General features: G+C 41.0%; 1 long non-coding RNA gene across 1 annotated transcript; it reads right to left on the bottom strand.

Annotated features, from left to right (window-relative positions):
* Window positions 1-30939: 30939 nt before the first annotated feature.
* LOC143130805 (uncharacterized) lies at window positions 30940-33809 on the bottom strand. Its single transcript, XR_012988000.1, has 5 exons — window positions 33319-33809; window positions 32547-32663; window positions 32297-32435; window positions 32007-32061; window positions 30940-31898 (listed from the first exon to the last, which is right to left on the bottom strand). It is a non-coding gene; the product is annotated as an uncharacterized LOC143130805 (long non-coding RNA).
* Window positions 33810-72089: the final 38280 nt, after the last annotated feature.

Genomic DNA, 72089 nt, shown 5'->3' with positions numbered 1-72089 from the left:
CGTGGTGCAGCCTGGAAACTGCTGATTGGTAATATATACCAACAGCAGGCTAATATCTGTATACAAGGTACCAACAAGCACGAAAGATATGGAAACCACGTCCAATGCATTCCTCTCATCAATACCTATCCAACGATACCCAATATGTCTATATTGCTACACCGGAAATGGGTGCTGCCATTGACTCCCATTATAAATCGTTTTTTTCAAGTCCAAAGTGGGTTCTGAAAAAAGTTGTATGGGTTTTTTTTCCCATACAAATTTTTCTTAGGGCTAGACTTAGAAAGAAAAAATCTTAGACGAATGGTTAGGGTTAGTATAAGGGTATGGTAAGGGAGTAGATTGATCAAATTGACTTAAGACAATGCCATGCCACTATGTGGCTATGGCGGTAGAAAAATTCCCCACATAGGGTTAAGTTTAGGCAAGTAGCCTTAGAAAAAATTCCCCAAAATAGGTTATGTGTTTAGCAAAATAGCTGTATTACCATGCCAAAAATATGGCTATGGTGTTTCAAAAAATTAGGGAACTTCCCTTTGTTGCAACGTTTCGAGGCAGAATAGCTCTTCATCAGGCAGGGAGATGTTGTTCCCAGGACGGTCAGGGACAAAATGAGGGCGTTGAATGACGCTCCTCCCTTTTATAGGCTCCCTACCAGTGTCGTGTTTTTGCTCCTGTTGGCTTAATATTTTGGCTTTAGCCCTTAGTGACTTTAGTTATTTTTCTTTCTAGCTCGTGTTAGCTTAGAGTAGTTAGAATGGCATTTTTAGCCCTTAGTTAGCTTCGCTTTGGTAAGTCCCATTGTGTTTTTTGTTTTTTTTTATGTTTTTCTGTTTTTTTTTATTTTTCTGTGGTCCCATTTAACCTCCCCCCCCCCCCCCCCCCCCCAGGTGTGGAGAAGACACCCGAATCCAAGAGGGAGGCACAGGCAGGTTAGGTTAAGGTAAGTAAATACGCGGCCCTGGACCGAAGTCCAGGAGTCACGTTGGGCACGGTCCTTCCCCCTCTTCATCGGGGCTTCCCCACACCAGTCAAGTAGACTTAGAAAATTAGGCGAATTGCCATAGGGTTAGGGATTGGGTAAGGTATAGGCTAGTCAAGTAGACATAACCATCAAAAAATTCCCAAAATAGGGTTAGATTTAGGCAAATAGCCTTTAGAAAAATTCCCAAGTAGGGTTAGGTGTTAAGCAAATAGCTGTGGTAAGTATAAACCATGCCAAAAATAAGGCTATGGTATTTAAAAAAATGAAGGATAGCAAATCATGCACCCTTGTTGCAACGTTTCGATCCAAATAGGTCTTCATCAGGCAGGGGCATGTTGCTCCTTGGATGGTCAGGGACAGAATGAAGGCGTTATGTGACGCACCTCCTTTTTATACTCGCTACCAGTGTGATTATTATGACCGCTTCGCTAGCGGCGGTCATATAGGGATTGTCAAAGTTTTTTTTTTTTTTTTTCCCCCGTCATCTACTTCCTGAAATTTTGGTCAACGATACCCGGGGCACCGAAACACCGGGGCACATGAAATTTGGTGGGTATGTAGCCCCACTAGACTTTTACGGAAAAATTTTGTTTGGTCCCCGGGGGCCACTCCCCCTCCGCGCTGGGCCCCCCGAAACCCAAAAAATGCAGTTTTTCCTAAATAACTACCTGAACCGTGGCACCGAGGATGAAGAAATGTTTATGGTATGTTGATCTCAAGGGCCCACATCAACCTAGCCCATAATCACTCATTTGTGATTTGCACCCCTCCGGTAAAAAATGAAAATGCAATATCATTCTGCTTTAATCGCCCCTCTCTTCAGTAAAGACGTTCAGAACTGCACCAAATTTTATGTGTATGATTAACCTGACATTCTCTGGGGGTATGCCAAGTTTCGTAGAATTTCATCCATGGGGGTCTAAAAAATTAAGTTAGGTGTACATTTAGTGACTGCACTCATTGGCCTGTAGATGGTTGTTCGTTGCAGCGAGACGTAATTTTGTTGGAAGTTACAGTTTTTCTCAGTCGCTTCGGTGCTTTTCTCACATCACTATTAACATTTGCACAGCAGATCTGAAAAAAGCACCAAAGCGACTGAGAAAAACTGTAATCTAAAGTGGGTTGGAAAGACACTACGCTTCCTACAAGGACAAGACTGTAGGCTACAGTAGTTTACAGCAGAGAATGTCTAAGGGTAGGATGATTTCTGCATGACATGTAATTCCCATTTCCTCTTGAAGCCGAAATAAATCTGAGAATGTTTATCGGACATGCTTGTTTTTTACTGCAGGTAGGCTACGTTAATCCTATCAATAGTAGAATGTAGGTAAAATAATGTTACCGTTAGCATGGTTGAGTGATGGAGGCCAATTTGATAATTGATGTATTTGTAGAAAACCATAAATGCGTTTATAGGCTACCAAGCAAATCGATAACAGCACTAATTGTATCTTTCGACTGTCATCTCATTTGCTTATGACCATAACCTAGGCTACTAACAGGAGCTAAGTGAGCTAGCCACAACACGTTCGCTACGTGATGTTTTTTTAATGGAAAATATATAGGCTACCTGAAAGATAACCTGTCTATGATGCACCCTAAACACCGGGCTGGGACATTTCTGCTCAAGGTCTCAAAAAGCATCTGAGTCAACGTTCATTCCCAAACACCCATATAGGCTACATCAATCCTCTATTTTCAAAGGTGATTCAAGTAAGGAAGAGCATGGCTCAAAGTAAAGTAACTGAAACTACATAAATTCGTCAAAGTGAATAATTTGTGTCAACTCGCCGCAATGTAGATTTATTAACGCACCCGTGATGATCTACATCTCCATTTAAACCAGATGTTTTAGAGCGCACGTTGAGATGTATTCAGGGCAGGGCTGTACCTACACATATTTGTTGCACGTGCTACAAAAATCATTCTTTGCGATGGATGATTTAGTACCAACGTTACACCGGTCAGATACAGTTTTGCCTATGGCTATTCCGTGAGACTGAGGCGCTTTTTGTTTGTTCGAAGTGCGTGTTTAGGGTGTGAGAGGGGAGTCGATGTGCTTTGATTCCAGCTTGGTAGTTGTAGTCTATGCGATTAAAAAACACGTGTGTGTGAAGTATCCAAACAATGATAACACTTTCATTATGGCTGCTTTAGCCACAGACCTTGAGCTACTGTACAGTGGGTTGGGTTCCATTTAGAAGTGTCCACTTCATTCGCCCTTTCCGTGATTCACACAGCTACGTAAAATGTATTACTACTGATATGCAAAACTATTAACTTTTCGCCAAGAGGTGGCAGCTTGATACTGTAAGGTGTAAGCAATTGGTTCCAAAGGAGATTTTATTTGGGTCGCCAGCATAGCCTAGTGACAATTTGTGTTGTGTAATAGGCCTAGCATAGGGCCTACCTTATATAGCTTATAGTTTGTTAACAGTCACGGTTTTGTCATAACTCCCTCTATGCATTTTTGCATTTACAATAGCTCTAAAACAGGGGGGCGAACACGTCGCGCGGGGGGGGGGGGGGGGGGGGCGCCAGTGCGTGGATATCTCAATCGCAAAATTAAACAATATTTCTATCGGGCGCCTACCATGGACTAGGCTGGGTGAAAATCAAAAGATTGCGTCAAAAGATTGAGCTTAACCATGGACCTCATAGTTGCAAAATGCAAGGGAACATGAATCAGCATATTATTTGCACAAACAATAACGGACAGTAGCTCTTCAACTTTGCCCGTTAAAATGTGTATGAACAGTCTCGCAACGCATTTCATGAAGGCCCTTTTGGACATGTCAGTTATTTGCACCACTGGGTAAAACGGCATTTTGTTTTAGACTACTGGTATTTAATTTGTGCATTGACAATAAAGCTGAATATCATTTGAACTAGATGACTAAACTTATGCATATGTAGAAGAAGAAACATTCACAAAAATCCATGACATGACCTCTCTTCTTGATAGCTGTTGAAAACTGCATGGAACTGACAGGGATTGTTTAGTTTAATAATAAATAAATACATACATTATGCTGCTACCTTCTGCTTTTCCCAAATACAATGTAGCCTACAGGTGTACCTTTCATCAGTCCAGTTGCAATGGATGGACTGTGATGAACTGCCCTACTTGTGATTGTTTAGAGATTTTAAAGGTTTTATAACAATGCTACAAATTTTTTGGCCCAGAAACAAATCTATTCACCTTTGCAGCGCCAGTAGGCTACTTTGTGTGCGGAATGTGTGCAAACACACATTCCAAACAAGCATACACAAAAGTTTCAAGAGTGGGGGATGGAGTAGAAGATGGAGACAAATTCATTAATATGATTTATTTTCGCAGAATGGATGTACAGGACTGAGCAGCGGTCATATTGTGTACCGCTATGCGGTACATCTAGTTTTACTCCTGTTGGCTTAATATTTTGGCTTTAGCCCTTAGTTTAGCTCGGTGACTTTAGTTATTTTTCTTTCTAGCTTAGTTAGCTTAGAGTAGTTAGATTGGCATTTTTAGCCCTTAGTTAGCTTAGAGTAGTTAGAATGGCATTTTTAGCCCTTAGTTAGCTTCGCTTTGGTTTTTTCACTGGCAGGTAAGTCCCATTGTGTTTTTTTTTTTTTTTTATGTTTTTCTGTATTTTTCTGTGGTCCCATTTAACCTCTTCCCCCCCCCCCCAGGTGTGGAGAAGACACCCGAATCCAAGAGGGAGGCACAGGCAGGTTAGGTTAAGGTAAAATAAATCCGCGGCCCTGGAGCGAAGTCCAGGACTCACGTTGGGCACGGTCCTTCCCCCTCTTCATTGGGGCTTCCCCACACCAGTCAAGTAGACTTAGAAAATTAGGCGAATTGCCATAGGGTTAGGGATTGGGTAAGGTATAGGCTAGTCAAGTAGACATAACCATCAAAAAATTCCCAAAATAGGGTTAGATTTAGGCAAATAGCCTTTAGAAAAATTCCCCAAGTAGGGTTAGGTGTTAAGCAAATAGCTGTGGTAAGTATAAACCATGCCAAAAATAAGGCTATGGTATTTCAAAAAATTAAGGATAGCAAATCATGCACCCTTGTTGCAACGTTTCGATCCAAATAGGTCTTCATCAGGCAGGGGCATGTTGCTCCTTGGATGGTCAGGGACAGAATGAAGGCGTTATGTGACGCACCTCCTTTTTATACTCGCTACCACCCAGCGGGCACCGTGATGTCAATTTGATGTCAAGAATTAGTCAAGGTTTTGACCACCATGTTGAACATCTATAATTTCATACTATTTTAGCATTACAAGCTATGGCCTGCCTTTGGACTGTAAAGAGGTCCAACAAGGGATCAATCTAACATGTAGTCACTGGTCTATAAAACTTGGGTCAATATGATTGATGTTAAATCAACGTTGATTTGATATCAAGAAAAAAGGCGTCAAAATGATATGGAATTGACTTCATTGAATTGACCACCATGTGAGAACCAATAATGTTAATAATCATAATAGTAGTAATAACTAGTAGTCAAATAACTTTGACTTTGACTTTGACTTTTTTGACTTTGATAATAGCCCACTAGGCTAGTGTTACTATTGTTTTGACACTTCTACCAATCAGTTTGGTAATATAACAGACTAAAATGCCAACAGTAATCATTTTCACGATTGTTTTTAACGGATGCTTATCGCCATTTGATAAGCGCATGCGCACACACAGCAATTCCCATCCCCCACCCTTGATCAAATTCAAATTCGCGTAGCACTCTAGAATCTTTGCTCCTTTTCAACTCCAGTCACCAGTGACTTCAACCATCACTTTTCTGTCATGCATCTGACTGAATGTGCAAGCTGTACAAACTCTGCTGTCATCATATCCCAGGTAAGAAATACAGTACTTTTGTATGCCAATTGAAAACGTGAATTTATTCGAAATATATTGTTTTTATAATGGAATGTTAATCAAAGCCGTTAGTCATGTTTAGAATTAGCTAGTGAGCTAACGCTAGCGATGTTAGCTGTTAATGTTAACTTTTCCAGTACTGTTCTAACTTCACTATTATGTGGAATATCTGTTTGTTTGAAGTGTGTCTGTTTAGTTTTAGAATGAAATATCAGGCGCAAATATAAGTTAGCTTTTACGTTAAAGTAACCTAGCTACATTTAAAGTGGCTGTTACCATGCAGGCTAGCAGACACAGATGAAAGTTGTTAACGTTAGAATTAATAGCTTCTAACGGTTAACGTTACCTTGCGAACTTCCATGGGACATAGGTAGGTCACATTATTTAAACTTAATACATGTAGTGCTATACATGTAGTGTTGCTATGACTGCAAATAGGTCCAGTATGAATTAAGTAATATATCAGTTATCTACCCACTGATTTAAGGAACTGCAGTTTAATATAGCCATGGTCATTCACAGACCTGTCATTTAATGGATGTGAATAGGGCAAGTGTGATGGGTGGGTGGCACCTCAATATCATGCCTACCAGTAAAGGGATCTTTAGTTTGTGAAGGGTAGTGTTTCTAGCCCTTATTTGCCCCTTGTTTGATGTACCTGACTTGCTCTGAGGCATGTGTTAAGATGCATGTGAGTGTAGTAGTGCTATCAGTGATGGTCTTTTCATGTTCTGTGTGTTTTGTGTAAGGGGCACTTATTGTAATAAAAGTGAAGTGCTGCCTTTCTAAGGAACTTTTCAAAAGAGGAGAGAAATATGAAAAACAAGGTGGTTTACTCAGAACATATAGCCGGCATTTATTTACATCAGTTATCAAACAGTAATAGAAAATAAAATGACCACAGAGCTCTGTTTAACCCCAAAATAATAAAATTCAAAGTCCATCTACCCGGGTAGTATGTTTTTTTTTAAAGTAGGTCGAAATCTCGCGCTTATCTGATTGATGAAATGAAATGGTGAATAGGAGCAGTTCGTGGTGCAGGCAAGATGATCCTTCCCCGCCCTCCGCTCTGCTGCCTCGTGTCCAATGGCGAATTTTCCAAAGGAAATCTTTCTCAAAAATCATGCATCCAAGAAAAACCAACCTGCATAGCAGGGCAACATTCAATTACTCTCTTTATACTCTCTACCAGATCTGGAAATAAAACTCATTCATGAACTGTAGTAGCTATTCTTATTTTCTTTTGAACATTTGCATTCACTACATACAGGAAACTAGCATACCACGCAGTTACACGTTACACTTTCACATAGCATGGTACTTCAAATCATTCAAACTAATGTTCGATCTCCGATTGGTTTTTTTGCTTACACACATCTCATCAATACATTTTCACTCAATATATCAAACAACTGAGTTATCAGCAAAAATACAAAGGGATAACTTTACATGCTTAAACTCATTAAACACGCTGTCTGCTAATAACACATGAGAAACACATGTAAAACTCACCGGAGAAAAGGAATGAAAGAAAGTAAATTCCTTTCAGTAACTTAGAATATTTTCCTCTGTGGTCTCTTACTTAGACGTAAGCTTGATGGGAAAACTCGTAACTATCTCTTTTTTAACCAGTGTGGAATCTCTTAATTCAGCTTCAGCTTACTAGCGTTCTGCTGTTCACGTTGTCTGGGTCTTCTTCTCTAACAAAGTATAGTAGTTTCCCCTCTATGCAGCGCCACCACTGCCACCTACTGGACAAATATGATGTGCAGGGAGAACTTAACTAAAAGAAATCAAGAAGTTGGATGTAGTACTAAAAATAACCTAATCCTGTATGAATACTATTTTTGAGTGGGTTACATTTGCAACGTATTAATCTTAGTCTCCCTCTGTTTGCAGTTGGTGTGTTGTGAGGACTGCTGCCCTGAGAACACTGAGTGCATTCTGGAATATTCCAAATGTGTGCCATGTCCAAGCTCACAAGAGAGTTCACTCACCAGGTAAAGACACACACACACAATGTCATTTTGAAGTATTAAAAAACATTGTTGTTTTAGAATTTTTGAACGAAATGGTTGGTAATTAGCATGTTTACGAGTATAGTTTACATTCCGATATGATGGCAGAAGTGTCTGTGTACTGTGTGCCAAAACTATACTATTTAGCACGGTTGTGCAGCTACTTCAAATACTCAAGTATTGTAATTTATCTACATATAGCACTACCGTTAAGCGTGGGGAAAAGGTGGGGGTGGGGCGGGGATTGCATGGAAGGAGATGTATGCCATTTCAAGAGTTGGACACCCATTCACTAAATGCATCAGTTTTTCGTTTTTTTTTTTTTTTTTTACATGGGTTCCTCTGAATTCCCCATCAAAAACTTTACAATAAACTCATATTTTTGTTCAGTCTCTATCAAATTTGAAGGGTTTGTTACATAAACCATATATTTTTTGCATAAAACGTAAAAACTACTGCTAACGTAACGTTAATTTACCCACTGCATTACAGATATTGATTTGTACCGTCACTGTATTCAAGAGTTCTGTGATAAAGAAAGTGAACTTTCTTTTGATATTACACTTATCAAAGATTGTAGCCTTTACCGAAATAAGTCATGCTGCCCCTTCATTTCAATTGTTGATGCGCCGAAAGTAGACCTATCATGCTTATCAAGTGTAACTCTCTTAAGACATCCTTAAAGCAACACCAAAGAGTTTTTGTGAACCTTAAAATAATGTTTCCAAAATCGTTTCAGCGGTTCATCAACTCGTAACAGGGTGAACAGCACTTTCTGCATTCGCTTCACGGCCCTCTATCGGCTATAACCGCACTATGTAAGTTTGCCGGATCGGGTTGCGGATCTGTAGTTCGATGGAATGAGACCTGAGAAACTACAAATTTGACTCGCATCTGATGTCGCAATACATCGTACTTTCATAAAATCATGCAACATATTCTTTTTTTTTAAAGTATATTTTTTTGGGCTTTCCATGCCTCTAACTATAGGACAGCGGAGAGCGACAGGAAGCGAGCGGGAGAGAGAGCAGGGGTGGGATCCGGAAAGGACCACGGGGCGGGAATCGAACCCGGGTCGCCGGCGCACGATGCAGGTGCCCCAGCCAGTTGCGCCACAGCTGGGGCCATCATGCAACATATTCTACCTTGTCTGTGGACATTTTTATTTGCAAAGCCGGTGCTGGATAAACAAATAGTGCGTGCGACAGAGGAAAAGTTATTTGGTGTTGCTTAACTTGTGGGTGTTGGAATTGTTGTAGTTTATTTAAGTTTACCAAAAATGTCAGGCCGATTGTATGGCGTGTGCGTCCCGTCACTGCTATGGCATGTTTACATGTTATCTGTCGCTGCCAGCACGTTCTATATTCAGCGTCGTCCATCCTTGCAAATGGGTTCAAGCAAAGTCCTTTTAGGAAAGTCCCTCCACTCAGCGGCCATAATGCAACGCTTTTTGGGTACTCATCGGGCATCCTATTCAGCAGAAATGCGCGTGCGCAAGGCTTCACGACACCAACCGTGCTCCAGCGGCGAGTTCGCAACACATGATTGGCACGATGTCTGCACAACACAGCACACAATTGGCTCAATGTAGTCACATCACACCACACGATTGGCTCAATGTATACACATGTCGACGTTTTGGCGAGGAAGGGGTGGGATATGCGTTACAAACTAACCCCATGCATTTCTATGGAGGATTTTTTGAGTGCTGTGTCTCCTCATTAGAAAGTCTCTGGTTCAAGTGAGGACATAGAGTTAAGTTGTAAACAATTATAAAAATGATTGCCATAATCTGATTACACTCAAAAGACGTCTGGTTTTGGTACTCTACAAATTAATGTTTTACTTTGTTATTTGTTATGCAATGCTAATGGTATACATGAAAACATGTTTTCAGTGTCTCTTTAGCTGAAAACTACTTCCAACACGCATGCCTCTTCCATGAATAGGTCTAGTCCTTGAGCCACCCCCTAGTCCACCCACCCACCTACCCATCCAACCTCCGAAAAAAAAAAACTTGGGGGTGTCACGTTTTTTTTTTTATTCTAGTTGCTCAACTCTGCTATGAAACAGAGACATTAATGTTTCTGGTAGCCAGGTGAGATGTTTGCAACTACATTACTTTTTATCAATCCAGTTGCAGTAGGCCTAGTTCCAAACCACAATTGTTGAACTGTGATGAACTGCCCTATTTGTGATTGTTTTTAGAGATTTTAGAGGTTTTATACTAGTGCTGCCACTAACAACTAACTAATTTTGTTGTATAACTTGCACTCCTCCTTGTCCACAGGTGGCATCAGTGCGGTGGAGGCAGAGTGGCAGCAGTGCTGGCCAGCAAACTCCCTTGGCAGCTTTCCATTCAATGATTTCAGATCAGAAATCCTACACCTTTGTTGAAATGACAATTTTCATCTTTAGCTATTTGTCTTCAAACAAACTATTGTTTGCTTGTAACAAACTATTGTATTGTTAACAGCATAGGAAATCGAATATACCCTGAGTTGGTTGCCTCACGACGGGGTGACATGCAGACAACTTTACGGTGTAACTTGTGCCTCGTGATCAGTTGGCGCTTTGCTCTGCTGAGGTCTCTAACACGAACGATGTTGGGTCTGGAATCACAGGGGTCATCAAAGAAACTCTCTGTATCATTATGTTGTATCACATCACAAACCAAAGAGCCGTCTGAACGTTTTTCCTTCACAAAGGCAAAATCCTCGTTGTCCAGCCATCCCTTAAAGGAGAATTCCGGTGTGATATTGACCTAAAGTGTGTTGAAACATGATACCGAGTGTGAACGTATGTCTCATAGCTCACCTCGGCTAGTCCCCTGCACTCAGAAATCTTTATTGTGACTAAATTCAAGATGGCGTCAAACGGTAAAATTCCTTAAGGTACTGTCTTTATAAATCGTCTTGTAACTAAATTACCAGTGCTTTTTCAAAGTTCTCAATGTCTCGTTTTAAATGTCAAGGCCCTCGGAAGTCTACCAATGAAGTATGGAGCTAGTATTGAGCCTCTTAAATGGTGTAAAACAGTGATTTATGCCCGAGGCACCGCAACGAAAAACTGTTGGTAGCATTGGCTAACTAGCGCCAGATTTCTGAGTGCAGGGGACTAGCCGAGGTGAGCTATGAGACATACGTTCACACTCGGTATCATGTTTCAACACACTTTAGGTCAAAATCACACCGGAATTCTCCTTTAATGTGGTAGATACACGAGTGAACATCTCTTTGGCTACAGCTACACCTCTGTGTGTCGTTGAGCTCTCTAGCTCCAGCTCTGTTAAGCGTTTGGCCGCATGAGCGATAGGATTTCGACTTTGCCTGACCATTTTCTTCAGTGTCAGGAGGTAATTTTCAAATGGAAAGCTTGAAACATTGTTCAGGGAACACTGGAAATGCTCAACATCGTCTGGCAGGTGGGTCAGCGAGACCGACATCACGATGGGAAGCAACCATCATGATGTCATGCCCCAACATGCCAGTCACTAATAGGCACTATATGTCTTGTCCTGTCTATGCACCACCTGTCTATACTTTGTATCACTTTTCTGCTTTTTTGCACTTCTAGTTAGACACAAACTGCATTTTGTTGTCTTTGTACAGTACTTGTATTCTGCACAAATGACAAAGTTTAATCTAATCTAAAACATCTAACATTGTAATCGTTCTACTTTACTTTTTTTGGTGGTTCCTATGGGTGAAAAACAAACAACTTTCATACCCTATAGGAATTGGAATTTTTTGCGTTGATACATTTTGAAACCACTGCACTACTTCAATACATGATGTCTGTAAGTTTTACATAAATTAAATAATTTGCACATATATGTTTGTATGTTGTCAGTCATTGTACATTTAGATTGAAATTGAATGATTCTTGACATTGAAATTATATCAAAATATATGTCAATAAATGCTGATGTAATTTTGACATCAATGTTTGTCACATTTATTTTTATTTGACATTGAAGCTTAATATTGAATGATATCAAAACGACATCAACATCTTAACATCAAATAGATGTAGAATTGACATCAAATGCCAACAAAGCTTGACATGGAAATGACATCTTGATGTCAAATAAATGTCGAATTGAATGATATCAGAATAGCATCAAAACGACATCAACATCTTGACATCTTTACGTCAAATAAATGTTGAATTGACATCAAATGCCAACAAAGTATGACATCAAAATAACATCAAAACGACATCGTGGAGGTCAAAATCTTGACATCAAATTGACATCAGTACATTGACGTCGATACAACTTCCCAGCTAACACAGTTACGTCGCCGTTACGTGGCGGTTACGTAACTTTATTACCAAACATACTTTGCCGCCACGTAAGTTCTAATGTTGCCGATACGTGCGGGTGAAAGACGCGATTACGTTGCCGCAACATATCTTGGCAACGTTTCTCGCAAGTAACCGCCACGTCGCGGCAACCAAAAGACATACTGGCGACATTGTAGCAACCTTCCTGAGAAAGGTTGCCATAATGTCGCCAGCACTTTAGGGGCGGATCTGCATGTGCAGTCCTCATTTGCCCATAGAATCCACAAAATCTAGTCACATTCATATACCTGCATTCTGGCTGGTGGCTGTTGCTAATGTTGACCCCAAGCCTATTCAAGACAGCTGCACTAACAAGTATCAATTTATGACTGCCACGCACAAAATCTAGTTGAGATAGCCTAGACAAGCCACATTCATATTTTACCTGCATTTTGACTGGCTGTTGCTAATGTTGAGCCTATTCAAAAGAAAAGACAACTGTACACTAACAAATTATATTTTATTTAAAATAATGTGGAAATTCAATTTTGCGATGGTCTTCCACCTGCTGTTCCATCCGACCCTGTGAAGAACAAATAAAAGAGAACAGGTGAGTGCATTTATATTAATTTTACATTCAGTCAACAGTCATTTTACATTTAGCCAAAACTTAAATAGGATATGCTAATAGCTGGTTACGCTAGACTTTTTTGCTGCTGCTGGGTCATTCCTTCGCCCTTGCACTTGTAGCCTAGATCAAGTGTGAGGATGCCGGCGCCGACGGTAGGCTACCAAGTCGCGGGAATAACGGAGCAGTGGACTGGAGATGCGGATGGTGTTTCTGTATTAATATTATTATTAAAACTGTGCGTTCAGATAGCCTACCCGGCCGTAAGTATTGATACTGCTCCTTTGTTAAGTTTAGTTCATACTGTTATCAGTCTGTGCTCGTTAGAAGCATTATTGAGGATTGTAAATGCGTTGATATAACGCGAGTGTTAGAGTGAAATGGTCGCGGTATGATCCGGTATATGGTATGCACATTTAATGTACGACGTCTGACAGTTACTTTATAAACATGGAGATAATCTTGTGTTGATTCACCAGCAAATTGCAGCTAAACTGTAGGCCTACAGTTTACATTGCTGCTATAGCTGTAATGTTAGTGAACCATGATTTCATGCGTTTTTGACTATAAGCTTCATTGTTTTGGAGTTTTGTAGCTTGTTGCACTAAGATGTCTCGCCTAGAATTGGGCTATGTCTACACAAAACCATCAGGTGTATTTCCTCTTACCGCTTTCACACCTTTAACGATAGGCCTTTCTAACCCTAGGAAAAAACGGCTAAAAGTACTGTAGTGCATATGCCAGACCAGTCGATGGCGCCGCGGGCCATGCAGAGGCTTCACATTTAGGCCTAATTCGCGTAGAAGACAAAACATTGTTGAAACAGTTTGTTAAGCTGTCGCATGAAATAAGGAGACTACATGCAATTCGGTTTTCAATTCAGCTGTTAAAGTACTAAAGTTCATTTTCAAGGTATGTGACTTATGTGGAATTTCAAATGCTTAGGCCTACGTATTGCATTAGGTCTGAGCACTATTGGAGAAAACATTAGCATGCGTCAGTCATAGCTTGTAGTAAGCTTAGCTAATGTTTAACTAAGTTAAGCTAATGGTGTGCTTCAGTAACTTGGCCACAAAAGGCTGATACATTGTGCACATAAATCATGACAGGGGAAAATAATAACCGGTTTAAAAAAACCAAAACAGCGTCGTGTAGATGGTGTCGAGCCGCCAAGGTTATTGCTTGAAGATGAAGACGAGTAACCACGTCTGTGAACAAGCTTAAAAAGTAGGGCATGGATCTGCATATCATTTTGAGGTGGTGTACAAAAATATGATAATTGTTCCCTAATAGTCGGCATGTTCGTATAATTGATTTAGAGGGATATTTGCCTCTCTCGTTTCAACTCACCTTAAACTTTTGGTGTGGGCTGCAGGGGCATGTTTTAAGACCTCAGCTATCAGGAGCTCCACCTCCTCTTCCAGCTCTGGCTTCCATTTCATGATCGCTTCTATAATAAGATTGAATTTGTGATCAAATTTCAGGCAAACGCTTACAGACACTTTATTTTTCTGAAAGCATACGAGTCCATGAACCACAGCACAGGACGGGCCCAAAAATGGGAGTGTCACCAACACTCAGGGAGAGATGAAGTGCACAGCTAACTGTCTGTATCATAGAAAGAAAACTGATAAACTCACCTGCACAACAGGCCATAAAAGTAAATAAAACACTCAGTAAATAACGTTAGTACCATTTCCCTCGCCACTGACTGTATCGCCATGGCAACACCAAACGGTCTCACAAAACGCTAAGTTAATGTAACGTTATTTAAGCGTAAAATAATCCACGAAATGTCAAAAGATAGGGAATAATCTTAAACACATTTCCCTTTCTAACATAAAAACATCAGAAAACAATAAAAACACTTACAGAACTGAGCTGTATTTGGGTAATAGTGATGGTTTTATACAGTTAGCAGCTAGCATGTTCTGTAATATCTTCATTGAACTCAGTATTACAGATAGCCTACACTTTAGGAAATAAAGTGAAACTCACCAAAACAGTCTTCAATACTATTGAAAGCACCACAAAATTGTCTCTTAGATGTGATAGAACAGACTCGGTTTGGTGATAGAAAAGACGTGAAAGGTGTTTAATTACTATATAGTTCGGTGCTGTATGTTGTCCCATGATGAATGATTTTGCGTCTTTTCGTTTTTTTTCCATTAGGTGAACTTGCTCGCGTCTAACTCATACTAGCTCGTGGCTAGGAAGGCATCTTAAAGGGGCAGTAACATTAATTTAAAAGTGGTGATCATACAAATAAAGTTGAAGGCTTTTGGTAACAAGTGTATTTATTAAGAAATGTTGTATATATTTATTACTATATACTAATTTGTATGTTAATTTAGTCTGTTTATTATTCTATTTTGAACCATTCAGTTGTGACCAAGCATGGAGATTACTTGGTCACACTTATCTGTGAGCTACAGGCATAAAAACAAGACCAATTTGTCAAACCCAGCTAGTTAGACACAATTGTTCTTTTATAGCTGCCCTCGCACACTTTTTCATTTCGCTGGATATTTTATTCAACTGTTTCTCAGCATAATGTATGTATGTGAACAGAAAGTAAGACATTCTTACCCTTTTTTTTCCTTTTCCAGGAACCGAACTGAAGATGCTGGGATCGATCCACCATTTTAAAGACGACTTGAGGCAAAAGGACATCTTGACAACCCTCAGCTGCAACAGCAGAACCAGCCCCTCTGCGGCTTAAGGACAATGTCAGCTTGATAGAAAACTGGGGGGCAGTTACCTTTGGGGTCTAGTGTTTCCCTGTCCCTTATATGCCTTGTGAATCACTGTTTTAAATCGGAGATGCCGACCACAGTCTTTGTTTGTTGTTTCCGATAGTATTTTGAAATAGCCTCTTATATATAGTTCTGTTAATTGGGCAAAATGTCCTGCGTGAGAGTGTGATTAGTAAATGACATACCCATGGCTGTATTACATTTGTGCTGCACCTCAAGCCTTGTCCATACAGACACCAGCTTGTTCAACGCATTTCTTGTCAGACCATTATTCCTAGTCTACCTGTTCAAGTGGAAGCATTTGATGGGTTTACTTTCTTTCTATGTAGTGCTACTCTGTGTGCTACTTTGTGTGTTCCCATACAAAAATGTGGTATATGGCAATATATGTAAATCACATATATTATGTATATGTCAATGTATGCCTCACACATATAAGTCACATATATACACATACATGTCACATATATTTCAAAATATAGCAAAATTGGCCGTTTTTATATATGTCACATATATTTTCCCAGATATACAAATATATTACAAATATATGTCAGTTATATGTTAATATATGATACGTTATGTATTTGTACGCATACTAGGGATACCAATATATTGCAAATATATGTCTATGGACATATATTTGCACTCATATAAGGTAAATATATTGCAAAATATATGTAATGTTCTGCTATGTCACATTTATAGAAATATGTTACAATATATGTATCAGAAATATAGCATTGTTGATGTTCCAAAGAAAACACACAAAATATTTGTTTAACCTTTTATTAAAGTTTAGTTTTTCCACACAAACAGTGAGGGCCAGATGTACGTACATTTGCGAACGTAACGTTATCAGCGCCATGGACAAACCGCAGACTGCGAACGCTGACAGACCCAAGTTTCCGTCGTATTTATCAATCGTTCAATCCTTGGTGTAAACTGCACCTTTCTCTGCCTCTCTCCGCCCATAAACGCAATTTACGAACGTCCACAACTGAATGGCAGAGCGCAGTTGAATGAAGTTAACTGATGACAACATTAAAAATAATCAAACGTTTAGCGATCATGAAATAATACCATAGATGATAAGATGTCAACGAGCAGGGAGATAATGAAGATCAGTAGTTCTAGTCAAACTACTTGTGAACGTAGGCTATGGAAAATTGGTCAAATCTAGCAAGTAGGAAAGTTTAAGTGAATGACGTGAAAGTGAAAGTTGACATTCGAAAGGCCAACAAAAGTTAATGTTGCTTTTGATAGTAGCCTACAAAGAGTTGCAAAACTGGTGCTCTAAATAGCGATTCTGTTGTCTTTGAAAGGTTCTCTTATTGAAGCATTGAACTTCAATTTGGATTACAGTAACACCTGCTTTTACAAGGCGCAAGTATTTAGGCGCAGAATAGACGTGCGCTTTCAGCAGTCTTTGTACATACCACGGAATACATAGGCGCTCTTTACTCTTCCCCTCCCATCTTTTTACGCTAAACTCCCACTTTCCCCTGGATCCTCCCATGAATGCATATGCATGACACGAAAAGCGCAATTAGACATTTTCAGCTCCCGCGACAGGCAGATTGCGCTTTTACCTCATTGCGGCCTGTTTGTACATACCTCGCAATGATTTTAAACGCAAGTTGCGAAACAAATACGCCTGAAGTGGGCGCAAAAGCGTTAGTACATCTGGCCCTGAGTACACTCTCCAGGTAGAAACTTTTTTCCCCTTTATGGAAGTGGCACACATTGATTTGGCATATGATGCACTCAGTGTTCTCAGGGCAGCAGTCCTCACAAATCACCACCTGCAAACAGGGAACAGAGAAGATTAATATGCTGTAAAACACACAGAACATGAAAAGACCATCACTGAAGCACTACGACCTTCACATGCATCTTTAATAAACACACACCTTGGCACAAGTAAGCTTAAATAAGGGCTATGAGATGAAGAACATGTAGCCTAATGATCCATACATCAGAATACTTTGACAAGATTTGGGAAAGATTGGAGTCTTTAAACTAATGCCCCCCATTCAAGCTTTACTCAAAAGACTATCTTTCAAGAATTTTTCCCAAATCTTCAAAGTCTTCTGTTGTAAGGATGGCTTAACTACCCTTCACAAACTAAAGATCCATTTAGGCCTACTAACATTCACGTTAGCCTGCATGGTTATTAGCAGCCACTTTAAATATAAGTTAGCTGCTATAGCTAGGTTAGCTAACTTACTCACACCTGATATTTCATTCAAACTAAAACTTATATTCATAACAACATCTCAGACAGGCTTGTTGTTGGATATGATGTTAACTATTAACTACTTTTGCACATCTCTATAGAACTTTTTATTTATTATTTTTGATTTCTCCTCCATCTATCTACCCATGTCCTTGATTGCCTAGCCTTTCTGTCCCCCCCATCCCCAACACACACACACACACAAAAAACACACACTCTTACATCATCACTGTCATCACCTCACATACATACAGCACACTGCTTGCTACAGTAAGCCTCCTCTACATACTTGCTGCACACTGCCCCCCCCCCTCCCTACATACACAGCACATTGTCTTCAGGATCTTCTCCAACACACATCCTCTACTTACTTACAGCATACTGCCCCCACCTACCCACACACACACTATACATACACACACACACAGTCACTGCTTCACTCCCCTCCCGCCCACACACACATCTTCACTGTCATCACTCACATACATCATACTTGCAGTACACTGCCCCCCCCTCTCCCCTACATACACAGCACATTATTTCATCAGGAAGCTTCTCCAACACACATCCTCAACATACTTACAGCACACTGCCCCCGCCCCCCAATACACAGCACATTGTCTCATGAGGAAGCTTCTCCAACACACATATTGCACACTGCCCTCTCCCCACATACACAGCACACTATCCCATCTCCCTTGTCATCCCCCCAACACACACACCAAGACCCTTGGCAGTTGGGTTAGCCCCTTGAGCCGTGGATATGCCCAAGGTTTCTTCCTTGGTAAGGGAGTTTTTCCTTGCCCCTGTTGCTCTTGGGTGCTCCTTGTTGGTGCCCCCCCCCCCCCCCAATCGCAATCCTCCCCCACCTTTCTTATGCAGCCCTTGCCACTTAATCTACTAAACCCCTCTTCTACTGCACTTTCTACCCCCCCCCCATAAATGCACAAATAGGCTGACACCATACTTAATTTCACTGCATTTCTTACTTCCAGTAACTATATGCATGTGACAATAAACTTCCTTGTATCCTTGTAACTACCATTGTAGATATTTCACATAATGGTAAAGTTAGTTAATGGAAAAGTTAACATTAACAGCTAACATCGCTAACGTTAGCAATATTAGCTCGCTAACGTTATCGATAGCTAATTGATAACATTAACGTTAGCTAATTCTAACATGATGGTTAGACTGTTAACAAACGGATTTGGTTAACATTACATTATAAAAACAATATTTTCTAACTAATTCCCGTTTACTAAAGGCTTTCTTACCTTGGATATGATGACAGCAGAGTTTGTACAGCTTACACAGTTGGATGCATGACAAAAAGTGACGGTTGAAAGTCACCCTGGTTGGAGTTCAAACGTCAGTCCAGGGTGGGGGATGGGTATTGCTGTGTGCGCATGCGCATATCAAGATGCGATAAGCATCCGTTATATTTAAAGTAGCTTTGGCCTCACACATTTTCCATGCACATAGTGCAACCCAAAGCACTCCACACAAAACATTGACACATAAGGCACCATAGTAGGCCTACACCATATCTGTGACGCCAAGACATAAACAAATATATTCACACTGTTCTCCATTTGGAAAATAAGTAATGTAATCTAGTGTATGGATATGCCACCATATATGGAGACTACATATAAGTCTGTCACATATTCACACATAAACTTCTCCATATATTTGGAAAACAAATAATTGGATCTAGTATATGAAGATATATAGCATCTTATATGGGAAATTAAAATATTTTGTATGCATGTATGGACATATAGCTTTGAATATATGTTTGACATAAATATTTGAATCACATATATGTCCATATAAGTAAAATTATAAGTCCCTGTTATTTGACATATATGTTCATATATTGCCATATATCACATTTTTGTATGGGTTTTGTTGGAAGGTCTGTGGAAAATTGTGTTTATAAGGCTTAGCTTGACCTAGGACCTTGGAACATGGCGAGTTTTAGGGTGTGCAAGTGAGTTTATGCTGTGTAGTCATCTTTTTTTGGTCCTTTGTAAAATAGAAACTTTTTTTATTTTTTGCCCTCTGTGTGGGGTTGTTGAGGTGCCAGTAGCTGTCCTCTGAAATGGAAAACAAAAACAACAACAAAAAACCTCAACAGCATTGGTGTTTTGCAGAACTTGCATAGAATTTGTGACATGATTGACATAAAGGTTTTTAGCATGTATTCAACATTAGTCGGAGTACTAAAATTCAAGATCAATGAGTTTTGAGGTGACTGAAACAAAGTACAATCAAGATTCCTGTTAGGGAAAAATAATCTTCATGACCATTCTTCATGACATTGCAGTATGTTGTCATTTGTGCTCTCATCAGAGTATTATCATTGCAATTTTTCATACAGACACAATATTTTTTACTGTAATTTCTCTGTGTTTGATTACAAAATGAGTATTAATTGTGGAGTTTTTGGGAGAAAAGACTGTTATTGTGGCCAGTAATTGGATAACAAGAGGGAGATCTTAGTCAAAATTGCACTAGACAGCATTAACATTAGGATTGGATTCTGATTACCAGTCACTGTTTTAGCTACTCTGCACCTCAGCCGCTCCAAGGCCTTCATGCTCTGGACTGGTTGACTAATGCCTACCCTGCAATGTGGTTTGTTAGTACATCACTTCAATCTTTGAAACGCATGAATTTGACTTCAAATGTTGTTTTAATAGAAATAATTGTCGTGATTTATTTATGTGGTCCCTGTATATGCATTTAAAATAAATGCTTCATCAATTCAGTATCTGAATATATGTCATTGCTATTTTTTCAACTGGGTCAGAGTTTGTGGAACTGAGAATTGTTATGTAGTTCTGGATTAATCCTAGTTGAGCACAAATAGTTTCTGTGGGAATTGAGTCATCCCTAGGTAGTGAATAAACAATACAAACCAGTGGTTAATTTTTCCAGCTCGAAAATAGTTTGACTTAGAAAAAATCTGTTATTTTATAGCATGTTAGCCTATGGGTTTTGCTTTGCTGTCTGAAGGTGAGCCCTTTATTGTCACTATAAAATGGAAATACAAATTCTAAACTAGAAATTTTCATACATATCCAGCATAGCATTCAAACCTAATCTTTGTGTTGGACATGGAAACAACCTTTAATACTCGTATGGTGTAATTCTGAACTTTGACGTATCACGGTAAGTAAATGACCACTATGTCGCCGCAACATTACTTGCGTTACCAAGTGGCAAAGTTAGCAAAATTACCAAGCCACTACGTTGCGGCAACGTAATTTGTTTACTTAATGGCAACTTCCTGTAGGCAACGTTGTGGCAACGTCACTCACAGTACCAAGAGGCAACGTTATCAAAATTACCAAGCCACTACGTTGCGGCAACGTAATTTGTTTACTTAATGGCAACTTCCTGTAGGCAACGTTGTGGCAACGTCATTTGTTTACTTAATGACAACTTCCTGTAGGCAACGTTGTGGCAACGTCACTTACACTACCAAGAGGCAACGTTATCAAAATTACCAAGCCACTACGTCGTGGCAACGTAATTTGTTTACTTAATGGCAACTTCCTGCAGGCAACGTTGTGGCAATGTTGCCACAACGTTGCCAGAAAGTAATGTCGCCATGACCAAATGGCAACTTATAGGCAACGTTGCCATTTGGTCGTGTGTTAGCTGGGTTTCATTCTAGACCTGTTTCTTGATGTAATTTTGACGTCGATGTTTGATGTCATATTGATGTTGAATTGACATCAAATGCCCACTGGGCTATAGCCTTTTTTTTTATTTTTTTTTTACTTGTTTTAGGCTTACTATTAGAGCTCCGTGAGTTTTTGTCCCAGAGACATAAAAGTATCCTCTAAAATGTGAATCTTCTAAAATGTAAGATTAAGTATGTTGTCAGAGATTTGTAGGAAGCAAGAAACAAATTGTTCTGGGACCAATTTTTACCTGGTCCTAGCGGCTCCCATTGATCTATTGGGGGATGGGTATAATATTCCAGTGGAGATCACAGAAGGAGGAGATTGCGGGGGGTGCGACACACACACACATACACACACACACTTTAAGACACACAGAGAGAAAGTGAGAGACTAAATTCACCTCATTCTGTGAAAAGTTTGCTTAAAACAGTGTCCTGTAATAACAGTGTTCCTTCATTTTTCATTTTTATTTCTAGGTAACCCCTGCCTTGAAGTGCATTTGTTGTTTGACTTAATCGACAGCTGTTGAAGTGGCATACAATGTAAGAATTAGCAAAGGCTTTTTTGTGCTCAATAACCCAGGACGCTCCACGGCAGATGTCGTTCCAAATCAAAAAGAAGTGGTATGAGTTTTTTTTTCTTAACTTGTTTTGTGTGTGTGTGTGTGTGTGTATTTGTTGTTTTCATTGCTGTTGTTTTTGTAGATGATCCAAGCTTAGGGGTTAGGAAACTTACATAAATCGCTGTTTGTTTGTATTGCAGCTGAACAATGTTCCTGGGAAACAGAACCATGTCCTGGACAGGTGAATATTACATTACATTACATGTATGCATTTAGCAGATGCTTTTATCCAAAGCGACTTACAAACAAGGATTAACAATCAAGCTACATAGAGGGAAGTGTATAGAAGAAAGTAGTGCTGTACAGGTTGGAGAGGCTAATGCAGGGTAAGCACCACGAGACATTTGTATTATTAGCACTGTATTAGACAATTGTATTATTAGCACTGTATACATAAAACTGAATTGGATGCTTAGCATTCAGTGCTGTATAATACATTATCTAGCTTTATGTCCTATATACAAGCCCAGGTATTAACACAGACTAGAAGATGTCTAACATCTCATTTTCAGACAGAAATAACTGTGTGAGAGAGAGAGACAGATAGACAGAGTTTGTGAGAGCACAGTCCAGAAGTTTCAAGAGTATAAACTGGTTAAAACTTTCAACTTAATTTGAATACAAATCAACATACACATGTTCTTTTTAGGTGCTTAAAAGCTGCATAGAGGATGCCGATCCAGCACAGCAACGTCAGCAAACACCAGAAAAATTTTTACAATGAGAAATGTCACTCATTCATCTAACCAGTCCAAGTCAAGACCTTCAACTCTGAAGGATGTCTTGTTTACGCCATAGTCTCACAAGATTTCGTCATTGCACTGGATATCCTTTGATGCCAGGAACAGTATAGTGTCTCTGCAACCATCAGGGAATTTCAACTGGAAATGTACCGGCTTGACATTGAATTGCTTTCTAGAATGATTCATCCTCCTCCCAAATGTGTCTTTGAGAGGGTGACATTCACAAGGGAAGGTCTGTGCATGGATACAAAGACTGGCACCACCTCTGGTCTTGAAAAAAAAAAAATATAGCGCATGTCTCCACTCTCCTGTTCTGCAAGCAATTTCTTTCCTTCAGATCCTGGGATTATTCGGCCATGGTAGTCACAAACGACATCTCCTTTGGTGAATGGCATGGTGGCAATTACACCTAAAACAGAACAGACTAGAATAATTATAATGGGGTAGATTTGTCAGCTGGTGTCAGTAAAGAAATCACCAACAATGAAAAGCAGGGGTGTCTCTTTCCAGCTTCAAGAAACTCTTGAAGACCCAACTCTTTAGAGAGCACCTCCTGTCTTAGCACTTAACAAACAGTGTAGCAGAGCACCCATGAACAGGGGCAAGGAAAAACTGGTAGTCATTTCTAGGCACTTCTGACTATAACCCCCTATCGTAGACACACACACACGCACACAGTGTCACTCCCCTGCAGTGCCACCAGAGGGCCCAGAGTGAAAACACGCTAAGACCAAACTCACATATGCTCGCCAAGTCACTTGGCAGGCCTACAGGCTGAAACTGCCTGGCGTCAAGCAGATGATGTACAGTCCTTAGTTACCAATATGTGGCAGACTACAAATGTTAAAGTTTAGGTTTACACATCGTGTTATACAGTAACAATGGATGTGTGGATAGGATAGTCCACATTGTTAAGGGCAATGATGGGACATGATTGAGACAGTCGCAAGGTATGTCATGGGAAGTGGCTTTGGAGGAAAGTATCTTGCTAGATGTAAAATGGTCCCTTAAACCACAAGAAACTTGATGGCTTGGAAAGCAAACATTTATTACCAAAGTAAAAATCTAACCATAATCAGACAGATCCTCGTCCTCATAAATCACTTCAAGGACTGGTGTAAATTTCTTTTGCCCCTTCTTCCTTTTCAACTTCTTGTCCTTTTTCTTTTTATTCTTCCTCTTCAGCAGCAACCAAAGCCATCAATGAGTGCAAAAAAGAGACATTACTCTGTTGATCTTGAATGAACGACTGCAGACAAGATGACAGATGCACATTTGCTGCTTCTAATCTAACGTCTCCCGACCTTAGCTGTGTTTCCAGCGATTGTGTTTCATGTTTAGATTGCAGATGCATTCTTTACAGTTAATAGGAGCCTCCTCACATTCCTCCTTATTTCGTATATATGCTAAAACACACAAGAGTGCATTTGGCTACAATTTAAATGGGCATCTTAAAAGCATTTTCCCTTTCGTTTCCATCTCGTAAGCTCCACTACAGTAAAAGCACATTGTTGTTTATTTTATCTCTGCTCTTTTTCGCCTATTGCGCAAAAGCCTCGTTATATCAATTTCTCATTCTTACAACATAGCCACGCCACAACACCAATAGGCCTACATACAGTAGCCTATATATAGCCTTGGCACAAGCAAGCACACGTTTAACTCAAGAGGAAAATGCGGATTTCACTTACCAGATAAAGAAACCTCCAAATAGCCTACCGTACATACTACAGCGACTTGAGTTATTTGCACAGTTGGTTTACATTGGAATTGACGTCCATGGTGTTATGGATTCATTTGTCTGCGATGGAACATGCAACTTCTCTCTGGAACACCTTATCAGCTGAAGAGTAACCTTCTGCATAGTGCGCGACAACCCAAACCCTCGGATGCGCATTTGAACTTATTTTGGTAGGTCAGCACTTGTGCAGCGCAGGCTTTTCCCAAACTGGTGGTGCTTAAAATGCTATATAATACAACTGTGTTCAAAGCAGGATGAGGATAACCTACAGTGGGTCCCAGTTAAAAATTGACACTTCATTCACGATCAAGGTGATTCACGCAGCTGGGTGAAATGTAAGTACAACTGCAGCCGCTTGGGGGCAGCATAGTCCGCTGTGGCGTTCCACGGTCGAACCAGACGGCGCTACTTTGTCGGTAGGCTAGTCATGAGAAGTTCGCTTGCTAACAGAACATAAATATGCTGCCCAGAAACCTTGTGAATAGTTCTGATTTTTTTTACTACACTAACAAGGTTGAAATATAGCCTTTGCCTACAGCATCTCCTTAACAGTAATGTTAAGAAAATGACAGCATTCATATGACAAAGAAAAACGAATTCAGTCACTCAAGACTGTGCCACAGCAACCAGTGTAGGCTACAGTCCTACCCAATAGGCCTACTCGAAGCAGATAGCGTTGTCTGACGGTCGAGTGGGTTAATGCACATATTTCCAGAACAGGTCTGCAACCTTCAGGCAGTTCTGAGTTCGAATCTAGGCAGGAGCAGAGCCATATAAAGGCCTAGGCCTATTGTTATCATTTTTTGCAAGGTGTTGCTCCTGGCAATACTTGTTTATAAGACGTTTGGTGATTAATTGATACTGTTTTTGGGACACGTTAAACGTTCTTTATAATGAGCGCATACGGGGAGTAAAACGACTGTTACGCGCTGTTACAACTGTAGGCTACAATGATTGCAATACAAAAATATGCGCCTGTTAGTTTAGTTAGTTTTGCACTTTTGCCTCATGTGTTTTCAGGTTTGAGGGCTTTTTTGGCAAGATTGACCTTGGTTAGACTCTGCATATGTTATTTCTCCGTAGGCTATGGAAAATCAAGTCAATTTTCGACACACGTCTGTTATTAGTTCAATAACAAGTGTTGCTTGTTAAAACATGTGACTAGTGAAACTCAAATGATTTTAGAAATATTTAGCCAAAGCCAAAAAGTGAGATGCCGGTGCAACTCAGATGTCTTCTTAATTTTCTTTATTCTTTAGTAAAAGGTGCAGAACAATATTAAACTTTGACTAACGTGTCAATGTTAAGAACATCGACACGTTAGTCAAAGTTTAATAATGTTCTGCACCTTTTACTAAAGAATAAAGAAAATTAAGAAGACATCTGAGCTGCACCGGCGTCTCTCCTCTCTAAAACAGGGGTGTCAAACATACGGCCCGCGGGCCATGTACGTAATGTAATCATGCACGATGATTTTGAACGGCCCGCACGTCAGTCCCTCAACAACGAGAGAAAACTTCCCTTGTGTGTGTGTAATGTGTATCACACCAAATTGGCTCACCATACCTTCCCAACTATGCACAGTATCCCATTAGCTGCATGGCATCAGGCTATTTACAATTTTCTATCGCGTAAAGTTAGTGAACACGTTATCAAAATTAACGCGCACACATTTTGTTTGAGCAGGAGACAGAATACGCACGCAGGCACAACTAGGCTACTTGTTGTTTTCTTTTACTCGGCTATCTATATATGGTTATCAGCACACAATGTTGGGCGAATTCACTAGTTATGGATATCACAAGTTTAAACAACGAAAACAGAAAGGATGGAGGCAGCAAAGCTAGAGGAGTTATTCCAGATGGGCAAGAACAAGGTAGGCAATTGGTGTGCTTGTCAGAACGTTAGATTACAGCTGTTTAAAGCCAGACGTCACGGTACGCTAGAACAAAACTAAAGGTAACTTTAGCTATAGGGCTGTATCAATTTGTCCAAATGAATAGGTCATCGTAGACGTTGTTGTTGTATTATTGCATGTGGATATTGTTATGCTATGTAGGCTACTTTTTTTGCAATGCACGGACCTAAAACCGGGAAACGGACAAATATTGTACACGCGTGAATTTGTTTTTGCGGGGGTGGGTGGGTGTACGTACCATAGCTCTCTCTCTCTCACACACTCACACACACACACACACACACACACACACACAGTACCTTTCTTAGCCACAGTTAATTTTAGTGGTGATATGTGTTATGGACATTGTTATGCACATTATTGACTGCAGTTTATTCTCATCAATGTCAGTCCATGAATGCATATTGATCAGTTGTTAAAGGAACCGTATGTTAGCCTGACGTAGTCATACGCAATTCTAGTCAGAATTTGAGTCTGATACTGCTCCATAGAGCTGTGATTATGGGGCGTGTTTCAAACGAACCAGGAAAAAAAATGCCTCTGCACTCAATTGGATAGAACTACAACCAATCAGAGCAACGGAGTGTGTGACGTATGTTAAGCGACGCATAGTTGATGTCAACAGAACTCAACTGCACGCTAGAAGAAGAAAATGTGAGCGATTTTCGCAGGTGTAAAAATAATGTAAGGATACACGGAGTTCTTCAACACACGAACCTCATTTTTGAGAGAAACAGTAAAGGTGAATGCATATACGATCAAGTTATCCGTTTAGGATTACAACTCCACAACACTGCAAACAAATCGCATCGCATTTGTCGGTCCTGTCAGAACTTTATAACACGGTTGGAACGCGACATGCCCGTGTTTAAAAAATGGACAGAAGACGAAGGAGACCAGCCTGAAGAACCGTGTTCATCTGAGGCATCAGAGACGCCCCGGACTCTGAAGAAGTTCTGCCCCAATCCGTCAACTCCAACCGGTACAAAAACGCGAAGAAGCATTACAGAGGTAAGCTTGTTAATACATTTCTACTTCTTATGATATGACTATGAGAATAACCTCGATTGCCACGTTTCACATGAGTTAATAGTGAGTCGTGATTATTGTCCAATGTGATAAACACTGTGCATTCCCAAACTCCTCATTTCCGTGAAATCTATCTATGATTAAATCATCTAGTCATATTTTGACATGCCTAGTATTCTGGAAGCCAGCCCGAATTTCAGTGTAGTGTGAGCAAATGTTACCAGGATAAACTTGTACCTGATGTGTAAGTTGGCCTCTGTCACTTTGTCAATATGTAGAAACTTCATTTTGTAATGGACTAGCATGTTATCCAACCCCCACTTCTGTGCTCTGCACCTCTGTGGGGGGTGGGCAGTGTTTCTCTGACCTGCTCAGCAATTGCATCTGGTGTCACCATATTTAACAGTCTGTATTTTCCAATGTATTGTCAATGCACGTTATACTTATTAGGCTATACTGTAATTCTTTACACTGATGTATTCACTTATATTTCAGGTTGTCACCCATTTTCCATCCACTTGACCTCCACCTGGAACACCTAAACAATTTTCTCAAATCATTTATGAGAGGATTGGGACCAAACATGTCAGAAATGTCAGCAGCCAGAATCAGTAGGTCCATTGGCATCGTCAAAGAGCTAATGGACAAAACGGACACAGAGCTGGAGCTGACAAGGCCGGCTGGCATTCATCATGTGGCCCGAGAACAGGACGTTTTAACACTGGTAAACGTTTTCAGGGAGACACAACTTTCCCAACAAAAATCACCCAGGCAGGCAGTCTCATGCATTCCCGAATTTCAAGAGAAACTTATTGGCAAAGCTGAATTACCAGGAGAAAATAATGGACTGGCAAAATGTGCCTATTTAAATAATTAAGTAAATGTGAAATGTAAATGGTGATGGTAATTTGTAAATATTGTTTTCGTAAATGACAATGTAAATAATTGTTTTCATATAATAGTTTAGTAGTATCCACATTCTTGAAAACATTTTTGTGTTTTCTTATTGGTTGTATGTTCAAAGTTCAGCGTATATCTTCAAACATTACCTATTATGTGTAGATATTAAAAATCTTTATTGACATGTCTTATTGTTTGTCTTTAAATGCAGAAACATCACCAACCAGTAGAGAAGTATAAACCATTTTAATATTATTCAAAAATATTAATGTAACAGAGGTATAAAAAAAAGGCATTTGCACAACAACAGGACCCTGAAGCTACAAATTTGAGCCTGAATTTGAAGCTAGCCTGAGATCTTCAACATTGACAAGCCTGATTCCAAGTTACTTGGGGATGATTGTATCTTATCATCCTCATCCTCGTCATCAAAGTAACCAGTGTAATCCATGTCAACCTGAACACGGTCATCCTGAACAACACAGTCATCAAACAAATTAGTTTGACTCTGTTCGATGTCATCAAAAACCTCATGCATAATTCATAGTATCTCTTTTGCATGTTCCAGCTTGTATGTAGGGAGATTATGGATAATGAAGTCCAGGTCAAATATCTGTGTGCACTGTTCTAAAACTGATCAATGAGTTCATCTCCAAAACCAGTGCAGGCTGTGTCGACTGTGTAAAGTGGTATGTTTTTATGGTCCTGAAGTAAACTACTCCTGTAAGTTTGTAACAGTTCCCTGATCAAAAGTGTGCCCTTAGGTGTGACTATTCTGTGTTTGTGGTGTGATGAAACCTCCCCTTGAAAGTGTTCATATTTGGGGATTAGCTCCCCACAACCTTCAGGTTCACAAGAACAAACAGAATGACAGTGAGTGCAGCACAGATGTCCTAGATCAACAGATGTGGTGTGTTCCTCAAAATGGCAGTACAAAGCTTTCCGCAGACAACTAGTGACTCCATTAAAGTACCCTCTTAACTGCTGGGTCAAGCTTTGTACTAACATCCCTCACAATCCAGTGTAGGCACTTCAGTGTATGGCCAGGTACTTTAATCAGACCCACTCTGATGTTTGTTCTGTTTGGGCTCAGGGCCAAATTTATTGGATTGTCCATCTGAAGCTGTTTCATAACCCTGGCTCTGGATTCCCGATCAGCAGAAGCGGTCAATGTCAGCACAGGTGTACCTGGAATATATAGCAGTACAAAAAGCGACCAATAAGTAACAGTAAAAATAAGAAATTATGAGTAGTATCATTTAGTACTGTACTGACATCTAAAAAGAATACATCACTTATAAGGGGTACAGTGACTAGCCTACCAATATGGGTATGGTGCTTGAGTACATAAAGCAACACCCAAATGCCCTTCTGCCCTTTTGCAGCCTGACCACTGATAGAAATAAAACATTAACCTACATTAGAATGTTTTAACAGCTAGTTCGCTACAATCACACTAACGTTATGATTGTACCAAGTCTGAGTTAGCGAACGTACAACGATACCTAGGCTACTATGTTTACAACATGGGATTCATATCACGACATTGGGAGTTATTTACTAAGTCAGACAGTTAGACTCTCTTACCATTTGTAAGTTAGATGAACTTCGTCCATGACGATACCCATTACGTTGGCTTGAAAAACATCGGAGCCTAGCATGTCCCTCCACTTGTTCAGCAGCCAGGATTCCGGGCTTCAAAAAAGGATCTGGCAACGACCGCTGGCTATATCCACCTCGTCGTGCACGCCGAGTTGCATCGCCGTGATGCCCATTTCAGTTGCTTCGGCAAAAAACATCTTTCTTATCAACAAATGCCTTGATCCCGTTACTCTGTTCCTCTTTTAAAATTAATTCGCTGTCGATATCTTCTAGAACAGACCTGATAGCAGAATCTACACATCTCAATTCTCCAGCGGCAGCCATCGTTGTTGTAAACGAATTCAACCCAAGCGCTCTTTGGTGACGTGGTGGATTACGTTACTGTTGAGCATCTGTCCATCATCGTATAAAGCCCGCCCTGACAATTTGATTGGCCCGCCAGTATTTGGGCGAGCATACTCGCGCCACTATTGATCAATGCCAGACCGAACTTCCCGACCTCAAACGTTGTGGGTGGGACTAAGTTCGGAATGGCACCCAGGCTAACCGTATGTAGGATTTTGGCCAAAACTGGTAGGCTACTACAATCACTTTCAAAATACTGTAGAGTGGTGTACACCGCAGATGTAGTAACTAGAGCAGAGCTGGCAACCCAGATGCCGAAACACCCCAGATAGCAAAATTTCACCGGCCCACCTCTGGCCCACTACCTTGCCTCAGGGTTTTGTGAGTGTTGGCCCAGTTCTGGCTGGGCCTCCGGCCCAACAATGGCCCAGTTACTGATAACTGACACAAAGAATTTCCTCTGGCCCAGATGTGGCCCACACACTGCAAAATGACTCTCATTGTTTCTGTTGGCCCAGGTCTTGCCCACACACTGTGAAATGACTCTCATTGTTTCTGTTGGCCCAGGTGTGGCCCACACACTGTGAAATGACTGTCATGCATTCTGTTGGCCCAGGTCTGGCCCACACACTATATAACTGAGTGTTGGCTGAGTGTCGGCTGGGCCTGTACTGGCCCACACACTATGAAACTGATCTGACTGAGTGTTGGCTGAGTGTCGGCTGGGCCTCTGGGCCTGTACTGGCCCACGCACTATAAAACTGATCTGACTGAGTGTTGGCTGAGTGTCGGCTGGGCCTCTGGGCCTGTACTGGCCCACGCACTATAAAACTGATCTGACTGAGTGTTGGCTGAATGTCGGCTGGGCCTCTGGGCCTGTACTGGCCCACGCACTATAAAACTGATCTGACTGAGTGTTGGCTGAATGTCGGCTGGGTCCCCGCATTAACTACCAAAAGTACTTGAAAATAAACACAAATCCAGAACTAGTAATTAAAAGCACAAGCTACTTTTATTAACAAGTTTGACAAACACAACCTTGCAAATAAAACAAACATTTACAAATTATACAAGCTTTTACATATATACACTTTAGAAATTAAACAAGTTAAAATATACAATCTACTTTTATCTACAACAATCAACATCTTTCATAAACAAAAACACAAACAATTAAACATTTTAAAACTGTATAATGATTCAAAGAAATAAATGATTCTAAATTAACATTAAACATTTACAGAAATATTCTATCTCTCTCCCTCACTCACTCACTCTAAAAGAGTAATTCCATTGTCAGTAGTTGTGGGTTGTGAGTTAAGTGTTGTGCTAGTGCTTTAAATTCTGTATTTTTGTACCATGTACCATGACCTACCCAGCTACATACATGCACACATACTCACTGTCAAAGTATTTTTCAACAGCAGCAACCTTTGCCACCTGCCTTCTCTTTCTGTTGCCGCTTCATTGTTGCCTCCACCAGTTTCAGCAGCACTACCAGCCGGGGGTGTCTCCAAACTGCATTTAGGTATAAAAGAATATTATAAGATCATTATGAGGTCTAAAGAAAGATTTCAACATGTCATCTGTCAGAGAAGTTCTGTTTGTCCACTCAAATATACTTACAGATAGTCACCTCAGCTCTCTGTGGGGGTTGATCAAAGAGTTCTTTCCATCCATCCTTCAATTTGAGATGCATGGACAGCATGTCATTTCAAAAGAAAAGAAAAAAATCATTAAACTATTTCTCCTTTACTGTCTGACAAAATATTCCTAAAGCCCAGTCTTGCCACTCTGCAGCTGTCTTGGTAACACTTCCCTGGTAGTTATTTTGGGCAACATTGACATTGTGTGATTGTTATATATTACCAATGACAATCACCAAGAGCAAGACGTATTTGTCAACACATACAGACCTGAAGCACAAAGGCTTGTGGACTTCCTTCACAAGAGCCTTGTGGGTGCTCCAGTTGGTTGGCCATGTTTTCAACAGCGCATGTTTCCTGCCCACTCCTGTTCTTTGCTGACATAATGCATGAGGCAAACCAAAAGCATCTAAAAGTGACACATCACAAAACACAGGCCTAGATGAAAGCTGATTCCTATGATTTGGCTCATCTAAACAAAAATGTATTACTTATTCTATTAAATCAATGTACAACTTACCAAGAGCTCTTCAGGTCTCCTGTTTTTCCAACACAAGAAATGGTTCACACATGTATACACGGAGCCTTCTTCATCCAAAGGAGTGCAGGCAGGTCTCTGGTCAGTGTGGCCTGGATTCTGAGGTGTACATTTAAAAAAAAGTCACAGTAACATTAGGTTAATGTAATGGAAGTATATGTGTTCAAAATGATTACATGATCATAAACAACCCCTCAGTACACAATACAGAACGACCTTAAAATACAGATTTTGATGAGCTTTACATGACCAGGACAGGACCCACCCTGCTACCATCTCTCTCTCTCTCTCTCTCTCTCTCACACACACACACACACACACACTCTCTTAAGGCATACAGTCTCAGTCCTGCCTGCCTAGTGCCTGAAGTTGGAATAGATAACGATGAAATGCCCAATTACCAATCGCTATATTCTAAGTCATGCAATACTGTTTAACTGTTAAGCTATTTCTAAAATGATTAGATCACACTTTTCTTTGAAAACCACATAATTATGCAAGTATAGCTAACGTTACAGCACTGAACGTTTTTGACTAACTACCAACACTGACGTTAACGGTAATTAGGCCAACAAAGTAGGCTAAGAAATCATAATGTATGTTACCGCTAGCTTCGTCATCGTCAAGGGGGTTAGATTGAAACACCCATTCTTGTTATGCTACTTGTTAAACTTTGTCTGCAATAATAAGCCTGCGTACATTCATAATGATTTACATGCAATAACAGGTAAAGGTAAAGTTGCATGTTACTTACCACAGGCAGTGTCCAAAACGAGACAGTTTCGCGCCGTCCTGCTGGTTTCAAACTGAACAGTTGCTCTGCTCGTGGCTCTTCCACATATAATGGGCCGACAGTCACTTTACAGAATTGGGCCATGTACGTTTAGCGTCCGGCTGTCGCTAAATGTTTCATTTTTGCCGCCAACAGCCGCGATACTGATCATTGTTCGTTCCTGAAGTATCGGGCCACACACTGTATGAAATCCGTCTGCCGAGATTGATTCGAAAACTGGCAGTAGCCCATCAAACCCCAATCGGGCCAAATAATACACTCAGTAATCAGCCCAACTACTGCGTGTCAGTGTCGGCCCATTCAAGGGGACAGTGCCTCAGCCGACCTGAAACTCCGCCGACAGTGGCAGCACTCAGCCAGGATCGGGCCGACTGTGTTTACTGTGCTTCAGCCGACTCGGACCTCAGCCGACACTGCCAGCACTCAGCCAGAATCGGGCCGACTATGCTTGCTATCTGGGACTACTGACTGTGATTACTAGATAGGTGGAGGGTGGCGGATCAGGCTAAAACACAAATATGTAAACATCAACATCAGTTGAGGGCTGCAACTTCACTTTTAAATGACGATATCCTGGCCGGACTACTGATGTCAGTGATATAAGTATTTGAAATTAGCATGATTTCCTAATGTCTAGTGACAAATCAGGGCCATTTTATGATTAATTGAATTACATTTCTTACATACGGTTCCTTTAACTAATACTGTAGGCCTAGAAGTTGCATTTGAAAATGTTACTGTTGTAGGCTGTTTTTTTTTTTTTTATTTAGGCCACACTGTTTTAAAGTGGTTAGGACCATTATTTCACAGCAATTTTGAATAAGCCATACTGCAATACCGATTTCATGGTTGCACAATGCACATGTTCGCCGATTATGTGGCCCTCAGTAACCTATAAATTCAATGATGTGGCCCTCTATGAAAATGAGTTTGACACCCCTGCTCTAAAATATCTGTCCTGGCCTGGTTGCAACGGATTGTGGCCAAACGACAGAAGCGCGGAGAACCCTCCTTTGTCTACCAAAAAGTGTTACTTTGTGCCCCGCCTCCCCCACTGCTTGTGAAAGAAGGGGGTTGGGGAGGGGGGCTTAACGTGAAAAAGCTTAATGTCCCAAAACGGCAACAAGTCATAATGGTAGGCTACAGGAAGTGGGGGGAGGGTATGGGATGACCAGAGCCGTCTTCGCTGTGCTATTCAGAAAGCATCTTCTATTGTCTTTCCAGGCGCACACAGCTCGTTATAGCCTATCGAGTGCCTTAACAGATAGGCTCTGCTCTTGGGTTTGGCCTCACAGCGAACTCAACCCTCTTGTTGCTTGCAGTTTGTTCAATAAAGCGATGCAGATTACATTATTTATTTCTGATTAATTGCGTCTTTTGATGTCTTTTGCCACATCTGCTTGTTAGGCTGGGCTACTGTCATGTACAGGTAAATGTTCAACAATTGCTGGTGTAGGCCTACAGGCTATAATCAATTAGGGACTGTTCATTATTTATTTAAGGGGCTACCGGAGGAGTTTTGGGAGCGTTAGTCAAAACAGACGTGACCCTCCCTCGCCAGCAAGAAATTTTTCTACCCTCCAAAGTGATTGAGAAAAAACGCATGACCCTTCCCAGTCCCAACAATTTAGGCTATTGATGCCTTCTGTAGGCTACTGGGTTAGGGAGCTTGCATGCTACGACTCTTTCCTCGAAATGCTTTGAAAAGGCTGTCGTTTGCACAATTTCACAAATAATCACTGGGACCGAAACAAACCTGTCAACTTTTCCCAGGTTTATCGCGTATTTTAACTTTTTCCTCGCTGTCTTAGGAGGAGCTGCAGGGCCGTCGCAAGGGGGTGCGAGACCCTGTGCGAACTTGACAGATGCATGAACTTACGTGCATGAAATCATGCGATAGCTTACTTTACACATAGCCAAGGCTACCGTTGGTGCATTTTAATAGTAGCCTAGTCTAATAAGCTACACCAGCTTGTCTTTAAGAGGGGAAATTGTATAGCCTATAACATTAGCTGAGTCACATATTTGGCCATATGGTGTTTATCATAGGCTACATCACGAAACCAAATAGTGTAACAAAGGCGAACACTTTAACAGGGGAAATTAATTGGGCATGAATCATTGTGCTGAACGGTATTTGTCAATGAGCAGAAACACACACGACATTCAAACTGTTGATAAGATGTGCACTATGGAAACTGGTCTGTAGGCTAACATGGACAAATAAATGACACTGACTCGCCATATCTTGCTTTGCCGCAAACTCAGCAATGAAATCTAGGCCAGTTTGCAGGTAGCGTAATGTCTTTTTCAATTCATAGAAGGGAGAGCCCAGTCTTTCCTGTGACACTGAGGTGCGCAAATAGTTTTTAATAGCCTGTTCAACTTCGAAAAGCTTCGTTCACCCGATGCCAGTCACTGATCGCAATTTCAAATTTCGGGAAGCTTCGTTCAATCTTTTTAAGTTTTAAGTGCAGTAGGCCCCTATCTGCCCCCTTTGGAATTATATCTCGAGCCTATTATAAGGTCCAGTGCGTTATGTCCTGGGATTCGGACGTGCTCAAAAAGAAAAAGAAAAAAAACACTTGTTGCTTTGATATCTTTTTCGTTGTCGTTTGAACGTCGGCAAGCAGGCATGTTGCGGTTGCAATTTAAGTGAAATTTCTACAGTAGGCCTACAACATGCAACATGCTTGTTAGGCTGGGCTACTGTCAATGTACTTGTACAGGTAAATGTTCAACAATTGCTGGTGTACAGGCTATAATCAATTAGCTAAATCATTTGTCTAGCTGTTTAAAAAAAATCGTGCTACATTCAAAGGCAAAAGGTGCTTTGATATCTTTTTCGTTTGAACGTCGGCAAGCAGGCATGCTGCGGTTGCAATGAATGAGGATAATTGGTTTTATCTGCGGATTTATTTTTTGCATTATTTTGAATATGACTCGCTCCAGTCTCAACAGCACGTCTACTTTTTCCACACGCATCTAAGTTCTAACACTCATACCCCCCCTGCTTTCTCTCTCTCCATCCCCGCGCACGTACGGTGCTTTCTTAAGCTGCACCATCTTACAACAATTGCATCTACATTTTCATATTAGAATGTTTTGTCAAGTGTAAGCTTACTACCGTGATCAATTTAAGTTCCCGTGCCCCCGCTGAAAGTCTCATGCGCTTATCGTTACACTATCAAATCTATAAGTAACTGTGACAAATAGGGTATAAGATATAAACTCACGCTATTGTATTATCATATAAGTTTGGTAATGGCTCAGCTTTCTCTGATTGTTCTATGACTTGGAAACTGCATCATAGAAGCAGTAAGTCAGATCGCATCAAAAATAGTAGTGGCAGAACTCCAAAGTGACACCTTGTGGTTGTTTGTGTCAACTGCAGTTTGTGCCATTTCTGCTGAGAAAATGGGGTGCGTGATTCCTGAAGGAACCCGTCCAAACTTAACTGGGACCCACTGTAAGGTTGTAGGTGTAACATTGTTTCACATTACATCCCATTGAACTATCCATGTAGCCTACAGAAGGACTGCAATAATAATGATAATAATAACTTATTACTATATTGCAAAATTCAGTGTCAGTGCACCACCATGCATACTATTACTGCTACTAGTAGTAGTAGTAGTAGAAGGCAAGCAGTAGGCAGTGTACTGTACATATCTATCAAACCACCTAGATGGTGAGGGTGGCGCAAAACAAGGTCAGGGAGGCCTTCATGCATTGTAGAATGTTTTGTGGTCGGAAAAAGTTTGAGAACTCATGCACAATGCTATTGATTTGAAGGCCCGTTGAAACTACAATAAATAGGTCTAAAAATTAGGTTTACTCAGTACTGTTCATATTGACATTTTAAAAGCAGACTTAAAAGTTAACTCAAAAGTTACTTTCTCTAATAACTAATTACTTTTGAAAGAAGTAACTAGTAACTGTAACTAATTACTAATTTTCAGTAACTTGCCCAACACTGCTTTTGTATGGGCATGTCATGACAAACTGACAATGCTTTTACACATTTCTAAACAGGAATACACCATGAAATATTACTGGACTTATCTGTCAACGTTTCGGTTTCTCTCTCTCCCCCCTCTCCCCCTTGTGTTCAGAATACTTTACAGTTCATGCTACATGATAACTGATATAATATAGTATAAGGTGTTTTCTTTAAAGAATCGCCCACACAATATTTATTTTCGCCAACATATTTATTTATTTACCAACACATTTATTCAGTGGGAAAAAAGGTATTGAACACCTACAATTATAAACAATGACATGACTAATGAGCAGATATTTTTAAACATTAAACATGTGCATCAAGGTTTTTTATAAAGGCCATCATGCGTTGCCTTTGGCGTTTGAATGCATCAAAGACCAAGTGCACCCACCCCTGCTAAGACTGCATTCGTTTGTGATTCCGGGGCTAGCCACCGGCCGTATCTCAGCAACGCCAGCTCGGACAGACTCGGCGGGCATCGTTGGAAAGCCTGCCGTCGAATTAATGGGGGAACTTAAAATGCTTTCTGTGATGAATATCTCTAACTTTGAGTCACACAACCCCCTCACATGTGAATGTCTCCCTCTCTCATCAAACGCGCTTTCTCATATAGCCTATGGTGCCTATAGAACCTCTGCCGATGGGGTCCGAAAGTGAAATTCTGCTAATGACAGACTCATATGTGGGTATTGCTGATGATTCCCTGAATTTCCCATGATTTTCAGTGACTTGTCCCTCATGGTTACAATTTTGACGGGTTCAGAAGTGTTACAATGTTTCTTAAGGCAGGAAAGCTCTTTTGCTCCGCTCTGACTTGGGACAAGCGTGGAAGTTGTGAATGAATAAATGTAGTAGGCTAGGCTTGTCAGTCGTTGTCACGTCGCTCGACCTTCTATTACTACTGATAGTATTAATTAAATTGTTGGGATTTAAATTCGGACAATTTAGCCTACTTGACGCAAGAATGGATGTTTAATCTGCTCACCAATATCGCCATAGGGGAGCAGTCTTTTAGGCTATCCTTTTGGCTAGGCCTATCATTTCAGAGCGCGACATCCAAAACATGACGTCAGCCCGCCCTCAAAACAGGCGTGCACACCCCGTCTTTAACTGAGAAGACATCAGACAGCAACGAAGAATTATCAGCAGTAGGCTATTACAGCTAGTTCGCTAAAATCGCAAAGGAATCAGCAAAAGGTAAGCCCATGGAAACTTGATTTGTTGGATGATAAAGTTTGTCAGTGCAGTGATGTTAAGGCCTGTAAACAAAGTATTTGGGGTCAACTACATATTTTTGGAACAGATAGGCTACAGGCTGTGTGGGGTAATTTCTTCAAGTTGAAGAGAGAAAATGTTGTTTTATCCATAACTTCCAGAAAGCACTTCTAACATAAGTTTATGTGTGCTTTTTGCAAGTTCGCAATTTTGTAATAGCCTAGTCTATTTCCTCCGACCACAAAGTAAAATTGAATTTCCTTGAATTTCCCCTTGAGGATCAATCTATCTAAATTCAATTTTGTAGCTGAAGACGTGCATTTCCCAACACATGGAACTTTAGCATCAGTAGTGTTGGGAAGGTTACTTTAGAAATGTAATGGGTTACAGTTACAAGTTACCCTGTTTAAAATGTAATTGTAGTGTAACTATTTAAAATACTTTATCTGAGTAACGTAACTAATTTCATTTTGATTACTTTTCAGATTTTTTAATGATATATATAGTCCCCAAATCCATGCGAAGATTTCGGCCTTGGTCTCCAGGCTGCCGAGCAGTTCGGTACAATCGCACAAGGCAGCATGGGCATTCCCAGGCTATTGAGCCCCTTTTAATACATGAATTAGCATCACATTTTTTATGAGGATAATATAATGATAACCACCACAAGGTTGGACATGGACATTTTCGATGTGGACATCATCTTGACAGCCGGCAAACAAGCATTGCATTGCACAGTTAAATTAATGCCCTTTTCTGTGACATATAAGAAATGTTTTCTAAATTTCCAAGGCAAGGCAAGGCAATTTATTTATATAGCGCATTTCATACCCCAGGTAGACACAATGTGCTTTACATAGCTAAGGAATTACCTTAAATAAAAGTAAGCAGGTATAAAACATATCACAAAAATATCACAGTAGTAAAATAAGTAAATATAATAAAAGCAACAAAATAGAATAAGTAAAAACAATAAAAGCGATAAAATAGTAGAATAAGTAAAAACAATAAAAGCAATAAAAATAAATTAAAAACAGGAAAAAGCCATAGAGAAGAGGGTGGTCTTCAATTGGGTTTTAAAAGTGGCAATGGTTGGAGCAGTCTTAATCTGCTCAGGGAGTTTGTTCCATATCTGGACTGCATGGTATATAAAAGCAGCTTCACCCAGTTTGGTGCGAGTAGAAGGTATGCATAATACCTGGCTTTTCTGTGATCTAAGAGGTCTGTGGGGGATGTAAAATGTAAACATGTCTGATATATATGTTGGCCCAATCCCATGCAGTGCTTTAAAAACCAGTAGCAGTACTTTAAAATCTATCCTAAAAGAAACTGGCAGACAACGCAGGGACTTAAGTATAGGGGTGATATGTTCTCTTCTGCTTGTCTTTGTTAGGACTCGTGCTGCAGCGTTTTGAACTAATTGAAGCTGTCTAATGAAGCTGCTGGAAGGTAGCGGGTGCATTGTAAAGCCCATAGGGCATTATCTCCCACTGGTATAAGCCCATAGGTGTTACAAAGGCGGTCTTCTCCTTATCTCGTGGGTCCACCTCAACCTGCCAGTAACCACTGGCTAAATCGGGTGGAGTACCACATAGCCCTTTTCAGCCCTGTTAAGGATTCCTCAATCCGGGGGAGGGGGAATGCGTCCTTATGAGTCACGGCGGTGAGCTTCCTGTAGTCTACGCAGAAGTGCCAGGATCCATCTTTCTTCTTTACCAGGACCACGGGCGCTGCCAGGGGCTGGAACTCTCAGTAACAATTCCAATTAACAGTCAATTCTGCCTGTTGATCCGTGGATAGCCCCTCCCACTGGAGAGAAACCGCAGGGTGGCTGTTATCTGGGGTGGCGGTAGTCTCTATGGTGCGCACATCGACTTCCACTTCGCAACCCCCATTGGGCTGCAGGATCAACTGCTTCTGACCTTGTACATCAGTTGGGCTTATCTGGGTGACTTGCGCCAATGGTTTGCGTGATGGCAGTTCCACCGGGTAGGGGTGGGGGTTGCATACGCGGACAGGTAGCTTCCCAGCTTTCATCTGTACTACTGCATGGCCTATTCTCCATTCCTTTACTTCTCCCCCCAAGTCCTCCACCACCACACAGCAATTTGGCCGTCCCATAGCTTGTGGTACATGAGCCCATAGTAACATCTCCGTCTGGGGGGGTACCCGAACTAGGCCAGGGGGATGTAGTCGTGCCGTGCCCTGAAACTCCACCGCAGGGCTGACCGCCTGCACACCAGGAAGGCCTTCTCCCATCTCTCTGGGGGACCGTTGACTTGAAGGCTGCTAGGCCGGGGTGGCCACTCTGGAAGAGAGTCTCCCAGCAATGGGCAATCACATTCATCCGCAGGATGCCGTAATCTGCTTGAAGGTAATCATCTTCGACAACAACAACCCCCTTTGCAGGAACCACTACCCCCCCTACTTGGAAGTCCGATACAGCATAACCTATATATGGCAGTTTTAGTCCATTAGCTGCTTTCAGTGTCAGCCAGGATATGTCCTTGGCTTCATGCACTGGTTAATCTTGCACATATTTTCGAAACAATGAATGACAAAATAAGGTCACCTGTGAGTCCGTGTCGAGGACGCAGGGAATGTTCTTCCCCTGCACGGTGACCACAACTTCAGGGCACTGTCCAATCAATGCGGGCTTAAGAGGAGCTTCGGTCTTAGCTCCCTCCTCGGCCACTTGCCCGGCAGTGGCCGAGGTGGTCAAAAACTCTGGGACGTTGTCTGCTGTTGCGGACATTCTCGCTGCATATGGCCAGAGCGATTGCAGCGCAGGCATATTGGCCGCCCTTGGTCATCCCACCTTGGCGCTCGAACTGTTGTCGAATTTCCCCAAGGATACTCTCTTTAAGAGTGGAAATCTGCTCCTTTACCTCAGACAACACTTCAGCTTTCAGCGTCTCCCGGATCTGCTTCCAGTCCTCTGTGGTCTTGGCTGGTTGTGGTGCTGGTGCGGGCACATAAGTCCGTCTTGCACTGGCTTCCTCGGTGTCGTGGTTCTGCTCTCGTTCCACAGCCTTAGCCTCCTTACTCACATCAGCAAACTTCAGCTCTGGGTTCCTCCGCAAAAGTTTCTGGAGTTCTGTCTGTAGGGGGCCCGGCCGGACTTTTTGCTACCAACGTTATCAAGTGGTTTCAGTTTCTCTCGTGCATTGAATGAACGCTCATACCACCATTTAATTGTATGCCTCTATGTTTGATGACACCAAATTAGCAAGTAATTCATACTGATTGCAGAAAAGTTTGTTTTCTTTTTCTGTCGGTCCACGGTTCCTTGATCAATTGCGCAGCAAATTATCAGACGAAGCCCCGGGAATAATTTCACTCCGCGGCTCCGGACCAGCAATGTCCACGTTACGGCCGGTGCTGGTCCGCGCGGCCCATAGTTTGAGAAACGCTGGACTTTGAAAGGCGACAGGAGTTGAGGACTTTGCAAATGAGCCTAACATCAGCATGTTCAAAACAAGTAGGCTACAGGCACTTTGCGCGTCTTACCACATAGGTTACTTCACTTTATCAGTTGGCTTGAACGCTAAAAAAAATATGCATCGTGACTTGACCATGGGAAATGACGCGCACCTTGATTGTTGATATCACGGGCGGCGGCATGTTCGGTTTAATGTTTTTTGTATGAATGAATTACAGTAATGACACGCCGTTGTGTTGTCAACGTGAGACACTTCACTTCACTTATTTCAATTTCCACAATAGGCTACTATATTAGTCAGAGTCTGGACTAGCGTAACCTACTAGCTTAGCTCCCCCCACTTAGCTCTGCCTAATAATTAATTGCGCTGAAAGCAGGCAGGCACGCAGCTTTGCTGCTGGCGTTAACACTTGCGTGCATAGTGGGGTTTAAAACATGCCAAAGTCTTAGTAGCCTGTTTAACATCCAAAGACAGTCATTGTACTTTTCAAGAGTTAATAACATAGAGTTAATATAACATTACAGCCGTGTGAGACCAAAAATAAATAGGCGGTCAATAGTAAAACGACTCTTCGACTAAAAAAATTGCCGTGGACTAATTTTCATGGTCGAATTTTAGTAATTTAAACACTAAAGTGAATGTTAATGTGAATTTGCACATTTTTAAAACAACTATCACAATACTATCGTAGACAATACTGCACACCCCTATTCAAGAGATATGCGAATAACAGGTTCACAAACACACACAGACAGACGTTCCTGTAATTAAAGGTGCCAGCAATGCCACACGTTTTTTAGGCTAAAACATTTTATGTCACTTACTACAAACATCACCTAACCACCCGCTAGCTGTCTGTGTCCTGAATACACTGTAAAAAATGCGATCTCTGTGGACAGCCCAGGCTCCAAAAACAGCAACAAAAACAACCTGGGCAAACCTAGCCCATAAAAACATTTTCACAGCCAGCAAATCACAGACAAGATGCGCGTTTAGGAGAGTTTCAATTGCACGGGAGTGAGGGGGAGGAGGTAGCGAGCTAGCTCTCTGTTTTGTTTGAAAGTCAGAAGTAACGTTACCCAACATCACTTAGAACACCTTTAAAGCAACATCAACTCGTAACAGGGTCAACGGCACTTCTGAATTTGTTTGCGGTCCTCTATCGGCTATAACCGCACTATGTAAGTTTGCCAGATCGGGTAGCGGATCTGTAGTTCGATGGAATGAGACATAAGAAACTACAAATTTGACTTGCATGATGTCGCAATACATCGTAGCCTACTTTCATAAAATCATGCAACATATTCTACCTTGTCTATGGACATCGTTATTTACAAAGCCGTTGGATAAACAAATTGCATGCGTGCGACAGAGGAAAAGTTCTTTGGTGTTGCTTTAATAGATAGATGTAGCCTGCTGCCTAGCAATATTAGTACTATTTTCGATGAAAGCAAAGACTGCTTCTTAAACCAGAACACCATGGGTTTGTTTGCAGTTGTGTGTTAATAACAGCAGTTCAATATACTGATGGATTGTGGATAGAGAATATGTGAATCTGTTTTCTCTTGGACCACTTGGCAAATGACTGTGGCTGACTAGAGTCGAAGAGGACACGCAATGTCTTCCTTCTACCTAACTAAGAACAAACCAATACTTTGACTAAACATTGTGTTGGGAGACTTGCCTGATGCCAGTTGTTCCTTGAGGAAATCTCTGTCCTTGGTCAACTCCTCTATTTTCTCCTTCTGCCATTCCATTTTTGGGTCATTCCACGAAAACGTGCCATTTTGCATTCAAAATATCTAATTTTCAAAGTGCTGTTTTTAAAATCTTGAAGCACCTATTTGGATGAAGTAGATTCTTACCTCTCAGAAAAACATGCGGTGCCATCTCAGGCTATCTTATTTATTTACTTTAACAAATAGTCAATGGAGGTATGTGTGCTATGTCAACCCTGTTACCAAAAAAAAAAACATATATTATTATAAAATAATGAGTGCTCTTGTAACTATTCATGAATATTATACAAATAATTATGTGTTACATAAATAATTCTGGAGTTGAACACATGAATTATTAGATTTTAGGATTGACAGTAACAGGGTTGATGAAATATTGTTATCGGCAGCCATTACTAGCCATGTGGTGGACACCAGCACACCACATGGTGTGCATTCAAGAGAGGTTAAAATGCTGTTAAATATTTACATTTAAATTTTCAATCAAATAATTTTTTAATGCATGATTTTGTGGTAACAGGGTTGACAAAACTAGCTTGTCCCCTTCTGTCAGATGGAGCAAAACCGTAATAAAAGTCATTAAAAGAGATCAACACTTTTCTGGTCTTTTCACTATTAACTTCCTGGAAGGCAGGGGATATCACTTCCTGAATATGATGTAACTTTTCGCACAGTTCATTTTCTCCAAAGGGGTTTTTATCCAAAAGTAACAGGGTTGACGACAACATGGGGACAAATGTAAAATGTTGATTTTTTCATAATTTTAAAAACATTCCAAATAAAATTGTTTAATGATCCATGAACAAACACTTGAGGCTTTTTGTACATGTATTTATTTTTATGATAATTTGACTTTTTTAATCCTAAATAGCCAGTGATACTAGACAAGTCATACCGAGGGACAAGCCATTTTTACAGCTTTTGCAATATTCCTAATACGAAAAGTGCTTAAAATCCTTTTAAAAAAAAGATGTATTCTTAAAAAGTAAATAATTTATTTTTACCATTATTATATCTCCTAAAATATAAAATAATTATGAAAAAAATATTGTTAATTCAGCTTTGCAAGACACTTTCGTTTGAGGGACATAAAATGGCACGTTTTCGTAGAATGACCCTTTTAGTTTGCACATCTGCAACTCATTTGTTACATTCTTCATGGCCAGCTGTGACACACCTGAAAGAAATACATGTGTCATTATTGAATGAATGTACAAAGTTCAGATATCCTTACAGAAGACAAGTCATAATGATCACAACTTTGTCCAGAAGCAATGCTTGGATTAACAATCTAATGCTAACTTTATATTACAATATGTACATTGTTTTCTCCCCCAACTTCATAATAAACATTGTTTTATGACAATGAGTGTTAAATCACTGGACATAGGCATTCAGTAAAAAGCACTGTTTCATAAGTAGCGTAACATGAACTATTAGTCTGTTAAAGTAACCTTATCTGACAGAAAGAAAAGAAACTAATGGAGTTCAGACAATTTCCTTTTCGTACGTCAGACTAGCTTATTGTTCAGGTATAATGCAGTGTGAAATACTATATAATTAGTTAAATTCAGACTGCATTCAGAGGTTTTCATTCCGTTCTGTCTTATACTATCTTTATAGTTCATTCACGACATTAAATTGGTTTGCTGAAATTAGTAGACACATGCTGAATTAATTTGTTGACGTCTCATGGTAGTTAGGCTACAGTTAACTTTCGCGTCTTGATTGAACTGGTTAAGCAGTTCAGTACCCCCCTATGTGAGTAGCTAGCTACTTTATAAGTAGCTAGCAAGCTAGCTAGCAATCTACCTCATTGTCAATGTAAGTTAAAAAGCACGACCAAAATATATATTTATACTCACCAACACTACTGCCTTCGGCTTCTGTCTCCTACACATCTTTTCTTGCTCTAGTCTGTACCCGTTTTCTGTTAGCCATTATTATTCCTACTTTTAACACAATTGGAACAGGTGCCTGCATCCAGTAGGCTCTGCTGTAACTTACTATTCCCTTAACTTTGCGGGCCTACCAGACTAATTTCCGAACTTTTCAGTGCATCTGCATGACAGACAAACTATTCATGTTTTTTTGTAAAACAAAGTCATTTATTTGTTCAACTGAATACAGAACTAGGCCTACTTGGGACGCACACACTAGAGCGTGCACACTCACGAATGCATGGCCTAGTTTCTAAAGGTTGCGCAGATCAGTGGCGCCGTCAGGCCTACGCACTGTGCGCATCATTTTTCAATGTTTTTTTCATGAAAATCATTCAATATTTCAACAATACAAATAGCTTGTGTACTGTCTTAATTGAAACATGCTTCGCACTTAAATGATAGCCTATGTTTAGGGCAAAGAGAATGGACATCTCAACATAAGGATGCTTTAGAAGATAATGATTGGTGTAAAGTCACGACATGATGAGCAGTCCTGGCGCTTAAAAATGCAACATTATTCAGGTGTTTAACAGTAAAAGGCGCACTGTTCTTTGTTATGATGAAGGCAGTGAGATTGCATCCAGTCACTCTGTTTGGAACATCGTAGTTCGGGTTTCAAGATTGATAAGATTCAGTTAATGCGTAGGAGTATGGATCATCTCAAAGTTTGGGACAACCAAACAGCAGTGTAAGCAAATCCTTATTGTTAGGGTGACCATAGCTGTCTTTTCTTTAGGCCTAGGCCTATCGCAAATCCTTATTGTTAGGGTGACCATAGCTGTCTTTTCTTTAGGCCTAGGCCTATCGCAAATCCTTATTGTTAGGGTGACCATAGCTGTCTTTTCTTTAGGGCTAGGCCTATCGCAAATCCTTATTGTTAGGGTGACCATAGCTGTCTTTTCTTTAGGCCTAGGCCTATCGCAAATCCTTATTGTTAGGGTGACCATAGCTGTCTTTTCTTTAGGCCTAGGCCTATCGCAAATCCTTATTGTTAGGGTGACCATAGCTGTCTTTTCTCTAGGCCTAGGCCTATCGCAAATCCTTATTGTTAGGGTGACCATAGCTGTCTTTTCTTTAGGCCTAGGCCTATCGCAAATCCTTATTGTTAGGGTGACCATAGCTGTCTTTTCTTTAGGCCTAGGCCTATCGCAAATCCTTATTGTTAGGGTGACCATAGCTGTCTTTTCTTTAGGCCTAGGCCTATCGCAAATCCTTATTGTTAGGGTGACCATAGCTGTCTTTTCTTTAGGCCTAGGCCTATCGCAAATCCTTATTGTTAGGGTGACCATAGCTGTCTTTTCTTTAGGCCTATCGCAAATCGCGACATAGACTCATTGCTTTCTTCTTTTCTTTCCCTTGTTCGCGTGTTGGGTAGTGAAGCGATAACGCATTTAAAGCAATATTCACGTCACGTGAGCCAGAGCTGATATGGCCAGACCTGCTTGCTTTGTAAAGGTATTTCTGTCCCTCCCAAATTGCGTTAAAAATGGTGTGTTTAGCAGCCAGAATTAAAAGCTCGAAACACCTCTATGTGTAGGGTAGCCATGCATCCGTTCTTTTTTTTGGGGGGGGGGGATTAGCAGCCTGGGCCATGGTGCGTAGCCTAGGCTACTATGGAATACAACCCTAGCAGCGCCCATGATGCAGATCATTCGGAGTCCTATTTCTTCCTTTTTTAAACACCCACATTCAAATTTAGTCTAGGCCATCATAATCCACCTGCAGTTTCACAATAATGCTGCGTCAGTCGCTGATGTGCAAAGCCTTTCTCTCCTCTCTTCTCTTAGGTGAATTAGCCTATTTATGGCCACTACATCTTTTGGCGCTGTTGAGTAATATGCATGACTTCACATTGTCATTCTCAGTAGCCTAATATGGGAACATAAAATTGTATTTGATTGTATGGTAATTGTATGATGCACCTTTCTAAATAACAACAAAAAACAGTATGTTACTCTTGTTTGTTAGGATCTGTCAAAGGGCTGCACACTCCAGAAAGGTCATACAAACATCTGTGCGGCACAAGTCAATGTTCAGTCATTCCAAGGTCTCCCTGAAAAACTGGATGCAGTTTATGTACAGGTAATACAGTTGGGTTTTTAAGAAATCACCTCACCATTCAATTATTTTAATTAATGCTAATGCAGAGAAAGTTACTATTGTGTTGCTAAGGTAGACATGCTGGCTGCTATGCTAAATAAAGCAGTTGTGGTGGTTGCTAGGGTAATCATGCTGGTTGCTAGGCATTAGAGACAGAGAGCCTTTGAATTTCAGCAGTTAAAGAAGCCCTATGCAACAATTTTAGCAAAAATTGCCTTAATTATGCAGGTTGAGAGTCGTTCTGATGGTTCTACAACACTTTTTGGGTCGTTTGGTGGGTGCTTCGTCTCCCCCTAGTGCTTCTCCGCGGAAAAAACGAATATGCAACTTTCTGGTCGCGGTCCGAATACATCCGGATGTAACTCAGCGGAAGTATCCATTCTCGCCTCGAAAATGTAGTCAGATTGTAGTTTCTAAGAAGACTGCAAAACGGACCCCGACTTGGCTTTGTTGCTGTTGAAATTGTAAGTAGCCTACCCTTGGGTGAACTTGGTGTGTTTGCTCGACTGTTTTATTGTGAGCCCTGTATGTGTTTAGCTTGGTTTCTTGATGGCTAGCTTGCTACCTAGTGGGGGTTTAGCGTCGCAGTCTTGCTACCGAAGCTGCAGGGGGAGCTATGTCGTGAAAAATGCGAGCCCAAAACAGGCGAAAACCCAGAAACAGTAAGGAATAACCAGACCTGCATAGGGCTTGTTTAAGTGTACAAGGACCTTTTGAAACAGCACCATGTATACACTTCAGCAGAGGAAGTGTAGAAAAGTGAGACACACCGAGAAAGATGCTAAATACTTAAAACATGCAATGACTTTCGTTTAAAAGATAAATAAAATAACACAATTAAATTGATAGATTAAAAGAGAGAGGAGAGAGAAGATGTGAGAGAAAGTGGGGAAGAACGGTGTGAGTGATCCAGTTGAATGGAGAGAACAGAAAACATTCATTTTAAGTTGCTGCATAGTCAGTAAGAGCACAGGTGCTTGGTTACTCTACATGTGCTTGATTTTCCTAATATTATGTCTCAATGGCCCATGTTAAGTCTATGGGAGAAATTATTTTTAGTTTTTTAGAATTAATATCTCAAAAAGTGTATACACAAAAATGAACAATGCATGTGTCAAGCATCCTTTTCAAGACCTGTTAACCAAATTTCTATGTTGAAGGTTCTCTAAGCATGGCTGGATGACGTCACTTCTGTTGATGTTTCAAGCAAAACAGAGAGCTAGCGTATTCAGGGGATAGGCAGCTAGTGGATCGTGAGGAGATGTTTGCTGTATGTGACAAAATAAATGTTCTAGCTAAAAAAATGCATAGCAAGACTTAGAGAACCTTTAAGCCTGTCAAGCTGAATTAATCCTTGAAGAAACAATACATTGCATTGTTTTGCTTTTTGCTCCTTGATCTGCATAAATGATGTGTTATGTATTGTGTTGAATATTTTTTATTTACCTTTGAAGATTTTCACAGGGTCTAAGACTTCGTCAGATTGATATGATGGAAGACAGCATTGCAGCCAGTTCAGCAACTCTGACCAAAATGGCCAAACAAATAAGGGATGTATGTGTGTTTGCGATGGAGAGGTTGAGAAGGCGGACATGCCAGCAGATTGGTGGGAGAACAGAGTTTGTAGTCCTTGATGAGAGCCATTTTTGACACAAAAGAAAGGTATGTTTTTAGTTTATAACGTTTACTTGTGCGCAATTGTGAAATACAGTAGTCAATCAAGTTATTTTTTATAGTAATATGATAGTATAATAGTATAAAATATATAAATGATTATATCTGTGTTGTTTTTTCCTCCATCAGTATGGAAGAGGAAGAATGGCTGGTGGGTGGGGCCGGCGGAAGTGGGTATTTGGGATGCTTGGCGTGAAAGGAAAGTCAAGGAAGCCAGTTCTACGTCTTGTGGAGAAACGGTCCAGGGGGCACCTCGTGCCTTTAGTAGTTCAACATGTCAGACCTGGGACGTCGATACTCAGTGATGAATGGTGTGCCTATCGTCTACTGTCAGTACTTGGGTACAACCATCATTCTGTGAATCACAGTAGGTGGGATGTTGATCCTCGTACTGGGGCTCATACTTAGCACGTGGAGAGGGCCTGGCGCACTTACAAGGAGCAGATTTGGAGACTGAGGGGAAATCGGACAGAAAGTCTGCTGTCTGACCATTTGTCCCTCATAGAGTGGAAAGAGTGGCTGGCGAAAAAGCACCACCATGGTGCATTTGGTCAGCTAATGCACGACATCTAAAAGAAATATAAGTAGGCCTAATTAATGTTAATGAGTTATTTGTTTTTAAAAAGTTCGATTTTTATTTTGTATTTCTTTGACATTCAATTTGCATAAACATGTTTATACTGTTGGGGTTTGTTTTGTTTTATGACAACATATGTATGCGTTAATTATAATTTCTCATTTATTGTAATTACATTTATTTTCCTGTGAAGTATTTTTTGTGTGTTCAATACCATTACTTTCTGTTTCTTCTTTTCCATGGGGTGTGTTCTTTGTCACTGTTTAGTCACTTTGTTTGACACTGTTTGCCACTTTGTCACATTTTGTGTTGACAAGAAGAATAATTAATTTAGCTTTAAATAATTATTTGTATGTTTCTAGCACTTTGACATTTCTTTCCCTTTTCTTAAAATAATATTTTTTTTTATTTGTGTCTCTTTTGTATCTACTAGCTTTTGCAACTCATTTATAAATGCTTTGTAAGGCATAGCAAGCCTTTAGATGAACTCACACCATGTAGTCAACTAATCAGTAGTAACTCATGAGTTAATCATGAATTAAAGAATTGGTAAGTGCTTGTTAAAGGTGCATTAACACACTAACTATCCGTAGGCATATTTCTGAAGGCATGTCCAAATAGAACAATACATGTGTATGTCCAGGTTCTGTTAGCATTTGCAACTCATTTATAAATCCTTTGTAAAGCATAGAAAGTGCTCACTTTAGATGGGCTCACACAATATACTTAACTAACCAGCAGTAACTACTTAATTAATCAGGGATAACATTATTGTAAAGTATTTGTAACCGATGAAATAACACCCCAGTTATTAGTTTAGTCCTATATCTATATTATAACGTTTTATTTAAAGGGGAACTTGGCAACTATTTCAACGTAATAAACCTGTTTAGAAATCCGGTGAAAATGGTGACTTCCCCTGCTGCGCCTAGCGTCCACAGGCGGAAAACCAACCTTGCAACATTGAGACTACCGTCCCGGAAAGAGAAGTGAGAAACAAGAAACTTGTTTTAAATCGTTAGTAACATCCACATAGTTCTGCCAAACTTATGCTAACAGTTCGCTAGCTTGTAAACAAATCCATGTGCTTTATCGTTACCTTTTCCCACAGTTTGGAATAGCATAATGCACAATTTCAACAGCAGAGGGAGAAATCCTGCCAAGTTTCCCTTTAAAGCCCCCCTGTGTAAAGTTTTCAGTTGTTTGTTAACATAACATTTTCCATTCATAAATGTGGCCTCATTCATGTTTAATTACCACCACCACCAATTCGAAGCATACCTATTGGCTTAGAAATCCTCATTTAAATCTACATAGCACAGGGGAGGCTAGCCAAATACATGCGTCATTTTAAAACAACGATGGCTAGCAAGGGACATATGAGAAATACAGCTCTGCCTTTGGCGAATTTTACGTTGTGTGGCAGCGCAGGCCTAATTGAAACACAGAGGTCACGCGTGAAACACAGGTGTCGCGGCTACTAGTCGTCATTACGCCAGCAAGACAAAGGATCAGAAGTTAGAAAACCTTGAAGGATTGAGGACCATACATACTCACTTCGTCAGGATAATAAGACATTTATTTCGCCGAGAAAAAGGAGGTGGTTGTTGAGAAGAGAACGTGACTGGCGACATAAAAAACCAGAATAAACATTGGCGGTGCTTTTCAAAGATGGAAAAAGCTAATGAAAGGGAAGGAGTTTCAACGAGACACCGAAGTCGCCTGCTTCCTTCTGGACAGGTACTGTATTTGTTTCCTCTGTCTTTGTCCTTTCTTTACAGTTTTCACACAATTGTTATATTCTGCCCCCAGATTGGGTGGTGCACTAAAGGGAGCACAGCACATTCACAACCTTCCAATTATTGGACTTGACGAGACTGTGCATGACCTGCCCTCCAATGAAGACCGTCCTGATGAGCTCTTGCCCAACCTTGAGATGCCTATTTTGCCAGGTCCTCTGTGAAGACGATATCATTGGTGTGAAAGCAGCAATAACTTATGAGAACTGCATGAAGCAGCTGGTCACCTTTTTAGCTCTGCCTGTAGACAGATGCACTGGCGTTCTCAGGACGGGTCAAGTGTGTGACAGTGTTGCCCCCTTTCACACAAACATCTCCTTCAAGGGCACAGCAATGAGCGTGGAATGGGTAAGCCTTGACGGGTCACATCTTGTTTGAACTCTATGGTACCATACAGCACTGCACATGCCATGGGCATTTACTACTTTTTTCTGACTTTTAGATCTGCCCCAATGGACACTGCGCATGGAGGTGGAACTCTCAGCGTCTGTTTAAATTTGGTATGCAAGCTGGGGACTTTCTCCTTTCCACCAACCTGCTGCTCGCTGGAAACAACTATGCCAAAGTTGCTCTCCTGTTCAAATACATGAACATGGGCATAGTGAACCCAAACACCTTCTTCACCATCCAGGATACCTACTGTGTTGACACAGTAAAATAATTCTGGGAAGAGCAGAGGTCTGAGGTCATCAGTCAACTTCAGGGAGAAGATGTGGTTCTTCTAGGTATGTATTTATGGCGGGACACCATGGCAGTAAGTACATGTAAGCATTCGTCATATATAAAGAAAGAATTTAGAATTTTGCCCTCTTTTTGTAGGTGACGGCAGAAATGACTCACCAGGGCACTGTGCACAGTATTGTAGCTATACTACCATGGAGCTTGAAACCAAGGCAATAGTTCATGTAGCAACCATAGACAAACGGCAGGCCTCATGGAACTCCAACATCATGGAGAAGGAGGGTTTTATTCAGACTGTAGACAAGCTGTCAAAAGAAATGAAGGTAGCAGTGTTGTAGTCAAGTCACTATGCCTCGAGTCCGAGTCCAGGTTCGAGTTCCCAGTGTTCAAGTCCGTGTCAAGTCCAAGTCATTAAAAAAAAATTCTGAGTCGAGTCCACTACTCATCCGAGTCAAGTCCGAGTCGAGTCACTATTGATCCACGTCGAGTCCGAGTCGAGTCCCTATTGATCAAGTCGAGTCCAAGTCCAGCACTAAAGTAAGCATAGCCTACATGTCGTTCCATTTTTTTCCCATTGCAGATGAAATCCTTAAAAGCAAAACGGACAATCTTCTGTCTCCAAGCAGGGGTGCCATCACTTGTGTGAAAGTAGTATTGCCAAATTTCTTGCCAAACCCAATGTGTTGTATTTATTATATCGGACAGAATACCATACCATAGCCATACCATAGCCTATAGGCCTACTCATAATAAATGAGAAATCCACATCCCAATCACACAGGCCATTAAGTCACATTATGCTGTTACTGACTGCTGACAATTGTATAGGCAGTGTTGTAGAAGTTCATACTTCACAAGAGCTAGATGGACGTTGGAGTAGGCCTATTTTGTAAGAGGTAGTGTGGATCATAAAAGGGCCTCCCCCGGGCATTTTTTAAAAATTCTGGCTGTTAAATAGCCTACACAATTTTAGCGCAGTTTTGGAGGGACAGAAACAGAGCAGGGCCCGTCTTGGTAGCTTCTTTCTGACTCCCGTGACGTGAACACTGGCTACCTGCAACTGCATAATGTTATCACTTCACTGACACTATGGAGACATATTTCACGTCAACAATAGAGATGAAAACTAGCTTTCGGTTAACGGAGATGCAGATCATCTGCCTAATTAATTTCTTTGCGCCACAGGCCACATTCTACGTTCATTTCAGCGAGATGAGTGAAATAAATGTTTTTTTTTTTTAGCTGCCATCGCCATAGGCTACTATTTGCTACGATATTCACCTGTTAGAAATAGAACAAGTTGCTCTTTTTTTCGTGCAGTGGATTAGGCTATCAAATCGCTCGTTCGACCAGTAACCACTTCATTTGTGGTTTTATATATAGTTGTTTCTGGCCTAGCCACGAAAGGTTCAGTTTGTCAGTTTCACTTGCGCAGATGACATAGGCCAGCGGTCTCAAACTCAATTTACCTGGGGGCCGCTGGAGGTAGAGTCTAGGTAAGGCTGTGCCGCATCAAGTATTCCACAAAAAAAGAGTTTCAAGTATTCAAAAAAAAGTACAACTGATCCAATCTTCTCAATCTTTACTAATAACAAGTCACAAGCAAGAACAAGCAGAACATGAACGGTTCTTCATAACATAGGTTTCTCTTACTTCCTCCTACTCCTTGCTGCCAGAGACTTGGCAGCGCTTCCTCTCACACAGCTGAGCTAAATTTGGCTTGAGGGAGGAAGCAACTGAGACCCTCAGTATGGCTTTAAGATGCTCATCTTTAAGTTTGGACCTGAACTTTGACTTATTAAAGTTCATTGTGGAGAAGAGCTTTTCACACACATAGGTGCTGCCAAAGAGGCACATGATCCGCTTGAACATCCTGGAAAGTTCAGGGAAGGTGGGGGGCAATTCTCTCAAAAATTGTCCAAGCTTGTCTGTTTTTCCGCTCACCTCCCTGAACTTGGCTTTAAGTTCAGAATTGCACTGCAGGTCAATTAGCTCCATCTGAAGCACAGGGGGGGCATCTTCCACATCGAAGGAGAAGGGGTCAGCAAAAATGTTAAAAGTGGCTCTGTGTCTCTTGAAATCTGCAAACCTGCGATCAAATTCTTCCTGTAGCTTTTGTTGTGGAAAAACTAGTCCACTTTCGAATCCACTAGCAATTTATCACTTGATTATTACTAATTAGCACTCTGGGACAAGGCGAGGTGAGATGTCATCAGATGGCGGCCCCCGATGAGATCTACAATCAAAATGGCTGCGGCCTATCTTTTATACTCCTTAACCTTGAAGTTGGGCCTTCTCGCCATCCTCGAAAAACACCTGTTGGCCTATCAGCATCCACCAAGGTTACGGATATTGGTTGGACCCCTTGTCATATCATGCATAAAAATTATATGCAAAACTGTCTGATTCTGGTTTTTTCCAGTTACCATTACCTCATCCTCTCGCTCTTGATCATCTAGGCCCAGTGTCACTGTGCACTCATTCACCCCACTCTTTGGTCTGGTCTGTTTAAGATGTGTACAGGCCTTGAAGTCTCATAATAATTGCAGTAATATCAAAGTTTATAAAAACATACATGCATCCTTTAAGTCATTGAAATCCACCACACTTTCCAATGGTAGCAGCATACTTCTCACCACTGAATGTTGTGCCTGAATCCATGAGTGCCTTGCATGCTGGGAAATGGCAGAGGTTTGCCTGGGAAAGCTGGGCTTTCCATAGCACAAGTTTTGTGGAGAATGCTCTGACATTGTCATATGCAGCACTGACAAGCTGGCCTTGGCCTTGTAACTTCTTGTTCAGTACATTCAGCTCTTGTGTGATGTCAACAAGAAAAGCTAAGTCCATTAGCCATTTGGGATCACTTAGTACAGGAACAGTCATTCCATCCTTCTCCATGAAGGCTTTCACTTCTGCTCTCAACTCAAAAAAACTCTTCAAGACCTTCCCCCTGCTAAGCCAACGTACCTCTGTGAAGTATACCACATCCTCATATGCTGACTATTTCCTCCAAAAAGGCGCGGAACTGCCTGTGCTTTAAACCCCTGGATCTGATATGGTTGACAAATTTCACAACTTCAGACATCACATTGTCAAACTTCAGGCATTTGCTGCAAAGGGACTGCTGGTGGATAATGCAGTGCAGAGCAATGGCCTCTTCCACACCCTCCTCTTCCAGTTTTCTTTGAACATGTGCCACCAGTCCATTTATCCTCCCTGTCATTGATGGAGCTCCGTCGGTTGTTATTCCAGCCAAACGCTTCCATAGTAAACCGGCATCCACAATGGAATCACATAGCTGGCGGAATATTTCCTGACCGGTGGTCTGGCCATGCATTGGAATCACTGTGAGCAACTCCTCCATCACTTCGAAATTGTTATCAACACCACGGACATATATTGCGAGCTGCGCAGTGTCGGTGAGGTCTGTGCTCTCATCAAGAGCGAGTGAGTGTGAATGGAATGTTTCGCTTTCTCACGCAGTTGATCGTAAATGTTACTGGACATGTCCGAAATGCACTCTGCCACTGTGTTAGCTGAAATGCTGACGTCGCTAAACTGACCTTACTGACCTACAGACTATACCTGCAGCCTGTAACATGCACTGTTTGATGAACTCGTCATCTTTAAATGGCTTTCCTGCCTTCGCAATCATCTCGCTCACCACATAACTAGCTTTGACAGCCGCATCACTCTCTTTGCTTCTTGTTGCCTCAGTAAACATGTTTTAAGTTTGGCGACTCAGTCCTCTCGCTCATCTCCCAGGTATTTTGCATACTCCTCAGCATGTTTAGATGAGTAATGACGTCTGAGGTTATACTCCTTGTGCACCACAACTTTATCCGTGCATATTAGACACGTTGGGATGCCCCTGTGCTCAACCAAAAAATATTCCGTCTCCCACTTCTCCTGAAATTGTCTGTGCTCATCGCCAACTTTTCTCTTCATGGCAGGTTTTGAAAAAGACATGACTGGGGCCGAGTGACAAATAGAGGTGGATTCTGTCGTTCGTTCTCATGACACAGTTTGCGTGGTTCAGTTCGCCAAGATGATTCGTTCTGAATCGTTCGTTCGTTCGTTCAGTCGCATTTCCGGTAGCCTACAACGTAGTTCAGCGGTGAATCATGGAAGGCAGGTTCTCAGCTCCTCTTTTGTGCAAACGGTCAACACAACACTGTAATTGTAGCGGCAAATATATAGCTGCAACTTCATGATTATGTGTACTTTTAGACAGATCAGCAGTAGCTAATGTGTTCATTCACCTTGACATTAAATTGACATATTGAAGGTAAATAGAGTAGACTACGGCTAGATCAGCTAATTTCTTTTTTAAAAATGTGGTCATTCATAAAGGAACAAAGACCCAGTAGGCTATGCCGACAAACAAGGCTTGGCAGAAAGATTATACTGATGGAAAGGTGAAGTGAAACAGGTGGGGGGGTCTTGGCGTGAGAACGAACGAACGAACGAGACAGATTGAAGAGACATTTATTAACCTGGCATGACACAGAAAATACAAAGACAGCATGCATTTACCATTAGACAGATATTTAAATGTAAATGGCAATATTGAAATGCAAAATGGAATTGTTAATGTAAACCATTATCGTTATTTTTTATCGTATGCTCTCCCACTAGTCTCACTAGCCCATTTGTTTTTTTTCATGGAAACGGTTGCTATGCTTTCATGCCCCTCATTGGCTAATTCGATGAGAACGTTTTAGAAACAATACAGACAACAGCATACGATTGGTTTGGCTCTCGCCTTAGGAAGCTGGGCCATAGGCATTCACAGCAGCACTAGGTCAGTGTGATTCAGCGACGAACGAAAGAACGAACAAGAACTGGAAAGGCGAACCAGTTCAGGTCGTTCATTTTAAAGACCCGTTCGAAGGAACTAGTTCGTTCGCGAACGACCCACCTCTAGTGTCAAAACCGTATAGGCCTAGCACTGGGTGACAGGATATATTTTCCCTCCACAGTCCCAAAACCATAGAAACATCATGTCACAAGTAAACAATTGCTTATTCGTGTTGTTGTCACGAGCCTGCTATGGTAGCCCACGAGTGTTAAAAAATATAAAACGCCCAGATGCATGTGAGGATAGACGCGCGGGCCGCACTAACACCAAGCTTCGATTTCTGGCAGGGGGCCGCAAAATATCGTTCCGCGGGCCGCGAGTTTGAGACCCATGACGTAGGCCTACATTGACACTCTACATGGACACTCTACTTGGCAATTTAATGTTATGCTTCTATATTTTATGACACCAAAATTAAGAAGTATGCTATATCTTGATCGGGAAAACTTTTAGTTTATTTTTCTTTCATCCGATAATAGCCTGCTGCAAATTAGACAGAAGCACGGCAGAGCACACCCCAAATGAAAATGAATGAATGGAACCTCGCTTCTCGCATCAGTCAGGAAAAACACTGTTCACCAAGTCACGATGATCAGCTATGTGTGATGTTTAGCCTAGGCTGAGTGTAATCTTAGGTAATGTCATGTCATGTATGAGAACTAATATTGCCTGGCAATACTACACTGAAATAGCGGCGGTCATGTCTCCAGGCATTTTGGTGTTAAAGTTAACGTTAGTTTGCTTTGCATGTGAACATGATGTGACTTGCGATGTATGACACAGCCGTAGCCTAACATTCCCTTGAACTAAAATTAGTATTACGAATAATTTAGATATTAAAATCATATAGCAAATTATAGCCTAATGACATACTACAATTATAGCCTTATGATTACAAAAAAAGTCGAGTCCTTGACGAGTCATCGTGAGTGTGAATGCACGAGTCCGAGTCCAAGTTCGAGTCATTCAGTGCTCAAGTCCAAGTCAAGTCACGAGTCTCTAAATTTAGCTAATGACTCGGACTCTACAACTACTACAACACTGGAAGGTAGTAGAGTTCTGCACAGATGCTCATCCCCAGATCGCAGCCCTTTTGAGTAAGTAGTCATCTCATAACATTATGATTACACATTTTGAAATGCTGACAGGTTTTCTAAAATAACATGATTCCCCACTCCACAGATCCAGACAAAGGCAGATTCAAAGATCTTGGAATTCACCACAGTCTGGACATGTGGCATGGTGCCAAAAATCTGGCTAAAAGAATTTCCACTGTAAGTGGTATGCATGGTCATTCTGATCAAAAGCATCTTATTTCATGTTCAATGCATTGACCCATACCACCAACAACTATGTCAATCTGTGGAATCATCAGCTTTAGTGTTTGATAATGAGGTCTTCATAGCTCTCAACGCAAAAAGGTTGCATGGAATAACTTACATTTGTTTGTGTTTTTTGTTTATCTCCTCAAGGCATCAAAGGTGAAAGAACAGACCCTTCTCCTCAACTGGTTGAGGGATATAGTCAACCACTTTTGGTGGTGTTGCAAGACAGCCAACACAATTGAGCAGTTTCTTGTAAGAAGAATTAATGTTATTTTAGTTGTTGCCATGAAGCTCCATGACTTGTCCATGACTCTATTGACTATTACACAATTACATAAGTCATTGTGTAATAATTTAATTATTTTGTATTTGTTTGTTTTATTTTGCTCAGGCACTTTGGATTGGAGTCCTTCACCATGTCTGCAACGTTCACACTTGGGAATTGGGAAGCTGCCAACATGACCATCTTGAAGATCTGTAGGAGAAGAAGTGGATGGAGAGGGATTCCAAGTGCCACAAAGCATGATGTCATCATGAACAAGCGCTGGCTGAAGGAGGTAGCCAAATATCTGCGCTTCAGGTAAAGTATTGGGACATGTTTGTCTAAGTTTTACAGCTATGTGTCATGTATGTGCCTGTCTCAGATTTTTCTTTTATTCATCCAGATCGACTGCACACCTAGAATCATTCCAAAATCATATTCTGATGTACGCCAGCAAACTAGAATCATTCCAAAACCATATTCTGATGTAGAATCATTCCAAAATCATATTCTGATGTACGCCAGCAAACTAGAATCATTCCAAAACCATATTCTGATGTACGCCAGCAAACTAGAATCATTCCAAAACCATATTCTGATGTACGCCAGCAAACTAGAATCATTCCAAAACCATATTCTGATGTACGCCAGCAAACTAGAATCATTCCAAAATCATATTCTGATGTACGCCAGCAAACATCAAGCCTTCACTCCCCGTGTGTATGAGGCAAGAGTTCTTCTGGCAGCTATAGACTGCAATGCTCACGCAAACCGACCAATCAGGACTGCCGAGGGACAACAAATGTAGGTTTAAGACATGCAGTATTCCCATTGCAAAGTATATCTACAGTCTTGTTCACAAATCCTGTTTTATTCAAGAATGTGCATGTTTATCTCAGCTCAAATATAATTATGGTCATTTGTGTATTTAGTTTCAAAAGGAAGTACAACAAAAACGCCAGAAGGTACAGTGTGTATGCAGTAAAATGTGATAAAGACTACAAGTAGATTCCAAAGCTGCAAGCAAGAATTGTCAAAAAAAGATTGACGAGCGGAGTTTGGATGCCTCGTACAAGGACTCTGCGAGCAGATGATCCCAGAAGGTTAGGTCTTGTGCCCCCTGTCCAGCCACCACCCACAGCAGACCTGGTACAGACGCAAGTCAGCAGAGCTCTAGGTATGGTATAAGTATATATACTGTGAGGGAAATTGTGTCTCTGCATTTAACCCAATCGGTGAATTAGTGAAACACAAACAGCACACAGTGAACACACAGTGAGGTGAAGCACACACTAATCCCGGCGCAGTGAGCTGCCTGCTACAATGGCGGCGCTCGGGGAGCAGTGAGGGGTTAGGTGCCTTGCTCAAGGGCACTTCAGCCGCGACCCACTGGTCGGGGCTCGAACCGGCAACCCTCCGGTCACAGGTCCAGAGTGCTAACCAGTGGGCCACGGCTGCCCCCCATAAAAGGTATGTCATGTACATGTTTTTACTGTAGCTTGTAACTGTCTGTTGTATGAACATGGCTAATGGCACTGTACTTCTTTTACAGAGTCTGCTTTCCAAGGCAGCTCCTGACCGGGAATGATCATCGTGGGTCCAATTACTCACCATGGGTCCAATCACTGCTCAATGTGGCACCAGTAAATATTTTTCTCAAATACTGAAGTGATGGACATTTTTTGTGTAAATAATTAATCATAGATGTGTGTAAATAGCAGGGCTTTGAACCGGTTCAAGGAACGGAAACGAAAACCGGGAACTTTTTGTATTTTACAGGGAACAGGAACGAAACCAGAAACGTTATTATTTTTTATGTTCTGGAACAAGAACACTTATTTAAAAATAATGGGAACCGGTTAATACCGGTTTTATTTCGTTCCTCAAAGTTTTCGTTGCCTAATTAACTAAAAAAAAAAAGTAATTATTTTCCTGCGCACGTTACCATGATGGCTGAGGTTCACTTCCTGTGTGACATCACATCAGACATTCGCTGACTGAATGGAGAGAGAGCGGTGGATTACAAAGTCTCCACTCCACATCTTAAATAAGAGGTATATTACGAGCCATTGTTAATTAAAACGCTCATTCCAAACACAATAACAATAGCTATATTTGTCGACTCCACGTTAATGATGGACTAGCGAACATTTGGCTAAATGGCGCCAACACCTCTGTTTGCCTAATGCACAGATGGCTTGTTACGGTATGAGTAGGCCTACTGGATGGCCTTTCCCCCCAACAGTTGGAATTTGTTATTGCCCGAGTGGCATAACCACGTGTCTTAATAATGTTGTTACGTTTGTGTGGAAATTTTCTCTTTTAACAATAAACTACACATTTGAAATAATTGTAGGCCTATTTAATTATTATTATTATTATTAATAATATAATGATTATTATTTAATAATGGTTGTAATATTATTACATTTGGTTTAAGCTGGATGAGAAAGATGTGACATAATTCTATAGCATTAAACAGCTGACAGGAACGAAATTAACTTTTTTTTATCCTGTCTTTATTGTGTAGCCTAAAATAAACAACACTGACAGGGTGTTACCAGCCAACAACAAATCTTTTATTCTTTCTCACAAACTTAAAAAAATACAAAATAGAAAATAAAAATGTGCAACAATGGTATGAACTATTTACAGAAATGTACAACTTAGACACTCGGAACATATCCGGTGTATTGACCCTGAGGGTCAGGGAATTTATCCCTTATCTTAGCAACGCAGCAGCTTGGGATAACCCTCCTGTTACCCTGGCCCAGTGACCCATGCTGTCAGAAAATAAAATGACGGTAAGCAGCATATCTAAATTCTCTGTTGTCATCACCCAGCTCCCTAATCTGGCCTAATGCAGTTGTGCAGTGAGGTCTGCTCTGTACTGTCTGTGGATCCTTAGAAAGCCTTCCTCCAGGCAGTACTGTCTAAAGTGTGGCAGAAGGCTCACACAGTGTGCAGGGTCTTGACCACAGCATTTGCGTTCCCTGTCAGTTGGCATGTCCCTGCAATGGCTACAGGTGCACCATGGAACACCTGGTACCTCCGCAGATGTGGGGGCACCATGCCGGCGTTGATGCTCCAGCCAGACGTCAAACACAAGGCCTGGCTGCCTTTCCAACAGTTGAGATGTAAGATGGCGGTGCTCCTCCAGGCTCCTCCAAATTGATAATGATGGCGGTGCTCCTCCAGGCTCCTCCAAATTGATAATGAATAAATGTATGTGTATATCTGTAAGATGGCGGTGCTCCTCCAAATTGATAATGATGGCGGTGCTCCTCCAGGCTCCTCCAAATTGATAATGAATAAATGTATGTGTATATCTGTAGATTTAATTTCTATCAAGTGCCTGGGAAACCAATATGCTATTGGATAGCCCAATAGGAGATATATTTGTTTCTCAGGCACTCATAGAGACTAGGCCAGGGGTTCCCAAACTTTTCCACGACAAGGCCCCCCAAATACCACTAGGTTCTGGCCAAGGACCCCCTTGATGTTTTATTAATTAAACCCATCGACAATACTACGGCAAATGTAAATACATTAAGCTAATCTAATAATTATTTTAGCCACAACCACATCGTGATGGAGCATACAGTGTATAACATTTTTATTTGGGGCTTTCTGCTATATGAGAGCCATCATTCTACTATTATTCCCAGTCATTATCATGGGAAATATGTTCAGATATGCGTCACATTATTATAATGGCATTGTATAACAACCCTCATAGTATATTTTAAATGTTTCAAATGTATTTATTTCTTGCTTTTATTTTCCCCTCTAACTTGCTGAGGCCCCCCTGGCACCCCCTCGCGGCCCCCACTTTGAAAACCACTGTGCTAGGCTACGCTATGACTAAGTTAGAGTATTGACTGGACTAGGCTACGCTATGACCACTGTGCTAGGCTATGGGTTATGGGCTAACCCTAACGCTATGACTAAGTTAGAGTATTGTGCACATGAGATTGAGCTCAGAATGAGCCAAACGATTGCCAATACTGTTGACACTGTACTGTACATTAGTATACAAACCTCTGTCGCTTCTCTTCTTTGTCTACGGAGGTCTTCCACTCTCTCCTCGTCTACTCTTGCAGGCGTCCGTCTTGTTGTCCTTCGGACGTGCACAGCTCTGGTTCTCTCCGTAACCCCTCTTGTAGAGGCCGCTGCTCTTTGCTGTGGGACTTGACTTGATGCCGCTCTCCTTTGCCTAGTTTGAACACCCTCAACTCTTTCCTCTTCTCTCGGAGATGCCCTCAACTCTTTCCTCTTCTCTCGGAGATGCCCTCAACTCTTTCCTCTTCTCTCGGAGATGCCCGGTGTTCCCTGCCTAACGCTCCTCTGCCTCTGTTCTGTCTTCTCACTCTCCCTTCTCCTTTCTCTCGTCCTCTCCCTGTTTCTACCGTCGTCGAATCAACAGATGATCAGGGGCCTAAATTTCACTGCGGGATTGCGGGTATTGCGCATAATTTGGTCAAATCCCGCAACTCTAGCCATCATAATGCGAGAAATTCCCGCATACACTTTACAGCCTGTCTGATGACGTTATTCTAATCTGTGGCGTGAATGCGGGGCTATTCACCAGACGGATCAACTAGCCTACCGAGTTGAATTGAACATAGCTTCACACAGACGCAGACATACACAAACACACACACACACAGAACCACTTTGCGCTTGCCGCCCCCTCCCCTCCTCATGTTCTCACTCTCTCCGCTACGACCACGAAGACGTTCATTGAAAGTATCGCTCAGCGGTTGATACAACCTTTACTTCATGCAAACATGTACCGCTAGCTAAAACGTAAGCCTACTTGCATATATGATATGTGAAGTTTCACCCGATAAGAGGAAAGCATGTGAATCCGATTCCAACAGCGCAAACCGCAATGCGAGTCATGCAGTTAGCAATCCGCAGGATCCCTCAGGTAGCGACAATGTTACACAGGGGAAACAGCCCAAAGACAAGTTCCAGCCTAACTGGCTCAAAATACATCCTTGGCTCGATTTTCAAGACGGTGTAATCAGCTGTTCAGATTGCAAAATGTATGGCCCTGTGCCTTTTACCAGCCGATTTTACTGTATAAATGTTGTCAAGTTAGTTGTCAACATGTTGTTCTCAAGTTATAGCCTACACAAGATTAAAAGTTCATGAATTCTAAGGGCAGTTTGGTTCTTTTCTTTTTTCAAATGAAAAGCTAAGACACATGAGAGAAAGTAAAAAAAAATAGACCTATAGAAAAATAGAGACCTAGAGAACTGTAATTATAGTACAGAGAACCCCTTAAATTGGTGTGGGTGCCCAAAGAAAATACCTGATAAAGGCAACCCCCCCCCCCCCCCCCAAATTCTGTAAATCCCCCCTACATGAAGAACCTAAGGGGGGAATTCCCCCCCATTTTGGAAAATGAAATTTAAGCCCTGATGATGATCTCTGGCTCTGCATGCAAAGAAGTACCCGACAAATAACATAATGTATAATAGCTAGCAAGCTCATAACCACTTTGGTAACATAGCTTGGATTCATCTGCAGAATTGCTAGCAGCAGTGAACAATATAGTAGCCGACTAAAATTGCAAAGACGTACCATTATTATTTATTGCATAAACGCTATTGCAGAATTACATACCAAATGATTACATTCAATGTCGTCAACTCAAACATTAGCTAAACTAACGAACCTCATCAACCGAAGGAACATCTGACGAGGTCGTGGTGGACATCTTCGTTTTTTGATGTGCGATGGCTACCGTAGTTCTAAAATGAGGCGGCGCTAGAAAGTTGGTTGCAATATAACACCTAACCACTAGATGGGAGAAGTTCTTACACAGGGAGGCTTTAAGGCATGAACAAATACAGGCCTAGATAGTCTGTAAATCATTAACTTCCAGGTTTTAACCAACCTTATACATTCCTAAGTACCTAGTTGGTAATGGTAAAATGACTTAATTGACAAATGGTTAATGTATCCTTTATGAATTATTAAAAAATATACTCAAACGTTTTACATGGGCTTACTTACTATGGGCAAACCATTTACTAACTGTATTTACAAACGCTTTAGTAATTAGAATGAATGTAGGAAATATGTCTTACAAATGATAAACAAAGAAGTCAATAATAGTTTGTAAATAGTTTATAAAGGGGAAATTATTTAATATACAAATGGTTTTCACAATAATAATCAAGTGTAAAACTTCTATTTATAAACATAATTTATGACAGCCTTATTTACTATGAACAAACCATTTATGAGTGTGTATACAAATGCTTTACTTATGAGAATTAACATAAGAGCAATGCTTTACAAATGATGAACAAAGCATTTAGTAATAGTTTGCAACTTGATTATCATGGGGAAGTTATTTAATTTATAAATGGTTGTTTCATTATTTATTAAGTATAAATCATGTACTTACAAACCCTTTTTTTAGATAGGCTTATTTACTATGAATAAACCATTTATAACTGTGTGAACAAATGCTTTACTGATGATAAATTATGTATGAACAATTAATTACTAATGATGAACAAACCATTAACTAATACTGTAAGTAACAAAGGCTTAACAAATGATGAATTGTGTGTAGTTATTATAAAGTGTTACCAAAAACACAACTAAGCAATAAGGGCAGTAGAAGATGAAGAATATACTAAATATACTAAATTACAAATTATACTAAATAATCCTTAATCTCAATCAATTCTAAAAAACAGTATCCACATCTTAAAAAAAAAGTCCACAACTTCTCCAAATGTGCCAAAAATTTGAACTGTCTATTGAAAATGTCCGTAACCGACTCTGCATGATGGTTAAAAGTAATAAAGATTGACAACAATGCAACAATAATTGTCAGATCTCTTTTCTTGAACAGTTGGTCTTTTGGAAAATAGCCATGGTAAAAGTAAAAGGAGCTGATTTTAAAGTGACATAGAAATTCCATGTACACTTCCAGAAAATAAAGTGCCTCTTCTTAAACTGATTTCTACAACTAGTTGTTTTTTGGAAGACAGCCATGGCAAAGGTAAGTGGATCTGATTTTGAAGTCAACGTGGATAATCTGGAACTAAGGGACTGTACGATATTTAGCGGGGGGAGGGAGGGCCGGTCGCCAGACGATCGGGTTAAAAATTTTCTGCCTGGCCCTCCACCCTGGTCAAATTTTTTTTTCCAGGGGCCTCCCCCCGGCTCAAAAAAATTCTCCGGGGGGTATGGGGTTCCCCCCCCAGAATTTTTTTTTTGGACTAGATGCAATTTCCTGAATTCTGGTACATTTTAACAGGTTATTTAGACACTTCTATATAACAAAATAAAGCTATTAATTCAATGACTAACCATGCAGTTGCAATATCTGTTAAATTAAGTTATTTAATGCTTTGAATGCAATGAGTGGCTATCGGGAGCTTCGGGAGGATTCCCGGTGGGCCGTTAACTTTTTGTGCCAGTCTGAATGTCGTGAGCTTAAATATATTGTTTCTGAAGTTCATTTGCTGCGCCCTCGCGGCACTTCAGCAGCCTACATGTAGAACGGTCGCAGCCCCTTACTCGCAGTTTCCCCAAATATTAACAAAGTAGCACTCACAAAAACTGTTCGGAAGTCGCAACTATCTAGTCTATATTTGCAACAATTAAGCGGAGTTTATGAGCGGTCCCTCCTCCAGTGGTACGGTCCTAATGAACGCCAGGTTGACACACAGTTACAGTAATTGAGAGTTAAAAAAAATCGTTATTCTTCCACCGTCCAGTCCAGCAGCTGTCAACATACAACGGAAAACAGGCGATTTTGGAAGGTGTGTAGCCTATCTGCTTTAACTTTTTTAATCTAGGCGGCATTCCACCCAGTCCACCCAGAGTCAGAGGCCTACCCTCTGTGATATGAATGAATGTTCTGCCTCCATATGCTCAAGCAGGCCTTTATGTCCATGTCGCAAGTCCGACTTGCTGCAGCCACAATCATCTTGAAAGTAGCCTAGGCCTGATAGGAGATAACATTCTACAATTTACACGGATTTTTTCTCCTCTGTTGATCTCGCGACGTTGTTGACGAATTTGTATAAAAACAAAATACCACTTAATTTCGGGTTAAAATGCATTTTTTTGTAATGCCTTACATTAGCCTACCACGTTACAGCAAATTAGGCCCATTAGGCCTACATTATGCCACTTTTATTATGCGTTACTCCCAACACTGTATAGGCACAACAAAACACTAAGAGGGGAATTAACCCAAGTGCGTGCGTAAAGTAAAAAAAACGTGTATTACGCTTATTTCACCCTGCCAGAATTCTCCCGTGTCATTTACGCGCGATAGAGGGAGAGTTACGCGTTTTGGCACCCCCAAACTCTGGGTGTTTCTTATGTATACAACTCTTGCGTGCATTCGGCCACTGACTTTCCAGCTGGTTCTCCAACATGTCGCTCTCAAGCTCAGTCGCTTGCCGCCTTGCCAGAGCTTGCCAGAGGCTGAAACACGCTACTACATTTAAACACAATTGTTGCCGCGAGTCGAGGCATTCCAGCCTACGAAATTAATAAAAAGTAAATCATGCATAATTTAAAAATAACTCAATAGGCTACTTGGCTACGCAATAATGTTTCCATTACAGCACCGCGGACGTTCAATGAACGCATGGTTTGTTTGAAATCCCGACACTCTTTCAACATGGAACGTAATAGTGATCATCAAATACCTCCCCAGATTTCAGTGCCCATCAGTCCCAACATTTAACAATATAATCAAACGGTCCAAAAGTAAATTAAATATCAAACTAAACCGAAAATGTCATGCTTTTGAAGGCCTACCAGTATGCCGCTCCAAGAAACGCATGTCTCAAAATAAAACTCGCATAAGAAATAAAGGGCTGTCTCGAATACAATTCTGCCCCTAAAGGCCTGTACTTTGTCTTAAGACCCTGACCATAATCTGAGGATTTACAGTATCTAAGTAGACAAACTGGCTTCAGATATCCAACAGAGTGAATACGAGATTGTGCAGTCTTAGCTGTGGTTAGTGACGTGATGCTGTTAATGGGGAGTTTTACATAGCCTAGCGTAAACCTATAGGTTATTATTTATTTGGCGTACCTATAAGGCTTTTTTCCTTATCAAAAGTGAGGGGGACGACTGATCTCTTCAACACTGCGGGGGATTTGGCGCTTGTCGCTGTGTGTGTGACAGAAGCGGAATGGGAGAATGCGTGTAACAAAAAAAAAGTTTACGAGCGATTTATGCGCAAATGGGAGAATCCAATGAAAATGACAATGAAACACTAAACATATGCTGAAAACAGCACTGGTATTTCGCACGGCAAAAGTGGGGGGGTCCAAACTAACAATTTTAAAAAGTGGCCATGTTTAAAAACCTGCAAGCTTACGAGGGGGGTTGTGGGAGATTCAGGTAGGGTTGCGACTTTTTGGACTCGCCCACTCTGTCAAAGAGACGTGAATCATGTTTTGGCCTACAAACCTTTTAAAATATCGAAAACGGATCATTGATCAGGGAAAAAAAATATCATGGATCAGGAAAAAATAATTTTCCTCGGCCCTCCCCCCAGGCCAAAACAATTCTCCTGGGCCTTCCCCTAAGGCTTAAAAAATTATCTTAGGCCCTCCCCCCCGGTAAATATTGTACAGTCCCTAAACATAGATAATCTGGTTCTCCTACCTCAACAGTACATTTTAATGAGAAGTGGTTTGTTTTCTGGAAGTGTATGTAGAATTTCTGTCATTAGTCGTCATCAGTTTAGAAGGTTGAGTGTAAAATATGAATGTAGGTGGGCCATCCTTAAAAAATACCTATAAATACAAAGTTATTACAACCAGTTGCTCTTTTGGAAGATAACCATGGCAAAGGTAAGTGGATCTGATTTTGATGTCAACGTGGATAATCTGGGTCTCCTATCTGAATGAGAGGAAGTACATTTTAATGGGAAGTGGTTTGTTTTCTGGAAGTGTATAATCTGGAACTAAACGTAGATAATCTGGGTCTCCTACCTGAAGAAGTACATTTTTCCTTGACTTTAGTGCTGCTTTCGATACCATCAACCACAATGTTCTAATCTCCCGTCTGTCTGCTATTGGTGTTTCTGGCACAGCCCCCCTCAATTGGTTTCAGTCATACCTCACCAACAGAAAGCAGTTTGTAACACTTGGTCCACATCAGTCCCCCAAGTCCCCTGTCACTCGTGGTGTCCCCCAGGGTTCTGTACTTGAGCCCCTCCTCTTTCTCATATACATCCTCCCTCTTGGCCAGATTATTCGCAGCCACGGTCTCAACTTCCACTGCTATGCAGATGATATCAAATCACTCACTAAGATTGCTTTTTTTCACCTCCGTAACATTGCACGCCTCCGACCCTTCCTCTCTGCTAGTGATGCACAGACTTTGGTTCACTCTTTCATTATGTCCCGTTTAGATTACTGCAACTCACTTTTCCTTGGTCTCCCCACTAAAATTCTTCAAAGACTACAATATATTCAAAACTGCAGCTAGGCTCCTCACCCATACCAGACGATCAGCACACATCACCCCCATTCTCCATCAACTCCATTGGCTACCAGTTCCGTCCCGGATCAAATAAAAAGTACTACTACTCACCTTCAAAGCCCTCCACAACCTTGCTCCCCCTACATCTGCGACCTCCTGACCCCTTACACTCCTTCCCGCTCACTCAGATCCTCTGACCAAAGCCTCTTAGCTATCCCCCGCTCTAGCCTTGGCCCCCAAACTCTGGAACTCCCTCCCCCAACCCCTTCGTGCCTGTCCTTCTCTTCCTTTCTTCAAAGCACATCTCAAGACCTTTCTGTTTAATGATCACTTCTCCTCCACATCCAACACATAGTTCCTACAGATAACTTGTCTTTGTTGTATTGTTTTGTTTGTTTGTTATTGTATTTCCCTGCCTTTGCCTCTGTTGTATTGTTTGTTTGTTTGTTATTGTGTTTCCCTGCCTTCCTACTATGTAAAGCGACCTTGGGTTTGAGAAAGGCGCTATATAAAATAAACGTATTATTATTATTATATTATTATTTTAATGAGAAGTGGTTTGTTTTCTGGAAATGTATGTAGAATTTCTGTCATTTACTCACTATTGCCAATAAGAAGTTATTATTAATGTGGTGGTTATGCACTTTCTCCTTTAAGTTCAGTGGGGTTTTTTTCTGATTGACCTGGTATGTATTCAAAACTCAGGTGAAGAGTGTGCCCTGAAAAAACTGGTTGATGTCTCACGACATGTGCGTTTGACCCACAAAATTGAGAGTAAGGAAAAGAGGAAGCTAATTATAGGGCACAAGTCAGGGTGGTACACCAGCAAGCTGCGCTGCCCAGTGGTTAAATGCCCAGTGGATGAATGTTCATGCCTGGATAAGCATCTGGTTCAGATTCATAAAGTGCAGGTATTGTGAAGTACATGGTTTCATGACAAACCTGGATAATTTACCTAATAATGTTGGGGCAGCCGTGGCCTACTGGTTAGTGCTTCGGACTTGTAACCGGAGGGTTGCCGGTTCGAACCCTGACCAGTAGGCATGGCTGAAGTGCCCTTGAGCAAGGCACCTAACCCCTCACTGCTCCCCGAGCGCCACTGTTGTTGCAGGCAGCTCACTGTGCCGGGATTAGTGTGTGCTTCACCTCACTGTGTGTTTCACTAATTCACGGATTGGGATAAATGCAGAGACCAAATTTTCCTCACGGGATCAAAAGAGTATATATACTTATACTTATAATAGAAGAGTCCTTAGAGCTTTATTTTACTAGGACAAAACATCCACAGTGTCTTCTATGAGGAGGTTTGTTACTTTCAGTCAATTTGCCCAGGTTTGTAACCAAAACGTGCACTTGAAAATGGGTCTAGGTTATTTTCGTCTTTTATCCTATTGATTTAATTTGTTCATAAAACTCTACATTTCCTCTCTAACTTTTGTAGGGTGACACACTTAAAGGACAATTCCGGCGCAAAATGAACCTAGGGGTTAATAACACATGTGTACCGAGTTCGACCGTTCGCTGGGATTTGTTTTCATGCTAGTCGAATGTGACCAGTTTTATTGCAAACCGCTTATTAGCGGTTAACGCTAGCCTTCGGGGCACACGTACAGTAGAAATAAATCACTATTTCTATACCACTAACAAGGCTCAAAATAGCACCACACTTACACAGTAGCATAATGAGGGTCTCTACATGTAAACCGAAGCATTGAGAACTTTGTAAGTGTACAGGCAGTTTATTAAAAAGAAACACATTACCGTTCACGTCTGGTTCACATATACAGGCAGGCGATGTGAACTAAAATCAAACGTAATTTGCTCAATATAGGCCTATCAGAAATAATAGCTCCGATGTAACATAACTTGTGTAGTGTAGGCTACTTACTTAGTGGATCCATGTCCCTCTGGTAGCCTATGGATCGCCGCCGCCTGTGTGTGGTATTGACTACAGCTTCTAGCTCTCTCTCTCATAGCCCTTTCACGGAGCTCCCGCAGCTCTTCGTTGGTATTCCGACTCGAAAAGATAAGGACGTCCAATAAGGGTTCATCCTTGATGTCTTCAAATTCGTTCAAATAACCTGCCATCTCTTATGTCTCCTGTTGCGTTCAGTGCTTCTCTTTTGCACAGTCCTTCTGCAACAACGTTTCACCCGAGATTCACTTCACATCCCAGTTGTAACCAAGGCGCCTGCCTGTATGTGAACCAGACGTCAACGGTAATGTGTTTCTTTTTAATAAACTGCCTGTACACTTACAAAGTTCTCAATGCTTCGGTTTACATGTAGAGACCCTCATTATGCTACTGTGTAAGTGTGGGGCTATTTTGAGCCTTGTTAATGGTATAGAAATAGCGATTTCTTTCTCTGTACGTGTGCCCCGAAGGCTAGCGTTAACGCTAATAAGCGGTTTGCAATAAAACTGGTCACATTCGACTAGCATGAAAACAAATCCCAGCGAACGGTCGAACTCGGTACACATGTGTTATTAACCCCTAGGTTCATTTTGCGCCGGAATTGTCCTTTAAACAGATGATGAAGAGTGCAAAAAAATCAGCAATTGAAAGGCAACTTCGTGGTACAAGGCTGCATGACGAGCCCTCCACCTCAAGAGCAT

This window comes from Alosa pseudoharengus, unplaced genomic scaffold, assembly GCF_046254945.1.
Source record: "Alosa pseudoharengus isolate Yale_2024_CS ecotype anadromous, Long Island Sound unplaced genomic scaffold, YU_APseudo_1.1 YU_APseudo_1.1_scf_18, whole genome shotgun sequence".
Taxonomy (NCBI): domain Eukaryota; kingdom Metazoa; phylum Chordata; class Actinopteri; order Clupeiformes; family Clupeidae; genus Alosa; species Alosa pseudoharengus.
The sequence above is the reverse complement of the archived record's forward strand: the minus strand, read 5'-3'. Positions and strand labels throughout refer to the sequence as shown.